We start from the raw sequence: 72089 nt of genomic DNA, 5'->3' as shown, positions 1-72089 counted from the left end.
TCATAAGAAAGAAGTGAGACACATGTGAAAGTGTGCACACACTGAGAAGTAAATGTCACAGTAACAGAAGTGGGCCAAGGCAGGGCTGCTTTTAGCTCACTGAAAATAATAGTGGAACTCCAAAGTTAAAGATTTTAGCTTTAGTGTAGTTGATAGTCTTAAGTGATTAACGCACATGAAAAGCTATTGTTCCAGGAATGGAACACATAATCTATGTGCCTCTAGGGGACTGACAAGCAATTCACCCTCTGTGCCCTCGGGGGTGTGCAAGTGATGGGGATGGCATCTGGGCCATTGTGTCCCCGGGAGAGAATATCTAAGTGATGCAGGTAAAGAATTTTTGATTAGTAGATAAAGAAATACCAGGAAAATCACAGCTGGACTACAACTTTCATAAAATTAACCTTCTCCCAAACCACTCACCTACCCTTTTATTCATATAAAATGGGGTGGAGGGATTGGGAGAAAATGCAGACAACTGTAACTGAATAAAAATAAAAACATAAAATAAAATAAATTTAAAAAAATAAAATGGTCAACTTAAGATGAGATGTGGTGAGATATTAAGAAGGTGAAAGAGCCAGGCCTGTTTCCCAGCCCGCTGGACTGCTAATGACCCAGTCAGGCCAGTTTCCAACCCGCCAGACTGCCTATGACTCAGTTTTCCCTACTCATTTGGTAGCCTGGGATTTAGTCAAAACTCTCTGCCACCACGCACAATAGACACCTGGCACCAACCACAACGGCAGGTGGTCAGACTGACCCTCCTGTACCTGGGAACAGCCCGCCCTTTATCTAACCCGCAGTCCCGGCTCACATCCTGGAACCCTGAAGTATCTGCCTGGAAGAACAAGAGACTAATCGCTCCCCTCCCCCGCACAAACCCTGCGGCTTTTTCTTTTAAAACCCCATTCCTGCCCCCTTGACTGCTAAGTCGATCGGGACTCAGCCCGCCCTAAGCACAGCACCAAAAAAAGGCACTTGGATCAGATCATCTGTTTTCTCTTGCCTCTATTTCTCATGCATTTCTAACAGGAGGTTTTTAGGGTACATGAACAGCTGTCTTTTCAGATCACTGGCATCTGAATAAAGCACCCATAAAGATTCAATTATCGTCTCTACTTATTGGTTCTGGTAGTGACAGGCAGCACGAACACCAACTTTTCTGGTCTCAAAAAGTCAGAGACAAGATGGTCTTGGAGATAGATTCAGGCAGTTAGCCTGAGATGGGCTGATGTTCCCTGCTGGTCCTCTGGTTGAAAGTCTCATGGGGGCCTTTAGAGTTCAGGAGAAAGAGAGCAAAAGTACACTCCCAAGTAAAGGAGGGGTGTGAGCATGCTCTGTGGATAGTACCAGCTGGCTTCCTTTGTCCTGAGGGGTTTTATTTGTTTTCTAAAGATGAAACATTTGAAGAGAGACCTCAGGGGAGGATCTCAATAGAATATTCATCAGCTTTCCAGGTATATTTTTTCAGAGTTTTGGCTTCCGCTGATTGGTTGCTAGAGTAGGGGCTTATTAGTCATTACATCTTATTAGCATTGCTCTGTGTGGTTTTGCTGCTTTTCTGGGCCTGGAGCACAGCTGAGGCCTAAATGTCATATCTAGTTTGGCCAAAATTCTGTCTTTGTCATTGACAAGGATTTGTTTCTAAGATTATTTCATGCAGGATGAAACTTCATTGTCTTGAGAGCCCAATGCTTAAGGGAGTGGTCAAGGTCTAAAGCCACGTGATCAGTGATATGCTAGGGGAAGGAAGGTCAGGGGAGGGTTGAACAGTGAGACCGGCTACAGGAAAAGTTAGGAGGTTGAAACTGCTTGACCCACAATAAGCTAGAAGAGGAAATGTCATCCTGGGGAAGAGGTCCTTGTTTTCCTAGTTTTGCCCATTGCTAGGCACCTGGGGCTTTCGGCCCTGGTGATCTTCTGTACCTGACCCATCGTCCTTGCTCTTTTCATGTATGTCTAACTGCCTGCAACAATTGGGGTGACTTAATAATTATTATATATTGATTGATATTCTATTAAAGGTTCACTGTTGTTAAGCAATAGATTGAAACAACAGTATTTACTCCAGGTACATCATCAAGGGAGGAGCAGAATCAAGACTGGCTATGGGTAGGTAATTATTAAAGCTGGGTCATGGACATTTGAAATTGTATAATACCCCGCTCCACACAGTTTTATTTGCTCCAAGTTTTCCTCAATAAAATGTTCCACATTTTACCTTTGACAGTGGAAATTTCCATGTACTTTTATTGGTCTACACACCCTCCGAGCAGCAAGACCTTTCACTGATGTATTCATCGTGAATCAAGTCAACATCTGCTGAATCCAAAAATCTTAGCTTTATCACAGTTTTTCATATTCCAACCAAGAACTTAGAGGGGAAGTAGAAACAGATAACATTTGTCATCAGATTCTAAAAAGTACCAGAACAATGATAATCATGATGCATTTGTACCAATTATACAATATTCCCCAAACTTAATAGAGAACTAATGAATAAATCAAAAGGAATCAGTAAACTGGCAGAATAATCAAAATTTTTGCCAACCAGAGCCACCTGCACGGAGTCTATGCTGCTCAGGAAGAGGAAGAATTTAACACATTGGAAAAATAATCTTATTATAAGGTCAGAACATTTCTGTTTGTCATAAAATAAAACTGCTTGACTTTTTGCAATTTGGTTAACATTTTCTCTTTGTTACAGATGCTTTTATTGAAAAAATGACAAGTGAAATTCACTTTATTATTGTCAAAGGAAAGGAAGTAGGTAAGAAATTTAACAGTGAGTTATTGCCTTGGGAGTCCAGCCCAGTTAGCAAATTCTCATCATTATCAAGGTCATCAATCAGCATTTCCTGAGTACCTGCTGAGAGCGAGATGGTGTTAAATATCCTGGGTGAGATACAGTTCAAGCAGAAAACACAGCTACCAATAATTACAGGCTAGTTGTTAATTTCCATAGAAATTTAATGCAGATATTTGAATGTTGAGTTCAGTGTCCCTGAACTCTGCTGCCTAAAAAAGGCCCTTTCTCTATCCTAAAATCTTATTCAAGATACCAATCAGGAACTGATTAAAATGACTTATTTCTATTAAGCAAAATATTTTATTTCCTTTTTTGTCTTCCCATTTTCTCAACATCACCTTTAAATCCAAGTTGTTCTAAGGGCCATGGAACCTGATGATTCTTTCATAATATCCCCTTCTTATATCTCTGCTTTGCTATAAATCCACATTGTTTCTTATATGCTATTGCAGTAACAATGAACTTGTCTCCTTTGCTCTAACAGTGACCCTACCCTCTCTGTTGTATGAGAGTGACTTACATATTTATATAATGATTATATTTATTGCCTAAAATCTTTCAATAGTTGTTCATTGTCTTCAGAAAAATATCAAAGCTTCTTAATTTGGTATCTTAGATGTTTGATGATATTACTCCTACCCTTTCTTCTCATCTCCAACCATGTCTGCACCGCCTATTTGTAGCTTTGACCACTATTTTCTCTTCAAAATGGTTACTTTTTGTGCTATGACATAACTTTCTTCCAGTTGCACATATTTGACTTTTCAAAAAGTTTCCTTTTCTTAATTTTTAGAACCAGTTACTGGGAGGACCTTGCTTGGGAAGTTTTCAATCACCTACCCTCTCGGAACCATCCCAGGTAAACATAATCCCCTTTGTATTGCCTGCACCCAAGCAACTCTGTACCTTCACTTTTACATGTTGTATTTCAATTGTTGGTTTGGTTAGTGGTGGACAGGGACTATTACCTTAATTTTCTATAGAGTTTTGTGTTTAGTACTCTGTCTGGAATATAATGAAAACTCACTAAATGTGTGTTAAATGAATTAACATTTTATTAGTAATAACTGTTCTCAAGATATGTTTCCTTTTTAATTTTGTCCACTGATTTCATATTAATCTTGAGAGAGTAACTCATTGACCATTTTACTTTCATTTTAAAATTTTAAAAGAGTTCTCATTACCAACTAAATAAACTCCAAGTGTGTTTTTCAGTAGTTCTTTATGTTATTTGCAAAGCTCCTTTTTAGATAATGTGTACCTCGGTTATTTAGAAATAATTACTTCCGTTCCTTATATATCCCATGGCCATCTTTGTCTTTGAAATTTAGCTCAAATTTAGCTCCTGTACCTTTAGTGTTTTTCATAATACACAGCAGAAAGAAAGAAGGAAGTCCTACCCTTTGTGACAGCATGGATGGAACTGGAGAGCATTATGCTAAGTGAAATAAGCCAGGCAGTGAAAGACAGATATCATATGATCTCACCTATAACTGTAACCTAATCAATAAAACAAACAAGTGAGCAAAATAGAACCAGAGATATGGAAATAAAGGACAAAATGACAGTGACTGGAGGGGAGGTGAGAGGAGGATAACAGAAGAAAGAAGGGGAAGGGTCAAGTCAAGGAACATATAAAAAGGACCTACGGTCAAGGACAATGGGAGGAGGGGCTGAATATGAGAGTAGGGAGGGCAGGGGAAAGCAGGGGAGTGAAATGGGGACAACTGTAATTGAACAACAATAAAAAAATGGTAAGAAATACAGAATTTACACTAGAAAAGAGCATAGGCAATCTTATATCTAATTTTATTTCACTATTTTAGAGTAATTTTTTCATTTCCCTCCTGGATTAGTTAAAATCAATAACTACATATTAATTTTTATTTCCCATAATCTATTGTGTGCATCATAGCTAATCAATGTCTTTGTTGTACGAAAAAAAATAAATGCATGGGTGAATAAGAAATAAGAGGTGTGTATATGTGTATATGTTTGTGTATGTACCAATTTAATTGTTGTTACTTAATTTTGGAATTGTGTATTGCACTTTCTGAGCCATTTTTAAAAATAGGTGATGCATTAAAGGTTTCAGTTAAGTCTATTACATAAATAAGATAATTGTGCACTAATTATCAGATAGGTCATTTTCATGACTAAATGCAATATTCAAAATCTTTTGAAAATAATGGGAAATCAGAAGTAGCGGTGCAGAGCAAAACTGAAAGGATTACAGAAAATACATTCATCATTATTGTTAGGCGTATGTGTCATTTTTCAAATTTAATTTTCAACATCTAAGTCTTATGCAAAACTAGATGGAATAAAAGGGAAAAGAGGGAAAAAGAGGAAAAGGTATTTTGATTAATTTTCTGACAAGGAGAGGACATTTGTCTCAGGACAGTGCAGGATCAGCTCCCACAAGGCATGAAAACTTAACCCAACAGTACTTCTAATTAGACTATTTTTATAGCTTGTTAACACCTTGCTAATTTGAGTAGGTTCTGACCTTACCATGTTAGTCATTTTAATAATTACTTGGGAATAGCAGAAATTTCTTTCTTTGTCACTTAAGTGTTCCACTGAATTTAGTGAAATATCAGATGTCACTGGTTATTTTCAAATTCAATCACAGACTATCCACAAATGTACATTTAGCAATGTTGGAAATGCATCCATATTATCAGAGAAAATTGGACATGCAACTGTATCAATAAAATCATTACAAGTAATTATAAAGTCATCCATAGTATAGAATCATTACTGAAGGTGAATTTTAAATATGAGCATAATAAATAAATCATTTTAGGTCAACTAAGCATTGTTTAGTGAAACATTTTAAACCAACCAGATAATTATTTTTAATAAATTCCATTTCTAGGAACTGAAAGTAAATGAATAAAGGTAGGTATAAATATTTGGTTAGAGAGATAGCTATTGCAGCACTCTTTATTACATAAATGCGGTAAACCAAATGTTCGATAATACAATAATTAGTACTGTGTTGAATACTCTGTGTCTAGTATTTGCAATATGCTAGATATTGAGTAGGCTTATGTTACCCACTTGAGTAGAAGTCACTAGTGCAAAGTAATAGATAAACCAATTGTATCTGAAATATGACTGGACATTGTATGGTGTAGAGGTTAAGAACAGGATCTGAGTCTTGATGTCAACACATCAGGTCCTCAGTACTTGATGCATCTGGGCAAGTTGTTTAGTATTTCTGGGTCTGAGTTTTCTCAAGTGCAAAAAGTTTGCCTAGTGAAATGGTTTTAAATGTCTAGTATACAGTGAGAGATTTTCATTTCAGTGTTAGCTACAACTGAAAGAAAGCAAACCAACCCTACCGCTCCAACACATACAAATACAGCTTGGCTCTTTTGTTCCCAGTTTGCAGCACCTAGCCACTGAACTATGAAGTAATGAGGTGTAGCTTAAAATTTATGCACTCACTGCATTTTGATAGTCTTCACCATTTAGTTAGGATCTAGACTGAAAGCAAAAGTGATTTTAGTTGTATTGTTATCCTAGATTATCCAAACTTTGTATGATATTGGATTTAACAAGAACAAATTTTTCAAGTTCTGAAGATTATATTATTTACTATTTAATGTCAAATGTAATGTCCTATAATAATATTAAAATGATATTAAAGTATCTTCACTGAGTTTACATTCTTCTCACAAAACAAGAAAAATGTCTTGTAAAGAACAGGGTCTTATGCATAGAATCTATGTCTTAGCCTAACTGCATAATTATTTCAAACGCATCAAGTATTTTTGCCTCTAACACACTCTGATTCAAGCATTATGTTTAATCTTCTCTTTAGCTTCTAAATAGCTTTTCTGGATGGTTGCAGTTAGAAATACATATTCATGACAATCCTGAGAAACTGCCTTTTTATTGACATATTTTCCCATTCTTGTTGCCACATGTGTTAGTCTCCTATGTAACAAATCACCATGAACTTAGTGATAAAGTAATATAAAAGTATCATTTTATAGTTTTGAAAGAAGTGTAAAATGAGTCTTAGTGGGCTGAAATTAAGGTGTCAATAGGCTTCCATTCCTCTGGAGGTTCTAGGAGAAAATCCATATCTTTAACAGTTTCTAGAAGCTACCTATATTCATTAACTCAGAAATGGTCTTTTCTCCAATTTCAAGCCTGCAGGATAGCATCTTCAACTCTGTCTCTCCCTCTCTGTCTGTCTGTCTGTCTGTCTCTCTCTCTCACACACACACAAGCACACACACAGCCATCCCTGACTCCTGTCTCATCCTTTTATAAGGTATTACATTGAACCCTCTTGGATGATTCAAGATTATCTCTCATTACAAATTCCTTATCCTTTAGCAGTAATTTTGTTTTCTGATAATTGCATTCACTTATTAATATCCTTCAGAGATTTTTCCATAAATTTCAGAATACAATCCAAGGTCTTACCACAAAGATTCCTTCCCAGGAGTCTGCATTTCCATCCTTAACTTGTGCCAGTCCTCCACCCTTATCTTCTATCCCAGCTGTACTGGCATTGCCCTGCTCACTCCTCCATACACACAGCCTCATCCCTGGGTCCAGGTAAGAGACAAAATGGAAATAAATGAAGCGATGACATAATGAATGAGAAAAGCAGCAAGTTTAGTGCCGCATTTAGGAAGTAGAATTAGCTAGTCTGAGAGCTGTGAGAGAGGCAACTAGTAAAACAAAATTCTGAATAAAGAACAGGTTTTTGAGTGGAGAAAGATCATTAAGTTTAGTTTGTTGCAAACGGATGAAAATGCACTGTAGATGTTAGGATAAGGGAATTGTTTACTTTTATGGAATTTCATGCAAAATTTCAGACTATATTTTATAGTCAATGGCTTAGTATGCATTTTAATTATATATACTTATATATGTAAGATACACATTTAAAAAATCAAGCAAACATCTGACAATAAAATGAGTTGTTGTTTTCTAAAACTGCTCCCCTCTAACGGCTTATGGTTGTCCCTTTTCAGCTGTTGTGCACAATTTTGCAAGACCAATGCAACTGAAAAATGATAAAATGATTTTTAATTTGCACAGTAGTGCCAAGCATCTTGTCAGCTGTAAAAGACAGTTGGCCCACAACCTTTAGATGTTAGTATATTCAGTGCTTTTGGTTTAATTCCAGGGGCAGGCTATGAATAGCTAACTTGGTGAGATTGTTTTTTAGTTTGCTTGCAAAGCTTTATTTGATGCTGATTCATAAATTACACTTGCTGCATTACAGAATCTCATTATGCTTCATTAGTCAAAGCATACTAAATAGAAGTTAGTATTACATGTCAGGCACTGCCTGTGGGATGAAAGAGACAAGGAAGGCAGTGGCATTGCAGTTTACTGGCACAAAGAGGCAAGTAAATACAAGCTCTAATCCTCTTGTCTTTGATATGTAGCACAACAAGTCTCCTAATCCAATGCAAAACGTGGGCTAATGTCTGATTAATAAATAAGAATAATTAGTAAGTACTTAAATCAAGAGATGTTTATTACATATCAAGTCCTTCACAAAGGATTGTGATTATTACAGTGCCTAACATATAATAAATGATTGATAAGCAGTCTTTAATTAAATGTGATTATCAACCATATTTCCTAAGTGAAAATACTTGTATTTGTTAGTTAGGAATTTTTTAATCCTCATAAAGGATTTTTTTTATCCTTACCTGAAGACATTTTTTCATTGCCTTTAGAGAGAGAGGAAGGGGGAAGAGAGAGAGGGGGAGAAACGTCGATGTAAGAGAGAAACATTAATTGGTTTCCATTGTAGGCTCCCTGACCAAGTATTGAACCTGCAGCCTAGGTACGGTTCCCTGAGCAGGAATTGAACCCACATCTTTTTGGTGTACAGGATGGCGCTCCAACCAATTGAGCCACACCAACCAAGGCTAAATATTCTTTATGTAGCCAATTTATCCAAAATTTGCAACATTTTTGAAGATTTCCTTTCACACACGTGTACATGCACACACATACAACTGAAGACAGAGATTCAACATCTTTCACTTTTCCCTTACTTTGTTACAATAATGTTTGCAAGTTACATTGTTTGATAAGGAAATAGAAAACACAGCCTATTATACTAGGGATGGTAAAGAAGATATAATGGGACAAACCAGAATAATCTTAATAGTCGTCACTAATTTTAAATACATTGATATCATTTTAAAGATGTTCATACTAAATATCTAGAAATTGCATGTTAATATCAATGAAAACAATGTTTTTTACTCAAATATTTTGAACCAACTTTGAAGAAGAAAGAGTATTAGTTACAAGTAAAAACATTTAGATTTTGGAGAAGCTGGTTTTTGAAGAGCTTTAGAAACATTGAGAAGCTAATAACTCAGGAAACACAGGTACATTGCATTACAGCCGGACAGAACTGCAGCATGAGGCCCTTTCCGTGTCCCCATCATTCCAAGCTGCTAAGTCAAAGGCCATGTGCCCCAGACGTGAAGGAGGAATAGGGGTGATAGCATAATAGATGCCATAAATAGGTGACAGAGCCGTGTGGCATGTGCAATTGTCAGGTCGTGGGGTGGGAGGGAGAGGAGTGACCGCAAATACTGAATTATGTAAAGGAGCAGTAGAGTTATTGGTAGAAGTAAATATGTATGTACTTAATTTATCCAGGAAATTTCCTAAATGAGTAGAATTATGTCATTGAGTTTTCCAAATATCATTTATCTGATGAAATTAAAAGAAAGATCATACAATTCAAGCAAGGGAATATGCACTGATTTTATTGTTCCAGACCCAGTGTACTTTGAAGATGAAAGAATTTGAAACAATAAAACCAATCCAAAGAAATGAATGCGGAAATAGTTGACCCGATCGGATTCCCACGGTGCTCCAGTCAATGAAACAGGCTCCGGATACGGATACTCGTGCGGAGGAGACGGTGGGTCGCTGTGACAGACCTGCTTGGTTCACTGTGGAGCGGGACTGTGGCCAGCCGGAGAAACAAAGGGAATCTCATTATTCTCTGAGTGTGGTCACTGTTACAGTCATGTTAGAGAGGAGAAATAATAGCAGACATTTGGCCTCCGAAACAGTTTTACTGTTTTGCTGAAGAAATGTTCCATAATTGCATGTCATTTTAATATGGGCAAACAAAAGAATCATTGAGGAGAAAAATAACAGAATGTTTTGGGATTTATTTCTAAGTGTCTTTCTTTAAAAAGCTGTATTAATCAAAAGTTCTCTAGAGAAACGGAACTGTCACCAAGATTTTTATAATATAATCAAAGAAGAAAATTTAAATGACAGTAGATATACAAAATAAAAATCATTTCTCCATCTTTAAAAAGAACTTGATTTGTCAATTATGTGCTTCATTTTTTTCTGATGGCTTACAGTGGACAATTTTTTAGTTCTTTTGTATTATCAGGAAGGACTGAAAGTAGATATTTAGCTAACAATAGTAAACCCCAGGAAATTGCCTTATTTGATGAAGACTAAGTCACTCACTGAACCCCACTGTAAATGAAGGAAGTGGTCCAACAGCTTCTCCCCTGTGGCTAATCAAATATTTATACGAAAGAAAGTGGTACATCTCAGTAAAGAAAGTGCATTCGATTTAACAGTTGCAAAGCATATTGTCACTGACTCTGTGCAGAGATTGCATACGACAATGCATTCATATTGAAGCAAAACGACTGTCCTTTGTCTTGATTTTAATAATGTTTCTTTATGTAGCTAGGTCGTAATATTATTTTGCTAATTTATTAGGTCTACTTCTTTCCATTTCAAATTGAATTACTTCAGAATTTCCAATTTACAAGTTTAGTGTCTAAAACAAATATTTTGCTACTTTATGGCGCTTGTCCTGTCTGTTGTTTTAAAATGTTGCTGTACTTGCCACCCACTTACACCACCCATGGTCAAATACCATAATAACAAGTAATAGCAAAATGCTTAGAGCAGCTGAAAACTGACTCGCTGCTTCTGAATCCTAATTTATTCTTACTTTCCAAGATCCAACTTGTTCAACCACGTTCAACTCCGCATCTAAGATGTAATGTAAAGTCAGAAAATGGCATCATAAAAAATTTCAACATCATAAATGCATTTTAAAGAAAGCATTCTTGATAGCCCTGCTCTAAATCTGGCTGTAAATATGCATCAAGACTGAAATATGGTCACAATGTAAGAATTTTTTGAGATCATGGTTTTGCTGTTTCTGAAAAAAATTCATTTCCATCATTGGTAACTGGTTTTCTGGGAGATCGGGAGAAGTAGGAAGAAAAATCCACAATAGTCTCATTACAGGCTTTGCAGAAGCTGCCTCTTCATTCAGTTAAAGAAGTGTAAACACTTCAATACATTATCCAAATGGAAAGGGATACTTTAGACATTGCAGTGGGGTTGGAGCCAGGCTGTGATGTACTGCGTCTCAAAGCCTCTGCAGCTCTGCCTTACTTGCATGGACAATTGAACATTCGTTCACTGCTTGTTTTGCCTAGGGTGATCAATTGCTAAAGGAAATGTCCTCCACGTTTTCCCATGATGGGAATGATTCATGTGTGCGTTCATGAATTTTTATTACATTTTGCATAAAATTGGCAGCCTTGCATGTTGTACATTTCAGGCTGGGAAGTCATTACTGAAAGATTTTTTCCCCACCAAGTGGTTTCGGTCGGAGCCCTCAAATCCACACCAGTGTGTCTAGTAGTCCTCCTGTCACAATTACAAAAGAAGTAAAAGTTTTAACTTTGGTTTGTTAGTACTTCTTATTTTTCCATTCCAGGATAGGGAATGGCAAACTAATTTTATACAAGATTAGTATGTCTTATAATTTAGCCTCGAAGGAATCCACATCAGGTTACTTTATGGTTTATGAATAAAATTGGTGACAAGCAGAAGTCTAATATTCTAACATTAGAGGGAACACTCTTCGCACCTAAGATTTTCCATAAGAAACATACTATGGTGAAATGTAGCCATTTCATTACTAAAGCATGAAAGTAAGTTACTGTTAATGTTTCATGTAGGTGATTAGGAAACTACCAAGGATTCTATCTGAGACCTGAAAATGACAAATTTCTATTCAATACAGGCTATTCCTCCCTCCCTCAGTACTCAATAAATGTTAGTGATGATAGCTAATGTGATGAGTCACAGCAACCTGAGAGCTGCTATAAAATCTAATTTTGCTTTCGTTTTAAGAAAGAAATCATGGCCCCAGATTTTTTTTTGTTTAAAGATGCTTTAGGCATTTGACCTTGTATCAAAATGATTCTCAATATTGTACACCTTCAAGGTTTTAAAATTTCAAGTTTTGTAATTTACTTGATATATTTGCACAACAGTAAATGCGTATTACTTTATAAATGAGGCAATACATGTATTTTGAAGCTGCATACCCAAAAGGTTCTGAAAGGAAATGTACTCTGACAAATAGTGTGATTACTGTTTTGGTTATACGAGCTACAGTTATTGTAGGTAAGCCATTTTCTGCCTAACTATTCAATTTTGAATACTCCTATTCTAGAAGGTGTTTGGCCCTTATTAAACATTCCATGAAACATCATTCATGAAAAAAGTTTATATAACTGTGAAACCAATATTATTCACAAATCATTTTGAATAGAAATTTTCAAAAATCCTTGAAGGTTAATGACTATTAAATAGACACTGTTGGGAACCGCCCTGCCTGGTTTCAGAGGCTGTAACCCCTCATGGTTAAGGCTGAGTCAGAACTGGGACCATAAGCAACTAAGGAGACAAAGCTTGTCTCCCTGGCAGGTGTGCCACCTCTGTCCACTTCACCCTGCTTGGCCCTGAGCTTGGCCAGTTAGCCAATGACGGGTAAGAATCCTCAAGGGAGGATCAACCTAAGACAGGCATGGTCACAGAAGAGGCCCTCAGGGAAGGACTTGGAGGGCTGTGGAAAAAGGGGGTGATGGACCCTCACCCCTTGGCTTTGAAATAGCCTGAGTCCTCATTCTGTCTACAAGAAGTCTCCTAATCTCTTGGCTGCCTTACTTCCCTTGCCTGACTTAAGCCTGAAGCAATAACAGAGGGCAGTGCAGTCCTGTGCTGGGAGGGGCGGATTCCCTGGGGAATCAGGCCTAACAAAAATACATACATTCCTGTGAAACCTACTTAATTTGTACCCTCAGTTTAAGAGATAAGGGTCCAGACCTGAGATGAGTCTGGCGCCTAAAGTTTTATGGCCCTCTAGCTGATTGGCTGTAGCTCAGACTAAGCCCTGGAAGTTCTCTGTAAATCCTGTATTGTTTAACCCTTACTGGCTGACAATGATTGATGAGCTTTATCTGCATTCCTATGCGAATGAACCTAATAAAAGCCCCTGGAGAGAGAGGCTCAGGGCCCTTCTCCCTTTGAGAGAAACGGCCACCTTTCCTCCCCAAGCAGATCATGTCTTGGTAGTCTTTTTCTTCATCTGTCGTGGACCCGGGGGGCTGCCTTAAAGCCCCCGACAAGACACAATTATAAATATAGCTCAAGAAAACAATACAAGCAATTTTGGGGTAAGATTTTTAAATATACAATGAAATTAAATCTCATTAGCAATCATCTTAAAACCATAGAGTAATTCAAAATTAGGTTCTTCTTAGCTACCAGTATGTACTTGCACATTTCACTGTTGGGCACTGAAGAAATAAGAAAGACAGCATACACATGAGCTGGGGCTATCTAACGGCCAACGTGTTTCAGAAATCACATACAGTTATGTCTCAAACAGCATTTCATCAAAAAAAAAAATTAACTGTATCATCCAGTCACCTCAAACTTATTTGGCCATTGAATTTTTTGTTCAAGGGCCATCCATTAATATCCAGTAGAACCAGCATGTTAAGTATCACAGTTTTAGGATATGTAAGAGTATTGCCTAATTACAGCTATTTCCCCCCACAAAAAAAGAACCTTATCTAATTTTTAAAATCCTCATACGAGGATACATTTATTGATTTTAGAGAGAGAGAAAGGGAGAGAGAGACAGATGGAGAGACGGAGAGAAACATCAGTGTGAGAGAGAAACATTAATCAGTTGCTTCCCATATGCAACTGACAGTGGATTGAACTTGCAGCCTGGGTATGTGCACTCACCGGGAATCTAACCTGCAACATTTTGGTGTACGGCACAGTGCTCCAACCAAGTGAGCACTCAGCCAGGTACAAAAATAGCTTATCTATTTAGTGCAATCCTACTCAAGATATAAGTTGTTTTTGGGAAACAGTAGTGTTTTATTTCAATTTCAACAACAGTATATGTACGAGGTCAGTCCAGAAATAGTCTAGCCATTTTTAATATAACAAGAATGATTTGTGCAATATCGATGTAACCTACCAGCCAAGGAGAGTGGACTGGAATGTGCCTACATGAACAATGACGATTTCACTGTACGAGTTAGTGGGGGCAGTAGATGCCATTGAGTGAGAATGTGTACTGTGTAGCCAGCACATTGAAAATGACTGAATGAGTAGAGCAACAAATCTGCATCAAATTTTGGATGAAGTTTGAACATTCCTCCATGGAAACCATTTGCATGATTCAGAAGGCTGCAGCTGTCAGCAACTGGTGATTGACAGCTTCATCACAACAACACACCCACTAATGCATGACATATCATGCAGAGATTTTTGGTGAAACATCAAATTACTCAGGTGACTCAGTCCCTCTACCAGCCCAGATTTGGTGCCTGGCAAGTTCTGGGTTTTCCCAAAACTAAAATCACCTTTGATAGGGAAGAGATTTCAGATCATCAATGAAATTCAGGAAAATAGGACAGGGCAGCTGATGGCAATGGAAAGATCTCAGTGAGGCCCCAAGGTACCTACTTTGAAAGAGGCTAAAGTGTTATTGTCCTATGTACAATATTTCTGGTATCTTTTTCAATAAATGTCTCTGTTTTTCATATTACATAGCTGGATACCTTCTGGACAGACCTCATACATATGCATATAGGTGCATTAAAGAAAATTACTTTTATTATATTAAAAAACTCTTTTTACATTTTTGAGTTTAAAAAAGTTATTAACAGATATGAAAATACCATAAGTATTTTTGTCCTCTGTTGAGATGAGCAGAGGGTTTTTCTCTGATTTATTAACATGAAATATTCAATTTTTTTAATACTTGAGCATTATTTCATTCTCTACTTGTAATGGCTTATCATTCAATTGATAATCTACAGTAGATAATTTGCTAAAACTTTATTCAAGATTCTATACCTTTATTTATTAGAAAGACTTCTTTCAACTTTGATTAGCTATCTATGTTCTATTTTTGTATCAAGGTTGTGTTGTATACTTTTAAATTATTGGAAAAATTTCCTTTATTCTTTCAGTTTTGAAAGAGATAGAACATAATTATTTGTTGGAAGTTTAGAGTAAATGTAACTATGTAATCTTTTCTGAGAATTTTTTTTGTAATTTTTAAACCTATCTCAAAAATTGTCCATTGCTTTTTGTCTATTCAACTTACTTCTTAATTTGTGATCACTTTGATAATTTGTATTTTCTAGACAATCATTTCAAATAGATTCAATTTTATTGGAATTGTAAAATAAAAGTATCTTTATATTTCTTTGCTTATGCTATTTTTTTACAATTACTCTCTCCATATTTCCTTGTTAACACTAACAATTGTTTTATATGTTTTATTGTTTATAAGGAATCGACTCATGACTATATTTAACAGTATGTTTTGTTTTCTGTTTAGATATTTATCTACTTTAATTTTTTAGTCATTGAAATCATTTTTCTTATATTAGTTTTGTGGCTATTTTTCAAAGAGATTTGATTTCTGATTCAATTTATTTTAATATTATATTATTATATAATTAAATTGACTAAGAAGAGAAACTTTTTTTCTGAGAGCATGCTTTTCCACAATTCATATAACTTGATATGCAGCATGATTAACATTTATGTACTTTTATTTAGAGTTCATTTTATAAAGACATATAAAAAAGTGCTAAAAATGGTTCTTGACTAGTATAGCTATGGATAGCCTTTACTTATTTTATTGATGCCAGTCATCTATTTCCATGTTAATTACAGTGAATACAAAACTATTTTTCCAGGACATTTTTTTTCTAGTCATGATGGTCTGTAAGTCCATGAATGTGAGCAAACTCCTCTGGTCCTAATACAAAGCAACGAGATGATTATGACCTTAAGTTGCATGAAAAATATAATACATAAAAAGAAACACTAACAGAATATACTCCAATTCAAAAAGGAGATAACTATCTGCACAGAGAGGAAAGAGTGGAATAAGGGTGAAGTCTCTGGCCTGCTGGAAGAGTGCAGTTCGGCCAGAAAATGGTTTCAGGGCAGTTCAAGGATTAAAATCATTGTATGTGAAGTGGAAAACAAGGTGAAGTTGGTGAACAAAATGACTTAACCTGTCTAGTAAACAGAGGAAAACAAACTGAAGCAAACGTGAAGTATTAGTTCACACTAAACAACTGGAGAAAAGTAATCAGACATGTTCAGTCGAGATATCAGAAATTTACTATGCCGCAGGTGATGGTTTTGATACGTAATATTTACAATGTTTTGCATTTCACATATAATATTGTTTCATATGCTTTATACAAATAAAATTTTTATTCTTCACTGAAACTCAATATGTTAATATTGTTATGTTCATTTGACAGAGAAGAAAACTGAATCATGAGAAGTATCTTGCCAAGGTCATAAAGCTGTTTCTCAGGGAAGATGCCTCCAGAATCCACATAATCCTGAAAACATGAACTACTACAATTACTTTGGGGAGTACTTTGGAAAATTATTTAAAAAGTTGAAAAGATATACACTCAAGACCATATATTCCCACTTATGGATGTCATTTCTACATCTTACAACTGGAATAAAAAAGATGGGTGCATAAAAGTCCTTGCAACATAATTATAACAATAGCAGGTGCATATACATGTAGTACTTACTTTGCACCAAGCACAAGTCTTATATTTATGAACTATTTTATTCTCCACAGAAATACTATGAGGAACATACAATTAATATTTGCAATTTAAAAATGAAGAGAATGAGGCACAAGGAGGAGTGCACAAAATAGCAAAATATTGAAATTACCTAAATGCTTATTAATAACAGTGGATTTTTAAGCCTAGTATATGCATACATGGGAAGCTTAAAGTAGTTTTACAATGAATAGTCTATATATTGAATTGCACAAATCTAAAAAAATTAAAATGTATTAACATTAATACATTTTTAGGAAAACAAAGTCAATGTTCTTCATGCAAGATTTCCACTGGATCAGGAGGGAAGAAAATGGAATTGGTAATTTTCTACTCAGAGCTGTCAATATCTACCATGTTTCATTTTATGAACATCACAAGCTCTGATGTTAATATAGACAAATAAAATTTTAAAAATTGTATTTTATTTTTAAATTACAGTTGACATACCATCCTACATTAGTTTCAGATATACAACCCTATGATTAATAGATATTTATATAACATGCAAAGTGATCACCATGATAAATGAGCATCCATCTGATACCAAACATAGTAATTACAATATAAGTGACTGTATCCCCTACACTGTACTTGACATCACATGAGTATTCTGTAAGTACCAATTTGTACTTTTAAATCCCTTCACCTTTTTCAACTGTCCCCTCAACCTACCCCCCATTTGGCAACTGTCAAAATATTCTCTGTATCTATGAGTCTGTTTCCGTTCTGTTTATTGATTGATTGGTTTATAAGATTCCAAATATAAGTGAAATCATCTGGCATTTGTCTTTCTCTGTCTGACTCAACACAATACCCTCTAGGTCCATCCATGTTGTTGCAGATGGCAAGATTCCATTATATTTTTTTCATAGCTCAGTCATAGTCCATTGTGTATATGCATTAATTCTTTATCCATTCATCTATTGATGGACACTAAGGTCGCTTCAATAATTTGGCTGTAGTAAATAATGCTGCAATGAACATATGGCTGTATATGTCTTTCTGATTTAGTGTTTTGGGTTTCTTTAGATAAATAGAAGTAGAATTGCTGGGTCCTTTATATATTGTAATAGCCTTTGTTTTAAAGTCTATTTCATTTGGCACAAGTATTGCTACCCCAGTTTTTGTTTTGTTTTGTTTCTATTTTCATGAAATATCTTTTGCCATCCATTTACTATTAGTCTAGGTGTGTTCTTCAATCTGAAATGAGTCTTTTGTGGACAGCATATGTAAGGGTATTGTTTTGTTATCCATTGTCAGGGAGCTTCATCACAGCCCCCACCTGCCATGGATGAACAATAAGTCTACCAAGACCTGATCTGCTTGGGGAGCAGAGGTGGCTGATCTCTCAAAGGACAAGGGCCCCGAGCCTTTTCCCCTATGGGCTTTTATTAGGTTCATTTTGCACAGGAATACGGATAAAGCTCATCAATCATTGTCAGCCAGTAAGGGTTAAACAATACATGATTTACAGAGAACTTTGAGGGCTTATTCTGAGTTACAGCCAATTAGTTAGAGGGCTATAAAACTTTAGGCCCCAGACTCATCTCAGGTCTGGACCCTTATCTTTTAAGCTGAGGGTACAAATTAACTGGGTTTCACAGGAATGTATGTATTTTTGTTAGGCCTGATTCCCCAGGGAATCCGCCCCTCCCAGCACAGGACTGCACTGCCCTCTGTTATTGCTTCAGGCTTACGTCAGGCAAGGGAAGTAAGGCAGCCAAGAGATTAGGAGACTTCTTGTAGACAGAATGAGGACTCAGGCTATTTCAAAGCCAAGGGGTGAGGGTCCATCACCCCCTTTTTCCACAGCCCTCCAAGTCCTTCCCTGAGGGCCTCTTCTGTGACCATGCCTGTCTTAGGTTGATCCTCCCTTGAGGATTCTTACCCGTCATTGGCTAACTGGCCAAGCTCAGGGCCAAGCAGGGTGAAGTGGGCAGAGGTGGCACACCTGCCAGGGAGATAAGCTTTGTCTCCTTAGTGGCTTATGGTCCCAGTTCTGACTCAGCCTTAACCAGGGGCGGGGTTACAGCTTCTGAAACCAGGCAGGGCTGTTCCCAACAATCCATCTAGTCACCCTCTGTCCTTTGACTGGAGCTTTTAAAGTAATTGTTGATAAATATGTATCTGTAGCCATTTTATTATGCATATTTTTATCTCTTTCTTTCTTCTTAAAAAGATCCTTTACCTTTTTTCGTAATACTGATTTGGTGGTGATGAACTTCAGCTTTTTCTTGTTTGGGAAGCTCTGTATCCACCTTTCAATTCTAAATGATAGCTTTGCTGGGTAGAGTAATCTTGGTTGTAGGTCCCTGCTCATCTTCACATTGAATATTTCTTGTCAATCCCTTCTGGCACACAAAGTTTTAGTTGAGAAATCAGCGGACAGTTCTATGGGAACCCCCTTGTAGGTAACTAACTGTTTTCCTCTTGCTACTTTTAAGATTCTCTCTGTCTTTAAACTCTGGCACTTTACTTATGATGCATCCTTGTGTGGGCCTCCTTGGGTTCATCCTTTTTGAGACTCAGTGCTTCCTGGACTTGTGTATCTATTTCCCTCACAAGATTAGGGAAGTTTTTGTCATTATCTTTTTCAAATAGGTTTTCAATTTCTTACTCTCTCTCTTCTCTTTCTAATACCACCATGATGTGAATGTTAGTGCACTTGAATTTGTCCCAGAGGCTCCTTACACTACTCTAATTTTTTTGGATTCTTTTTAATTTCTGTTCTGATTCCAAATCTCTTATTTGATCCTCTGCTTTATCTACTCTACTGTTGATCCCTATAACATATTTTTTGTTTTAGTTAGTGTATCTTTCATTTCTGACTGGCTCTTTATTATGGTTTCCATGTCCTTTGTTAACACTATTAAAGTTCTCATTAAGTTCTTTGAGCATACTTTAAATTATTGTTTTCAACTCTGTACTGGGTAGTTTGCTTATCTCCATTTCATTTAGTATTTCTGCTAGACATTCTTTTCTGCTCTTTCATTTGGGACATGTTTCTTTGTCTCTGCATTTTGGCTGTTAACCTGTGTTTACTTCTACGTTAGGTAAACCTGCTATTTCTCCCAGACTTGGTAGAGTGGTCTTATGTAGCAGGGGCCTTATAGAGTTCAGTGGCACAGCCTCCCTGGTTACCTTTGCCGAACATTCAAGGTGCACATGCTGTGTGCATTGTCCTGTTGTGGTTGAGCCTTGATTGCCATTGGCACAGCACTGTGAGGGATTGAGCCTCGGGCTTATCAGCTGAGAGGATCAGCTGCAACTACAGGGGAGGAGACATTGTGCATGCATGTACACTATGGAGTAGGACTCACTTCAGTAGGGCTTTGATGCCTACGGAGTCCACCTCTTGAGTGTGCCACTCACCGAGGTGGTTGGAGTATATCTGGGCATGGTTTGGAGCTCTCCAGCAGGTGCAGTGGCTCTGGGGCCTCCCAGGAGACAAAAGATTAGACACAGTTGTGCTCTGCCCAGAGCCACCCAGCATAAGCTATAGGACAATTTGTAGAAGACTACTACTTGTACAACAAGAGGACAAACTGCAAACTGAGGCAGGCTGATGTTAGTGCCAGTTCTGGGGTCATTTATCAAGAGGCACATAGTACACAGAGCCAGATGCTGCATGTTTGAGAAATTTTAGGAAAGTCAGAAGCATGAGCCTAAAGAGGGCATTTGTATGGAAAAGCCACTAGAAATGGCTTGGGTGGGCCCACAAGTTTGTGGAACAGGGTTTCAGGGACTCACCAGGGCAAGATGAGCAATATGTACAAGGTTAATGGAGACTCAGATATGGCACCTGTCTGCCAACTCTGTGGTGGTGGGGGAGGGTTCTTTAAAGGAACAATCACCTCTGCTAGCACATCCATCAAGGAGAAAGATGCACCTCCAGCTGTTTTTCTGAAGTCAGACAATTCAGTTACTTCCCATATGACCTTGGTGTCTTTTGAACTGTTGCCTCAGTGCAGAAGCTCAGAGAAAGTGAGTTCACATCTGTGTGTGGGTTTGTAAGAGGTAAATTTGGGACTCCAGCTGGACTCCATCTCATTCAGTCATAATCCCTACTGGTTTTCATAGCCAGGAGTTTTGAGACTTGCCTTCTTGGAACTGGGATCCTGGTTGGGGGAGACTGGCATGGTACTGAGATTCCTCATTCCTCAATGAACACCTCCACAGCCTAGATATTGCTCCTTATTTTTATCCACCACATGTGGGTGTGGGACCAGCCCACTCTGCATCTCCCCTCTCCTAGCAGTCTTGATGTGGCTTCTTCTTTACATCCTTAGTTATAAGACTTCTATATATCTAGATTTCAGGTTGTTCAGAATGATGGTTCTTCTGTAATTTAGTTGTGATTTTGATGTGATTATGGAAGGTCTGCATTTACCTACACTGCCATCTTGACTTGAACTTTTTTAGAGAAATATGATTATTTTTAAAGCTGAGTAGTGTGTTTACTACTAATTTTATATGTTTCTATATTTTCCACATGATTGATATATTTTATACTAAAATATTTGACAGTGAATTGAAATTATATCCATCATATAGTAATAAACTTGACATTAACTTTATTAACCTTATTAAATATTTACTTGTGCTTGAAGACAAGTTATGAAAAATAGGTAGGGTAGTATTCTTTGCCATTTATTCAGAATTTATTTTCTGATACTCTGTAAGTTTTTATATTATTTAGTCATTTAAATATTTTACAAATTATATTAAATTGGGATAAATGTTCTTAAAATTACTTGCTAAAAACAAAAGTATTAAATGATTAATCTGTGATTAGCATGGAAGTATCTGGAATACAATTTGGCTGGGTGTACTGTCTCTATCTCTAGATTACTGGAGCCATCAATATTGACTATAGAGCTCCCAGAGTCATTAAAAGGAGAATCTTCTTCTGGTATCATAACCTTCTTTTCTGGACATAGGCCCAGAGCAGCTGAATCACCTGGACATAAAAGCCTGATGTCAAAAAGCCCATGTGACCCTGGTTGGTATGTCTCAGTGGATTAAGTGTCAGGCTGTGAATGAAAAGGTTGCTGGTTTGATTCCTAGTCAGGGCCTAGGATGTGGGCCAGGTCCCCATTTGGGGCCATGTGAGGAGAAATTGATGGATGTTTCTCTACCTCTCTTTTTCTCTTCCTTCCCATCTCCCTAAAAATAAATTTAAAACAATTTTTTTTAAAGCCCACAGGGTTCCCAGGAGTTGGGTTGTACCAGAGTTTGGAATTGACAATGGAGAAGTGGTGTCATGTAATGGAGAAAGGAATAGTTTAGAGTAATTAATGAGAGCAAAGAATTTTATATAGGTTAGCTTTAGCAGCACAGGTTTCTGAACCAGGGTGTGTGGCATTGTGCTCCAATATGATACAACCTATGTATGTTATATATAATACTTTGCTGATTACCGTACTAAAAGATTTTATCAGCTAAAATAATTTTTCCTTACATCACTAAATCCAAAAAATATTTTTCTTTGTAATCTACCTTTACCAATGAAATTATAAATTTGAAATTATATATAATAAATGGTGTTTTTTATATTGTTTACTTATGATGATATTGAGAATGAAAACTCTGATCCTACAATTCAACATTCAATAAAATACAACGTGATGAGACTTTCACAGTAATTTCATTATTGCTGGTTACATCTACATATTGACTTCTATAAATTGTTTTTTCTTGTATGATGTCATAGATTGTGTGATGTTAAATACAGTTGTTAAATAGGAATGTATGTCCATATGTTTTCACATGTATAGACACACACCTGTCCAGAATGTATCCAGCCATGTACTATGAAAAACAGAGACATTTATTGAAGAAGATACAAGAAACATTGTACACAGGACAATGATGCCTCAGTCTCCTTCAAAGTAGGCACCTTGGGACGTCAAACTGTTCTCCTAGTCACCATTAGCTGCCCCATTGTATTTTTTTGAATCTCATGAACAGTCTGAAATTTCTTCCCTTTCAAAGGTTATTTTAGTTTTGGGAAAAGCCAGAAGTTGCAAAGCACCAAGAAGTCTGAGTCACCTGAGTGATTTGATATTTGGCCAAAAAACTCTACACAAGATGTGATGTAGGAGTGGGCATGTTACCATGATGAAGCTGCCAATCACCAGTTGCCCACAGCTATGGCTTTCTAATCATTTGAATAGTTTCCATAGAGGAATGTTCAAGCTTAATGCAAAATTTTATGCACATTTGTTGCTCTACTCACTTAGTCATTTTGAATGCGATGGACACACAGTACAGATGCTCACTCAATGGTGTCTACTGCCGCCACTGACTAATACAGTGAAGTCATCATTGTTCATGCATGGACATTCCAGTCCACTCTCCTTGGCTGTCAGGTTACATCGATGTCACACAAACTGTTCTCATTATATTAACAATGGCGGGATTTTTCCGGATAGACCTCATATATACATAAGAGAAGTGGCTATAAAGCCCAGCTTTTCCTTTTTCCCTCTGTGACTACTATATGAGTATATGATTCAGTTATTATGAGGATGTGCTTCAAAATACGTCATGAGTGTTAATATATAGACATACTGCATAAATATATTATTTTACTGGTCCTTTTCCTTTGAAAAACAAGGGCTTGTTCATATATCCCAGTAATGGACATAGAAATTCACATTTAAATCCCCTTGTACCTTTTAAATCTTTATTAACCTTTATATTATTTGTCTTATTCTACTCTATATTAAACATTTACAGGAATTCAGTAAACAACAATTATTGTAAAATTTAACCTGCTGATATATAGCTAGTCCCCTCACCTCATTTGTAATCAATTTTCTCATAGATAAATTATGGTTTAGAATATCTCTAAAGTTAATTTCAGATATAAAATCACATTTTTTCATTGATTCTGATAATACATATTTTTCAGTCCTTACATTTACAACACTCCCATTTTTTTCTGACAATATTCACCCTGTACCAATATCCTGACAACTACATTATCTCCTGCATACCAGTGATTTATTGTTGTATAATGAAATACCCTAATATTTAGTGTTTTAAAAGAGCAAAAACTATTTGGTCATTATTCTGCAGTCTGGGCAGGATTCAGTGAGGACGTGTCTTTCTTCTTTGTGATTTGTTAAGGCGTCTAGCATTGAGCTTATGACCACCTCCAGTGTAAAGTAGTTGAGTGGACTCCCTCCTCTGCCTCCTAAAGCACAAATTAAAATGTTTCCCCCGCTAAAGGGTTTTTAGGAAAAAGAAACATTTGGTATGAATAGAATAGTATGTATGAAGGATCGATCAGAGAGAATCTTTAGAAGGAAGGCAAAGACATAAAAGTTGTAGCAAAAGGCTGGAGGAGTTAGAGAAAATATTGCTCATTTAATAAGGTGGCCTACTTGCCTTCACATCACTTATGGAAATTGAGCACCAATAAATGAAACTAACAGTTACTTCCAAATTAACTTGTAGGAACATAAGACTAATTCTCTCTGAATCTTCTATACTTTAGAGTTGAAAGCAGCTCGATCTTAAGTTCTTTCAAACCCCAAGAGAAATACATTAAAAATGTTTGAAAAAGAGATCACTTAGCTGTTATTTCCTGTGGCATTATCTTGGAAAACAGCTTATTTCCATATACCTTTTCAGGCCCTGAAGATATCTTAGATACTTAAATTTCACACGTCAATTTATTGCACCCTGCAATACAATTTTTTCATTTTTCATATGCAAAGACTTTAAAAAAGTGCATCAAACTGACATTTCTCCCAATGAAAATATTTTCAATATAGTTTATTAATATTTAAATTAAGCAGATAATTGTACAATTGAATAAGGGAGCTCTTTTTCAGTAAGCCTCCTTTAGACAGAGGCTGGATGAGTTCTGTGTGTATATCTATCTCCATCTATCTCATTTCATCTCTCTGGCACCTAAGATAACATTGCAGTAAAGAATGTGAACTCTTTTCCTTCAGCTTAACTAATGAGTCAGTGGGTCAGTCAGACAAATGCCAATGGCATTGTTCATTATCTTGCGATGGGTCTGTTTTTGAACATATCCCATGGCTTTTTTGGTCTACAATTAGCAACTCTTAAACTTGGAGAAAGAATACATGATGCAATAACACTAAATTATTCTGGAAAAAAAGAGATAAATCTTATTTGCATGATTTAGTCATGTATTTTTTCACTTCACTTATATGTGGAATCTAATGAACAACATAAACTGATGAACAAAACAGAAACAAAGGCATGGATACAGGGAACAGACTGACCTGACAGTTGTCAGGTGGGGGGGTGCTGAATGAAAGAAGGTGAAAAGATTAAGCATAAAGGCATATATACATAACACAGAGATGCAAACAACGGTGTGCTGATAGAAGGAAAGGGGCTTGGGGATAGGTGGAGGTGGGCAAAGAAGAGGTTAAGGGGGCCAGAAAGAGACTTTGGGGTGATGGGCACACAATGCAGTGTGCAGATGATGTGTTATTGAGTTGTACACTTGAAACTTACATGGTTTTGTGAAACAATATCCCCCTAATAAATTATTTTTTTTAGAAGATTTGAATTAGATCCTATGAAATGTACCAAATTTGGGTAGAGAAGAAAATGTGAGAATGTGATGGGCATAAGTAGTAATAAACTGAATTGATATAAAGAGAAAATAAAGTCCATTATTTGAAATATAAAATAATAAATAGTGATAAATAGTATATTTATTTGCTTTAAGTATTTGTTTAAATGATTCAAATATTTGTTAAAAATAAAATTGGCATTTAAGAAAAATGTTAACAAAAATACAGCTGAGGTCCTCATGCTATTTATGACTTATTTTTAAATTAAATATTTACTAATCTATTAATCAAGATTTATTGAGCATCTATTAAATGCCATGAAACAAGCTAGGGAAATAAATAGGCATTATAACCATTTACTGACACACAGACCTCAGAAAGACATGGCTAAAGGTTCTGAGAATAAGCTCAATCTTGGGTGTATTGAATGTGAGTTGTTTCTTCAAAGATCAAGTACAGAAAATGAATACACAACCAGATACATGTAGGGCTTGGAATAGAGGTCAAGACTGGAGAGGTGGATTTGGAAAATGGCAGCATAAAAGAGTTACAGAAATTATGGGAATAGATGAGATTACCTAGGCAATACTGACCAATTCAAAATGCCTATAGAGCCCTGGCCAGTGTGGCTCCGTTGGTTGGATGTCACCCTGAAAAGCAAAAGGTCCATTTTCATTTGGGGAACACGCCCTGTTGGGGCCCATTCTAGAGGCAACTGATCAATGTTTTCTCTCACATCAGATTTGTAAAGTGAAGATTACAAATGTCAGAATTAACTTATACATAAGGAATATAAGGAATATAAAATTCTTTATTAAAGAAAATCATATTTTTGATATATTAACTCATATAAACCTTAGACATTTTAATTTTTTTTAAATCTCTGCTATCAGCTATAGCCTTCCTGTTTGGTAGTGGTTCCTTAAAAATATTTAGCTTAATTCTCAGCCTTCTATAGATCTACTTTTTTATTTTTAGATTCTTTCTCCAATAGAAGGATCCCTGGTAGCTCTATAAACTTGGAAGTGGTGTGTGGTTTACTCTGACTACCCTCCCTCTCTCTTCTGAGCTCTGTCTCTGGTGTTAGGTTAGGAAAAGTGTTGAGGAGACAAAGACTGCTTTTCCTCTCACTTGTAGGCCTGTTGTCAAGGATCGTCTCTTTCCTAGTTTACCTAGAACCTGCTCCAATGCATGATACTTATTATCGAGTCCACAATTTCATCTTGCTTTCATGACTTCCAACTTCAGGACCAAATGCAGGTTGGGCATTTATCTTTAGATCTCTTGAAAACTTGGATATCAGGGGAACTGCCTTGATCTCCTCACTCTTCTTCACGCCCTCTCTCTCCAGGACTTTTATTTCCTGTTCCAGCATCAAAACGCACAACAATATATCCAAAGGTTAAATGAATTTTCTACTTGGAAATAAATTGCCAGTGTCCTATTTTTGCAGGACTCCCTGTTATGCAAGTTATTTTCTTGTGGCCTTTCTCTCTGTTTGGGGATGGGGAGCAGCCTCTGTGCCTCTCCATAGGCAGGAGAGTAAGGAAGTAGCTTCTTTTAAAAACCTTTGCACTCTGAAAAGGCTGATCTCTCTCTTCTCAATTTTACTATTTTATTAGCAAAGTTTTCTAAGGAAAAATAAGATGCATTTTCTGGTGGCACATTTTAGTAAGCCTTATGGAAGAATGGCAGTCCAACAGTTAATGGATCTCCCGAGTTTAGAATGTGTAGCATTTAGGGATTTCTGTTCTTAATTTTGGGTCCTCACACCAATTTTAAAACATAAAAATTCCACTCAATATTTCTTTAGTATACTTAAAAATGAATACAGATATCAGCTTTGAGGGGGGAAGAAGAAATTTAAAAAGTTGATATGCATTACATTTTGTTTCTGTGGGAAATAAAAGTTGAGGTTATACTGGAAATGAAGATACTAGCTTAAGCTAAGAAGTAAAAGAGCATAATCACTATTAGAGAATGCAGAAAGAGTGGCATGTAAAATAATACTGTGCACCTTAAAGACCTATCCACATTGAGCAGTTTAAAAGACTTGATAAGAAAAGAAAAAAAGAGCAAAGAGAAAAGGGGGTAAAGATACAGATTTATGAGTATATTTATAATGACTGTGAGACTTTTGAGAAAGAATTTTATTAACCATTAACTTTAAAATGCTAATTAAATTATTTAGCTTGATGGTTCAACTACATTTTTATTTTGCAATCCAATTTATTTTTCCCAGCTATATAAATCTTATAAATAATCATAATTAATAATTAGTTAATTTTAAAAATTAACTATGAACTATACTAGATTTATAAATACATAATGATATTTAAAGTATTTTAAATGTTAATTTATTATTTTGAGTATTAAATCAGAGAGCTAGAAAGTTAGAAAAAAATATAAAGAAGAGGTTATTCATGCTTTAAACTTAATTTGTAAGAGTATTGTGAGGACTAGTTCTTTTTCTAAATGAATTCTGTCTCCAAACAAGGTAAATAATTTATTTTTTAAGAATATATTGTATTGATTATGCTGTTACTGTTGTCCCAATTTTCTCCCTTTGACCCCTCTGCCCAGCACCCCCATTCCCTCCAGCAATCCCCCCCCTAGCTTATGTCCATGGGTTGTATATGTAAGTTCTTTGGCTTCTCCATTTCCTATATTATTTTTAACCTCCCCCTGTTTATTTTGTACCTACCAATGATGCTTCTTAATTCCTGTACCTTTTCCCCCATTCTCCCCTTCCCCTCTCCCAGCTGATGACCCTCCAAATGATCTCCATTTCTATGATTCTGTTCCTGTTCTAGTTGTTTGCTTAGTTTGTTTGTTTGTTTGTTTGTTTAGGTTCAGTTGTTGATAGTTGTGAATTTGTTGTTGTTGTTTTAATGTTCACAGTTTTGATCTTCTTATTGTTAAATAAGTCCCCTTAACATTTCATGTTATATGGTTTGGTGATGATGAACCCCTTTAGCTTTACCTTGTCTCAGAAGCACTTTATTTGCTCTTCCATTCTAAATGATAGCTTTGCTCGACAGAGTTATCTTGGCTGTAGGTCCTTGCTTTTCATCACTTTCAGTACTTCTTGCCAATCCCTTCTAGCCTGCAAGGTTTCTTTTGAGAAATCAGCTGACAGTCTTATGGGACTCCTTTGTAGGTAACTTTGCTTTTTCTCACTGATTTTAAGATTCTCTCTTGATTTTTAATCTTTGTCATTTTAATTCTGATGTGTCTTGGTGTGGTTCTCTTTGGGTCCAACATTTTTAGGACTCTGTGCCTCCTGTACTCTCATGTCTGTTTCCTTTGCCAAATTAGGGAAGTTTTCATTATTTTTTCAAATAAGTTTTCAATTTCTTTCTCTTCCTCTTTTCCTTCTAGCATCCCTAGTATTCAGATGTTGGTACGCTTGGAGATGTCCCAGAAGCTTCTTATACTATTCTTGTTTTTTTTTTAAATTATTATTTATTTTTGCTGTTCTGGTTGAATGCTTATTTCTTCCTTATGTTCTAAATTGTTTAATTGAATCCTAGCGTCCTCCCCTCCACTATTGGTTCCCTGTGGATTTGTCTTTAGTTCACTTTGTGTAACCTTCATTTCTTCCTTTATATTTTGCTGTACTCAGTGAGTTCTTTGAGCATCCTGATCACTGGTATTTTGAACTCTGCATCTGATAGGTTGGTTATCCCTGTTTTGTGTAGGTTTTTTTTCTGGAGTTTTGTTCTGTTCTTTCATTTGGGCCACATTTCTTTGTCTCCTCAATTTCGCAGCCTCCCTGTGTTTGCTTCTGTGTTTTTGGTAGAACTGCTTTGACTCCCTGTCTTAGTAGGGTGGCCAATTGTAGAAAAGGCACCTGTAAATTGTGTGGGGAGCCTTAGGTAATCCCCAGGATGGGGCAACCTGATTCACCACTTTGTGGCTCTGTTTGGTGAGAGGACTCAGAGAAGGGACAATGCTTCTGCCTGGTTTCTGGAGATTTTCCTGGTACCTACCCTGTTCCCCATCACTTCCCTTACTCCCCGTATGTGACTGGTATCCCTCCAACTCTTTCCCTGGTGCTGAATCCCAGAGGGTTAGATCTGCCTATGTTCTAAGCCTGTGCAGGCCCTTTAAGCAGAGTCTCCTGAAAATCTGGCAGTCTCTCCTCTTGCCCCAACCCCCACTGGATTATACTGCCAGAAGTTATGGGGATTTATCTTCCTGGCACTGGAACCCTAGTCTGTGTTGTCTGGCCTGGGGCTAAGATCACCCACTTGCAAGATACTCTCCTGATTTTCACCTACCATGTGTAAATGTGGGACTGCCCATTCTGCCACAGCCTCTCCATGCCACAGTGCATCTCCAAGCCTCTCTGCTCCTCCTACTCATCAGGATGAATGTGTCTTCTCTAAATCCTTGGTTGTCAGACTCCCATACAGTTTGATTTTCTGATGATTTGGGTGTTACTTGTTTGGGGGCCTAGTTATAATTCTTCCTGGGGTTGTGCAAGGAGGCGAAGCCTGTTTACCTATATCTCCATCTTGACTGGAAGTCAAGGTAAGTAACTTACAAGGGCAAATTTCCTCTGGTAATTCATTCATAACTTACACAAAACACATTATTCTAAAGGTTACATTTTTATCTCAATGACCTGATATTGCTTTGTAGTATACTAAAGTACTCTAGTCCTACCCTTGCTGGTGCCACTGTACAGATTACTTCCTGGTTCTTAACCTTACAGGGATCCTATGCCCATATCCCTCTATGACCTGGTGACTTGCCATATTGGAGTGAGTAAAAAATAGAAGCATTTTTGGTCTCTGTGTGCAGCAGCTCAGTTTCAGACTTTAGAGTACTCTCTTCATGGACTATATTTCTATTCTTCTAGCTATTTATTTGGATTTGCTTCCACTCCACGTAGATATGTGATAGCATGATGTAACAATATTAACTCTCCTTCTACATGTCCTCTACTGAGATCCCTGTCACAGTTTTGTGGAATTGGTTTATCTTTCTCCACTGAGGTAGCGGAATTGGGTTATTTAAATTACTCTGATCTTTGGTATAGGGTAGAGTGAAAGGAAGTACTTTAAGATTAAATTAGCCCTAGAAAATTATCCTTCAAAGCACTACAAAAAAAATTTCCCCTCTGGCTAAAATATCCTTGAGCTAAAAATTGTATTAATAATAAAACTAATTTATTTAGTTTTCAACAGTTCTATGAGGTTCTACTATCACTCTTATTATGTCTATTTGAGATATAGTGACTAAGCCACAGAGGCCCAAGGCTATGGAGCTCGTGAGAAATAAAGTTGGGCACAAAACATGGTCTTTTTTCCACATGTTACTCTGCCTTACCTGCAACTTCCCATTTATGTCCATAACATGGTGCCAATTAGGTTACTGACAAGCTAGGACAGAGCTAAATGCCCTCCTACATCTGTGAGTCACTGGCTAGACAAAGATATGGACCACCATCCTACCTTTTTCCAGGTGGCCAGTGTTTGGTGTATTTCTTAGAGTAAAACAAGACTGGGCCACAAATCTTTGTCTTAGTCCAACTGTATTGTTCTGAAAATAGGTAAAAAATTCTCTTACAATATGACAATCATTTGACCATTAGTCTTGATCCTCAATATTGTGACTATTCTGGTTATTTGAGGCATTGTAGGTATTTTAGTGCTTCATTGAAAAAGGCTGCTTCGAGGTCTCTCAGAGAGTTTTCCTCTTAGCTGAGAATCTTCCATTAAAAGCTCTTGGTTGCATGAGAAAATCTGGCTGGTTAGCTCTGTTGACTTACTTAAGTAATACCATTCACTCATGAAACTCGCCTAATAATGCCATGCTCAATTTTCAGTGTTTGATGCCTTTACTATAAATCTCTCTATGGGCACAAAATCGTTTTGGGGTCACATTATTTATAGACTTAATCTGGGCTTTAACCCTGATATGTCTTTTGATCCATGCATTTTCATTCTTTGAAAAAGCACAATAAAGAGTATTACTTAGACTAATAAAAGACCATAATAATTGAAGATATTCCTCAATAAAAAGAGACTATCCTTAGAAGATAGCAGAGCCATAAATCCATAGTGATATGACAAGTATCATATTGGTTCTCTATTAATAAGAGTAACACAACATTTTGATTATGCAAACTAATTCAATGACACTAGAGCAAACTGGTACTTTTTAAAGCTGACAATGTTAAGCTTTTTATGGATTTAAAATGCATTTGTAATGTGTCTCTTATAAGTATAAAGTTGAAGTATTTTTCTTGAATTACAAGTCCCTGAAAATAATAGGAAGGCTATTTAACAAACTTATTTAAAATTTATGAAAATAACTTTTTTTATGATTGGCATACAAAAAAGCCTTTGGAAACTGCCCCCCCCCCCCACCTTCTTACAGGCTGCTGCCAAGAGGATATGAATAGCGTCTTTGAGAGAGATTCACAAACATGTGGAGCGAATGGGGAAGCTCAGTGTGAGAGCCAGACTTTATTCTATTATCTGTATTTTAACCATCCTCAACAAAGGCTGTTCCCAGCTCTGTCTGTTACAGTGTCTTAGTGCTGCATCAGACATTGGAATATTTCTCTATCCCTTCCTTCTTTAAACACTCATTCTCCCTGTCTCGCTCTTACTTGTTTCTTAGGCTGGGAGTGGGGGATATTGAGGTGTGGAACATGTTTTAGACGCCCAGCCTCTCCTTGCCCCAGCAAGTTCAGGGCCATATAACCAGGTCAGGAATTGAGTATTTGTGTGAAATGTGCTTCTTACAAAGGTTTTATCTACTGGCAGGCATGCAACAGGGGGCACTCCATTGGGTGTGAGCTTCAGCAACATCCTCCTGCTAAGTGGAAAACTTTCTTCTCTCTCTGGGAAGGATCTGTGATTTGAGGAAGTATAAATATATTTAGTTACACCAGTTCTCCCTCCAGTCATTCACTTGTACACAAAGAGTAAAAAAGAATGAGTCTTTCTATCCCTTCCCTCCTCCAAACTTAATGTAAGTGATATATAGCTTATAACAGTTTTTCTTACTATTTTAATGGCTCTAACAGAATTCTCTGGGAATACAAACACACAAATATAATTATACTTTCCTTCCCACTTCTGGCTGTAGCAAGAATATATTTGAAATCACCCATTTCCTTCAAATTTCTATAGTATCAGATATCCTGCTTATCTCAAGGCCCACCTGTTACCTTTCATATCAATGAAAATAGAGATGATCCCCATTCTTGCTCTATAATTCCAAGGGCATTCCCCTCTCACTCTTATGCAAGCTAATTCTTAAGACTGCAGCGAATTCCTTTTCCTCCTTCCTCATGTGGTTGCTGCCCTTGCTCTCTGTTGATTTCTACCCCCTTCTCATGTGGTATCTCCTGCTCTAGTTGGCTCTTTCCTGCTCAAAAGGACCTAGTTCTTACCTTATCCATCTAGAATGGGTAATTTTTAGTTCCCTGATGGATGTGCCTTATAAATTTCTCCATCGTTTGGTCAGTTTTCAATGTCATAAAATATTATTGTCATAAAGATGTGAGCCTGTGAGCTGGTGGCCTTGGCCTGAGCCAAGAGTTCACAAAATTGGCTTGTGTATGACTAATTAGAGTTTAAGCCAGTGAATAGCCCTAGGAAAAGATAGGAGGGCATGCAAAAATAAAGAAGGATGAAGGTGTCCCTTCTGGCCACATCAGTCTGCATTTTCTGAAATTTAGCTGATGCTACTCTTTAACCCTGCATTTGACTTCATTCTCATTATTTAATTTCTTTCTTCTCTCCCCATGGCCCCTAGCACTAATTTGCAATTGTAACATTGCCTAAGGCATGTTAACCTGAGGTAAATAACACGAGATTCCATGCTGGGAGTAGTATTTCAACAGAGGAGGAGTCAATACACCAGAGCAAAGCTGAGGAGGAGGCTGTCCTAATGTTGTTGACAAAACATCCGGAGGTGTTCTACCCCCATCAGTAAATCCACTCAAGCCACAACAGGAGAACCCGTCACTACAAGGAGACTCGCCCAGCTGCCTGTCATGCTCTCATGTCAACTCTCCTATCCAAACAACAAGATGAAGTAAAGGTCCTATAGCTATTCTAAGAATAACCTTATTAAGAGTTCCCAATGATTTGGTTCTCTCCTCCATTTCTATTGTGCAAAATTAGAATCACATGAAATAAAAAAATAAAGCTGCTTTTGTCAGAGTAATAAAGAGAAAAATCATTAGCAACTAGTGAGCAGTTTTAATAAATTTACCACTTTTTAAAGGAGAAACAAAATTGAAATTACAAAGATTGGATTTTATAAAGGTAATTGTTAGTCAGGGGCTAAATATATGATCAGACATTTTGAGACCCAATATCAAATTGAGAGCTGAGTTAATTTACCTTGGAAGAGAAGGTTCGCTGAAAAGGCAGACGAAAAGTCATACAGCAAGAACAGAGAAGACACTAAGATCAGTTAGTGAGAGCTCAATTTGAGGACCCTGACTAAGATGTGAAACACTATAGAGGTGGCCAAGGGCCCTAAGGGAGCAAATATTGCTACAATTGCTTCACAAAGCTGTCATTTTTACTCAGTTCAGATATGATCTTTCTTACTGCATGTATGGCATAAATGCAATCCCCCCAAAACCTACAAAACATTTTGCTTTCTTTTCAAAAGGTCACTTTGAGGTAAATCCTAAGAAATCCACATGATTTCTAGAGAAGAAACAGTAATTAAGCAGCTTCAGTTTTCACACTGACTTGTTGAGACATATTGCTTCCATGAAACACTGCATCTTATACACTTTTCATATATCTCTATATGCATGTCTATCTCTATAAATGTACATATGGGGGTGATGTGCAAAGTAGCTCAGAAAAGAAGCATTGTTTTACAATTTTCTTTACTGCTTATTCTCTAGAAATTTTCATTTCACCCCTTCTAGTTTTTCATACTCAGAGTAAGAGCCCCGCTCTCCTGAGCAATGCTACAGTCAGTGTGAACATGAGCAGTTAGCAGTTCACATAGGCAACATCACAAAGAAAAAATCTATAATAAAAAGCTAAACATGCTTTTAGTATTGGTGGAATTTTTAAAGCTCCCTTTATATATGATGAGTGTCTACATTCACATCTAATTTTCCACTTGTGTGAGTTTGTCACTTTCTTTACTTGCATCAATATAAAAGTTTGTTTGTTTTGCTATGGAATTCTTCCCCTCTTTGGAAAATTTCAGAGCAAGAAATCTGAGGAGCTATAGAAAATGTGTGAGCATTTAAGTCAGACAGGGTATGAGTTAAATACGACTTTCACCAATTACTAACTTGTGGTCTGTTGTGTAAGTTATTTAACCTCAGGCTCATGTCTATGCAAAGAACAGAGCAACATCTACCAGATCAGTGTAATGTGAAAAAATTGTTATATGTAGAGCATATAACAGATATCTAGTCAGAATTAAATCATTGCAAGTAATTTATTATTGGCACATATTATGTACATTAGGCTCCATGACTTGAGAGTTTTTCCTACATAAATTTCTGAGATTTGAGTCATTATAATTGAGGAAGTTAAATTATCCTTTTATTTTTTAACCAAATATTGGGTAAGCATCATATCCTGCTGTTCCATATCTTGGAGATGAAATGAATAACCATATCATGCAATAGCTCAAAGATGAGTTGTGAAGACCTAAATTGAAACAAATAATTTTAACAGACAGTGTTACACAAATCAGCATATGTGCACGTGTAATGTATAGTTGTGCCCGACATGAAGGAAATTCAGCTCAGTAGTCACAGAAGAGGTGACACCTGCCTGACTCTTAGAGGACAGGTAGAAGTTCTCAATATAAGTGAATGTACATGGGTATATCTGCTACACAGGACTGCCTCACAGTTATATATGAAGGTTTAGTAAATTGTAAATGATAAAAACTTCATAAACGACATTAGGAGTGATCAGACCCAAAAATATTGGCAAAGGGCCTGAATAGACACTTCTCCAAAGAGGACATACAGATAGCACATTGACATATGAAGAAATGTTCCAACATCACTATTCATTAGAGAAATGCAAGTTAAAACCACAATGAGATATCACCTCACACCTGCCAGAATGGCTGTCATCAATAAATCAACAAACAGGTGTTGCCGAGGTTGCAGGGAAAAGGGAACCCTAGTGCACTGTTGGTGGGAATACAAAGTGGTGCACCCACTATGGAAAACAGTATGAGGTTTCCTCAAAAAGTTAAAAATGAAAATGTCTTTTGATCCAGCGATCCCACTTCTCTGACTATATCCTAAGAATCACAAAACACTAATTTGAAAGAATAGATGAACCCCTATGTTCAGTGCAGTGTTGTTTACAATTGCTGTGATCTGGAAACAGCCAAAGTGCCCACCAGTAGTTGAGTACATTAAAAAAACCCAAAAAACAAAAAAACACACACAGAACTGTAATACATTTACACAATGGAATAATACTTGGCCGTAAAAAATAAGGACATCTTATCTTTTGTGACAGCATTGATGGGCTTGGAGATTATTATGCTAAGTGAAATAAAGCAGTCAGAGAAAGACAAATACCATATGATCTCATTCATATGTGGAATCTAATGAATGAAACTGAGGAACAAAATAAAAACAGACTCATGGATATAGTCAAGAAGCTGACAGCTGTCAGAGGGTAGAGAGATTTGGGGAACTGGATGAAAGAAGGTGAAGGAAGTAGCCATACAGGTTTTTTGTATAGACACAGATAAGTGTGGGGATAGCCAGAGGGAAAGGGGCTGAGGAACAGAGGGTGTGGATGTTGGAAGTGGGCAAAGGGGTGGAAAAGAGGGACAAAAAGACTTTGCTAGGGGTGATGGCACACAATGCAGTGTGCAGATGTTTGATTGAAGTGTACACTGGAAACCTGTATGGTTTTGTAAACAAATATCACTGCAATAAATTTACTTTAAAAATATTGGTGTGACCTTGATTTATAAAGCTAATTCACCTTATTAGCAATCATTTATATACCTGCTTTTCTTGAGCCAGCATTGTAAATATTAGCATTCACTCTCTATATTCATCCCCTTGCAGTTTGTATACATTGAATATAAATGCATTTATGTATATATTTTATAAAAGGGGGACCCCCCAAAAGGGAATCTATTTATAAAAAAATGTATACTTATTCCTACATGCTTAAATTTCAGTCACCTTGAAGGTACTCTCCATTGGATGCAATACACCTATTGAGACATTTTTTCCCACGGTTCAAAACAGTTTTTGAACTCATCAATTTTGAAGCATTTTAGTGATTCTGCCATTGTTTGTTGCACCTCTTCCACATCAGCAAAACATTTCCCTTTGAGGACTTTCTTCATCCTGGGAAACAAACAAACAAAAAAGGCACTTAGGGCAAAACTGGGTGAACAAGGAGGGTGGAGCGCAGGGGTCATGCTGTTTTTGGTCAAAAACTTCTGAACACTCAGTGTGGTATGGGCAGGTGTGCTTGTAAATCATCCATCATAAAATGAGCTAATGCATTGAAAGAGTCTTCAAAAAAAATCACTTAAGCCAACGGCAGGCTCTCTCAATAGTGCCAGCTGGTACAGTGATACAGATGGGTTCCTAGAACACCCCCCTAGCAAGGGAAGCCTCTACTACAAGGGACCCACCCTCCAGAAGATAATTCCAGTTTGTTTGTGGTCCCTCCTAGTATGTATATATGAAATCATGAAAAGAGCTATGAATTCCCCTTCAGTTGCTTGCTTTTCAGCATCTGTTTTCCTTTCTTCAAATATGTTTTCTGCTTTTGGAAAACTACCGGTTTCTCATTACTGATTATGTGATGTTGGTGGCATTTTCTAGGTTTTTAGTGGCACAAGTGATTTTTTAAAAGATTTTATTTATTTATTTTTAGAGAGGGGAAGGGAGGGAGAAAGAGAGGTAGAGAAATGTCAATGTGTGGTTGCCTCTCGCGCAAAGCCTGCTGGGGATCTGTCTCACAACCCAGGCATGTGCCCTGACTGGGAATCTAACCAGCAACGCTTTGGTTCACAGGCTGGCACTCAATCCACTGAGCCACACCCGCCAGGGCGGCACAAGTGATTTTATTGGCCATAGTGATTGAGGTCAAGGAAGGGTTTCAACATATTGATTTATTTATTGGATGAGTTAGTAAATTAATGGATGAATACAGACTTCAGCCAATAGGTGCATTATAATTTTCCTGGCCATCAGGATTGCTTCAGGCATTGGGCAGTTATTTAATCCAGTCCTAAAAGCGTGTTCCTCAGAACAATTGCTAAGCATGCTACACAACAATATTCTCTCTGCAATGGTGATAGGAGACTGTTACTGCTGTGGCAGTTGCTGCTTCCATTTACATCCATGGGAGGCACCACTCTGAGAACCCAGGGAGCAGGGGGCAGTGTACAAGAGAAATTCTTTTTTTACATTTTAGAATTTATTCAAAGATTATCATTGATATAAGAAAATAAGACAACGATAAACTGACCAATTCTATTTCTGCACTGCTTAGTCATAGCTAAATTTACTTCTATGACTAACATTTTGGGTGAACATTAATTTGCATAGGCTTTGAGACAAGTTTTTTCTTATTCAGAAAGCTTTCTTTCCTTCATCTCTGCCATGGACTGTGGCTGCGTGCATGGTACTAACCCAACCCTCAGGAAGTGTAATGAAAATCAAGCTTTTATGGGAATTTTGAAGATGGCTTGTTTTGAAAATGGCGAGATAAGTTTCACAAGATAGTTTTTCCTATAATTCAGTCCTTGGTCTCTGGTTGGGTCATCTGACCTGGTCATAAAAACAGAAAGCGCAGGCCACCTATATGGCCACCAGCTCTGCAAGGTGACACCAGCACTAAGGAGTAACAGTGAGTCAATACAGGTGACTATGCTATTCACTCAGGTTTTATTAATGCAGAATCAATCCAAATCTATATTAACCTAATAACAATAGTAATCACTCAGGGATAATAAACAATAACATCACTCAAGAGAATTGGGGGATAATGAACTTGAGTCCCAAGAGTCCAAATTAGGTTTGGGTCCTGGAGGCAGCAGGGGCGGGTGTAGTTTTGCAAGGCAGAGTCAGAGGGATGGGAAGGGAAGCGCAGCAGAGCTCTTTTCCGAGGAGTGTCAAAATGACTCGATCTCCAGATGCATTGTCCATGGTCTGAATGCCTCTGCTTTTATTCTTCTTTTGGCTGCAAAGTCATGTTGATTTTGCACAATTTCTTTTAAATATGTTTTTCTTAATTTCAATAAGCACGTGTTGTTTTCCTTAGCCCGGATAGGCACATTAGGTGCATATGTATATGTATATGTATATGTATATGTATATGTATATGTATATGTATATGTTAGCTCTGACCAGTACACGTGCCTTATGTTGCTCTACTGTGCGTGCTCTGAGAGGGTAGTGTTCCCCTGCTTATAAGCACTTTTTGTCTGTACTGTGCATGCTGAGGGGCTGCGTCACCCCCGTGTCGCTGCTGTACTGCGTGTACTCTGAACATGGCTTCAGGTCTTGCTCCCCACATGGCTTCAGAAATTCTTTTTTATTTTTTAATTTAATTGTTGTTCAAGTACAATTGTCTCCATCTTCCCTCCACCAGTCCCCCTGGCCCACCCATCCCCACCTCCCACCCTTGACCCTACCCCCTTGGGCTTTGTCCATGTGTCCTTTATACCTGTTTCTTGATGACCTTCCCCTCCCCCTCCCACCACCCTGTTATCCCTCCCCCCAACCCCTCTGGTTACTTCAGAAATTCTTATCAGGAGGATTCTAGTTTCTAATTAAACTGAACTACTTGTTTGCATTATCCAATAATACTCCAAATTTATATTCCAGTTGAAGTTGACTCATTGATCACTTAGAGCAGAAAGAATCCTGACTAGTAGATCCCACTATCTTTTTTGTCAACTAGTTGCAGTTCTTCATTAGTGTATGTCTATAGGCTTCCCAAATTTTGAGATCTCTCCGATTTGTACAAAGTCATTCTATTTTTGTCAGCTGTCCACCCATTTTGCAAAATCAGAACAATCCAGGTATCGTTATCCACATAATTGAGGGAATTTAATTGCAATGTATTCTGATGCCTGTTGCCACCTTCATTTTTTTCATTTCAGTAATTTTCTTCTCTGATTCAGAAAGTTAATTTACATTCTCATGGGTGTCCTGATGGCTTTTTAGTCCCTCAGTTTCCTATTTATCTTTTTTTAACTCTTTTATTTTGGTTATATTTTGTGGATATACCAAGCTACCATGAAGAAGCATATTCTTACAATCTCTGTTTTTAGGTAACTACTAAAATTATTCATAGCTTGTGAGAACAACCAACTCTAAACATCATTGTACCAAAGTTTAAAATTAGTTTAATATATAAATTATTAAAAAAATAATGATCTGGAAAAGAGTATTACAACTTACCATTGAAAATATTCATAGGATTGCTATAAATTGGGTATAAATAGCTGATATTCAAAATTATAAAATATAATACAGTATGCATAACATTAAAAACATATTGTGTATACTTCAACTTCTTTTTTTTTCTGAATCAGAAAGTGGTTCAGGGTCTTCAATGAATAGCAATTAGTATTTTACTGTTAATTTATAAAGGGATAGTTAATAGTGAATTCTGGCTGACTACTTAATAGACAAGTAAAGTTTTATCTCTTTAAATTGACTATACTACAATCTAGTTTTTCTCACTTAAGTTCTCTTTATAAATATACATAAAATATTAATTAATGTTTATTCCCTTTGTTTGTCCTGCATTATTTATTTTCTTCAGTAAGTGGCTTCAGGAAAAAATCAACTTTCTGGATCTGGATTAAAAAGTTGCATGTTCTGATCCAATTTAAAATTTAATCCTTCTAATTAAACTCCAACCTTAAACTCAGGCACAAGTCATGATGTGACTTATGCTAAGTGAAATCTTTGCTTTGACTCCATCCTATTGAGAGGGTACAGAATTGTCCAAATATATTTCTTCTATCTTAATGCTAATAGACAATGTGCTGGCTTGTGTCTCTTTATAACTGTTCATTATTTGCGAGCAGTACGCTTTCAATTTCATGACCTTGAAATGATGAAATAATGTTCCTATAATTCAGTTCTTCTTAATGTTTCTACTTTAAATAGAATGTATTATGAAACTGAGATGTGAACATTTTTAGAAATTCTGAACTGGAGATATCAGCTGAGTCAGAACAGTGTCAAATGTGAAACCCAAACAACATAATTGGTACATTGAGAGCGAGGTTGATGTCACATTCCTTGAACATATTTTAATACTTATGCATATTTAAATTAAATTTTTAACCTCCTGACATTCAAACCAACAAGCCATTCACCGCCCAAATAGAGAGGCATATCTGACAAACAGGATGACACGGAGCAAAAATCACTTGTTTTGAGTCTATGTTTCTGGCACAAAAGATTTCCAGAAAACCTACCTGTTTGCTATCATTTTGACAGTAGATTCTGATATTAGCACAGATTTTCCAACTGATTACACAACAAACATTTTCCTTAAATATTTGTTTATATACTAAATGGCTGCTAGCTGGAAATGATGGTACAATATGTATTCAAGTCGTGCATCCACGTAGTTTTATCATTTCAGTTTTTGTGTGACAGATAGTTTCTGCTTATCTCACACAATACAATTTCTTGCTCCCAGAGAAACTGGATAAGATAGAAGTCGGTACTTGATTACAGACTTTGCCCCTTCCTTTCTGAACCCAACTGTCCCAAAAAAGTGTTACTGATCTTATTCCTTTTTGACTCACGTTGTCGGCTTCAAATTAGCAGGGCTCCTGCAGAGAAGTTTTCCTGTGAAGAGCCAGAACCAGGTTGGCAAGTCAGATGCCATCGCTTGTTGTGCTTCAACATAATCTTTTCTTGACCATGTTGGTGTCATGTATCTACAGTATGCTATGGTTGAGGATTCTAAATTTAAGTAAAAGTGGTGCCTTCATGCACAGCCAAGGCACAGTGGGAAAAAAGATAATTGTTCAGTCATTCCATGCTATTTCAAATGTATATTTCCATTTCATATTTATCATAGTGCCAGCCTTGGAGTAAAATGCCAAAGTAAAAATTCTCACATTCACTAGCAGGTACAAGTGAAAATTATTGTATCTGCCCAAATCTGTACTTGCAGGGAAGTGTTGACATTTAAATTGGGAAGTTGCCAAGGTCCTTTGGCTTCATTCCACAATTGTCAAGTTTAGTGACATTGAGGAAATTATTTTAATTCCAAGTAACAGAAGTTATTTTGTAGCCTGAGATGCAACGCTTCTACTTAAACCAAAGTACACCAACCATTTATAACACTGGAATAAAAAAGATCCTCCTTGCCAATTGCTTCTATGTTTATTTACTTCAAATCCCAGATGAAAACCTCAGATCAGCTTTGCCACTCACGCCAAACATAGCACAGCAAATCCATAAAGAAGTCTTTCTTCAAAGAGCAGAAATGAATCTGAAGCTTGATTAAACTCACAGGGCCCTTGTGAGAGAGATAGAAAGTGGCAGAGTGTTTCCTCTAATTTCAAGTTCAAGAAAGTAAGAAACACAAAGTGGTCGGTCTCCATTTATTCAAACAAATTTATTCAGGAGTAGAGCCAGAAATAAAGGTCAAGTCTCCTGGCCCATGCACCAGGCCCCATGCTGCCTCACAGCTTTCAAAACCTTCATTTTCTTGACAAATGCTGAAAGGCTTTCCCCTACTACAAGACTAGATTCAGACATGGTGCCATCTACTGACCTACCAAGGAATGTACTGCTTTCTCTTCAGAATGCTATCTCCAGGATGTCAATGGGCTATGTGTCTCTTGGACTATGTAGATGAGAAGTGTAAAAAATAAATGAATTTAGAATATTCCCTATCCCATCAAAGGATTACTATATTTAACATTCTTAATATTTATATAACAGTGGAACAATACACTATGTTGTTTGTACATAGAACATCCTTGAAATCATCTCTTCTCTGTGACCTTATTTTGACCTTCTTTTCTAAAGATCTGGGGATTCTAGAATAGCCTCTTTGTTCCACATAAGTCAGTTTGAGGAATGGAATTCCGTTTTTGTGTTGTCTGTATTGTGTTTTACCAGTGTCTTATGAGATGTGCTAGTTTTCCTACATGGTGCCAAGAAAAGAATAATAAGCCAGCTTAAATAGCCATAGTCCTGTGCTTGTAGAAAATACCATAAAATGTCCTAAAGGGCTTTAATAATAGGAGAATAGTATCCTAAATATATTTTTGACAGCACGCCCTTTGTTCAGAGGCAGCTTATTCTTTTCCCAGAAACTCTCTTAGTATCTTATTTTACCACATCAACCCTTTACAGCCTGCCTGCATATTCTGTAGGATGAAGTTATTTTTCAGACTTAATCAAGTTATGATGGACACAATAACTTGTTTTAATCTCATTAAAATAGCTGAGTTAAAGTTATGGCGTTTGTCTCTTGTTTTTCATTATACTTAGTTCACTCACTCTAAGGAAAAAAGTTGAGTTTAAATACTTGAAATAGATATTTGTTTTTGATGAGAAAAATTGAGTAACTTTAATATCTTAATACAGGATTAACATATACAAGAGTAATTCAAACAGCAGCAAAGAGGCATCTATGCCACCCTGGTGACCTGCCTGTATCTTGTGTCAAGATCTTAAGAAAAATTTTTTCTATGATGATGGTTCACAGAAATCATGGTTAAGAAATGTTGAATTCAGAACTTCTTTTTAGTCTTTTAGGATATAAAAGTTTTGTTCATGACAATTTGTTTTCATGAAAAAATGTTCTTGTCTTTACAATTAGACAGAAGTTATCCTCTGAAGTTCACAATTTGAAATTAAATCTGAAAAAGACCATTATATTACTTTGGAATAAATGTCTATATTTGTCCATCCAAATACTTACAGAAATATCTTTTTTTGAGGTCTTCTTAGGCAGAAATGAGAAATGGTGCATTTTCCACATTTTTAAAATATCAATAGGTTGTCAAAAGTTATAAGAGAGGTGGCAAATATGAGTAGAGTTACATTAAAAATGGAAACAATAGGGAATTTTACTAGCTCTGGTAAAACCAGAATATTGTGGAATTCTAATTGAAAAGTCTACAAAGAGAATACTACAGCCCAGAAATCTGGTCTTCCCATGTTCAGTCCTAATTAAAGGCCTAATAGATGTTGGAAAATAAGAGTGAGGTAGGGGGCTGGGGGTGGCATTTAGATGGAAAATGAGAAGACAAGAAGTAATTTTGCTCAGATGAGAAAAGAGAAGTAATAGGAGGTGTCAGAGCATTTGAACATTTTCGGCATGAGCCTGTATGAGGAGCCAGATATTTGGAGGACTTGTCTGAACTAAACTGACCCAGCAAACTTTTTGAAAGCAGTAATGAGAACAAAATGTACTTTAGCTCCATTCCATTTAAAACACATACAACTATAACAATCTTTCACAAAATGATTATTTATATTTGTTTCTCTGAACAACACGGTAAGTAGTTAGGTTTTAAAATGGCTATAGATTTACACAATGAAATACTATGAAGCAGAAAAAAAAGAAGGAGCTCCTACCCTTTGCAACAACATGGATGGAACTGGAGAGCATTATGCTAAGTGAAATAAGCCAGGCAGTGAAAGACAAATACCATATGATCTCACCTATAAGTGGAACCTAATCAATAAAACAAACAAGTGAGCAAAATAGAACCAGAGACATGGAAATAATGAACAAACTGACAGTAACCAGAGGGGAAGTGGGTGGGGAGTAATGGGGAAAAGATGGGGAAGGGGCAAGATGAGGAACAGGAATAGAGGACTCATGGGCATGGACAATGGGGGAGTGGACTGACTGTAGGAGTGGGGGATGCAGGTCAGGGGAGAGCAATGGGGAAAAAAGGTGAGATAACTGTCATATTCATATTTCCTATATTATTTATCATTATATTTTTCTACTCTTTTAGATTGTTACAGAATTGCAACTTATTTTCTTAAATGAAGAGTACAGAGATAATTCCAAATGAGATTTCAGGTCTTAGTACAAATCAGCATGGTTTGTTTTCAGCTGAAAACGATACAATCAGCTATAGTTTCTAATCTAGGTGAACCAGAAGAAACACAGCCAGAGTGTAACATTCTGGCTAAGTTGAGGAGACATTTCAGAGGTCAGAGGCCAAAGCAGCTAAGGGTCACAGAGCAATAACCAAGTGGTAAAAAGTTGTAAAAAAATAAATCTCTGCGATATGCAGAAGGTATGGCTCAAATTGTCAGTAGATTACTGATATGTACAACTGTGTGAAAAACCTTCTTGAAGCTGAGGGGGGAAAAAAGCAAACTAACAACCCCTGGAAGGATTAGGAGAACAACTACTGTAGTTCATACAGAGCCTCTATGCAATATTGCCTGTTCCCACCAGCCAGAAGAGACCATTTGTCAAGAGGACCTAACAATTCTATTTATATTTGCATATAGTAATAAAGCTTCAAAATACATGAGGCAAAAATAGAAAGAACTGCAAGGAGAGATGGCTGGATCCGCAATTATAGTTGGAGATTTCAGTACCCAGTTGTCATAATTGATAGCAATATTGCCAGTTCTATACAAACTTCCAAAAATTGAAGAGGAAGAAGTACTTTCCTAATCACTCAGTGATGACAGCATTATCCTTAACAAAACCAGAAAAAGCTTTACAAGAAAACTAGAGATCAGTATTTCTCATGAACATAATTACAATAAATAAATGGAACCTAATGACATATAAAAAGAACAATACATGATTATCAAGTAGAGATTATCTTAGAAAAATGCAAGGCTGGTTTAACATTTGAAAATTCATTAATAATTTACCATATTAAAACATAAAAAAGAAGAAAAAACATATGATAATTTCAATAAACATAGAAAAGTGCTTGATTAAATACAATATCCATTACTGATTAAAAGACACTTTCAGTATATGAGAAAAAGATAAGAAATTAATAAAAAATAACATCTATAAAAATCTTCTTAGTGTTAAAAATTGTTTGCTTTTATCCTAAGATCAGAAACAAGATAATATCACTAATTTTATTGTAGTGGAGGTCCTACTCAAGGCATGATGGTAAAAAAATAAATAAGTAAACCACATTCAAATTGGAAAGAAAGAAGTCAAACTTTCTTTGGAGTCAACATAATCATCTATGTAGAAAATCCACTGCTATCTACAAAAAAATAGCTATTAGAACTATTAAGTAAGTTTAGAAAATTTGTAAGATGCACGATCAATATACAATAAATTAATTACATTTCCATATATTAGCAATAAAGTGCTTATGGATAAATGATGAGACCCTGACACTGAGAACAATAAAGTAGTCATGAGAGATATTAATGATGGAAAAAATAAATGGTGAAACAATCCATCCATGTTCAAAGATCAGAAAACTCAATATTGTTAAGATATTAATTCTTTATAAATTGAATCACAGTCAATCCAATTATGGAAATTCAAGGGTTTTACAAAAGTTCAAATAAATGTGAAAAAGAGCATAGTTGAGTGATTATACAATCTGAGTACAATACAGATTATAAAAGCTATAGTTATCAAGATGATGTAATATTGGCATCAAGATAGACAAATAGATCAATGGAACATATTAAAAAACCCAGAAATTGACTTTCAACAACAGTGCAAAGACAATTCAGTGGAGAAAGAATAGTCTTTTTAAAAAAAATGATCCTGGAACAATTGGATATCTGTAAGCAAAAAATAATGAAATTTAATCCATACCCCATACCTTGTACAAAAATTAACTCAAAATGGACCAGTGACCTAAAGTGTAATCTTTAAACTATAAAAATTCCTTGAAGAAAACAGGAGACAGTCATTGTTATCTCTCATTAGGAAGAATTTCTTACATAAAAGAACTAAATGCACAAATATACACAAGGAAAAAAATGATAAATCTTCTATAATCAATATTAAGTACATTTGCTGATTGAAAGACACTGTTAAGACAATAAAATAAAAGTCACAGATTGAGAAAATATCTGCAATTCAGATAGTTGGCAAAATATTTATATCTAAATATAGAATTTTCAAAATAAGAAGCAAAAGTATACTACATCTTGGCCAAATTTTTTAAAATAAATATCTTTTATTGTTGTTTAAGTGCACTTTGTGTTTTCCCCTCACCTCTCCCCCCAAAATTTTGAACAGACTCTCTACAAAATATATATGGATGAGCTCTCTTCATTCAATATGCACAACGAGTTCATGTGAGCCCTCATCTCCCATGGCAACTGCCTACAAGAGAAGAGACCTGAGAATGAAACCTACCCTGCCAGCACCTTAATCTTGGACTTCCCAGCCTCCAGACCTGTGAGAATTAAATTTCTGTTGTGTTGTGTGGGAAAAAATGTAGAGGACACATAAGCACTGGGAAAGATGCTCAAGCTATTGATCGTTAGGGAAATACGGACTGTAGTGAAATATCACTACACAGCAATTCAAATGTTTCCCCTTAAAACTAACTCTGCTTACCCCTCTCTTGTGAAGGATGTGGAGCCATCCACAACTCATAACTATTTTCACAGATAAATGAAAGAATATGTCTATAGAAAAGGTTGTTCAGAGCAATGTTATATGTTATATACAAAACCTAAAAACAATCCCAATTTTCATCAATAGGTGAATGACTGAATGAACAAGTGGTAGCAAAATGAACTACTGCTCAGCCTAACAAGAGCGAACCAATGATACACAAATAACACAGATGAATCCCAAAATAACCATGTTGAGTGAAATAAGCAAGAGACACATGAATACACATATGATTATGTTTATATAAAATTCTAGAAAATACAAACAAATCCACAATGATAGCAAGTGGGTCAGTTGTTACCTGGAAATTGCTGTGTATGATGGAGTGTGTAGAAAGCGAAGGGCATAAGGGACATGTTGAAGGTGATGGATATATTCAATATCTTAATTGTGGTGATGGTTTCATGAGTGTATAATATGTCTAAACTTATACAGTTATATTCTTTCTAAACAGTTTATTCTATGCCAATTATTCCTTTAAGAAAAGCAAAGCAATGAGTATGAGGGAATAAATTGGTTGCGCTGGGTTAAAATATATGCAAAGATGATGATCCCACTTATTTTCTTTCTTGTGTCCATGTATTTTGCAAGATCATTTTGTAGTTCCTTCCATAAGAGGTAAAGCCTCCAGACAGTGGGATATTATTCAAAACCAAAAAGAAATGAGCTATTACACCATGGAAAGACATGAAGCAAGTAAAACGCATATTGCTAAGTGAGAGAAGCTACCATGAGAGAGCTACATATACTGTATGATTCCAACTATTGTGCATGACATTCTGGAAAAGGCAAAACTGTGAATATAGTAAAAAGATCAGTGGTTGCCAGGATTTGTGGTGGGGGGAAGAGAGGTAGAGTAGACAGAGCACAGAGGACTTTTGCATTGAAATCTCCCAACATACCAATCCTTTGTTTACCTAACTAGGATACTATAAAACTAGTAAACAGTGTTTTGGGAAGTTCTGAAGTGAAGGAAAAGAGTAGATTAAGCATTAAAGATGTTTAACGATTTTGAATATACAAGAAATCTCAAAGTAGGGATTCCAAAGCTGGTGCAGTGGCTCATTAATAGTGCAGTTGATCTTAATTTTTTTTTCTATTTTTCTTCTCTTCCATTCTTACCTATAACCTTCTAAGGTACTTCTTTCCTGCACTCAGCTGCATTTGGTGTCTTCAGATTCTCTGGGCAGTAAACTTGCTATCTTTTGTTGGAAAGGGGTAGAAAGCCAAAAGTTTTGAGGGTATAGGTATTTTACATAAAGATTTGAGAACTTGTTTTTATATATTTTTTTCCACAAGAAATCTCATGAACTCTAGTTGGTTGTGTGGCTTCTAGCGAAACTGTTTCAAGATGAGTCAAGATTTTTGGAGGGCAAGCACAGGTAGTTCATCAATGTATGTAAAAACTAGGGATGGGGAGAAAAAGGCATACAACTGCAATTGAATAACAATACAAATTAAATAAAACTAGTCTATACTTTTTAAAGAGAAACATTGAAAAATACAAAATTGGAGAGTATTGAGTAGATGACCTCTAAAATAGTGTCCACCTTTTGGAATTTTCAAGCCTCCTTAGAAGTGAGTCTAGAATCTTACCCACTGATCTGAACATACTTTCAGATAGAAGAAGAGAGAAAAATTTTAATAAACCAGTAGAGTATTAGAATTTTGCTATTGCAATTATATGAAGAGAGTAATTGATGGCAGTTGCTGTATCTCAAAGGAAGATCAGCACTGCCTGCAGAATGCTATGAGGCAACAGAAGCTGTGAGAGATAAACTTTAAGGTACTCAGTTTAGGATTATAATTATCAAAGGGTTTACTCATAGATAAAATGATTACTTTACAAAAACTTTAATATAATTTACTTATTTGCATTAATTATAAATAAATTGAATATTATTGAAACTAAAATATCCTTTTAATTTATAGATTAAAGTATTTCTGAGGATACAGTGGGTCATTAAATATTCATTGACAAGATACCAGCTTTTACTACTGAAATTTTAATAATATTATTTTCATAATTCTATTTGAACTTATTTTGCTTTGCCTAGATTAAAACATGTTGTTGAATGAATTTCTCAGTATACTTTCAGAATGGAGTTGTCATCATTGTTCCCTAAATTTTAGCCACAGAAACATTAAAAGAGTGAATTATCTTTCCCTGAATCTCTGTAGATTGTGATTTTTACCAAAAGCCTTTTAAATGAGGATCTGATTCTACTTTCAGGAGGAAAAGAAAAACCCTTCAGAATTAAAGAAGAAAATGGTCCAAAGAACAATTTGTAATGTCCAACTTTACACAAAGTCTGGCTGAATGAAGAGCACAAACATCCTTGAATTGGGCTACTTAGTGGAGTTTACCCCTGTGTTCAACTCTCACCTCTCACAACATTGTGGCTCCCTGTCAGGCCCTATGGAGACCTTCTAAGGCAACACCACTTAAAGCAGGATCATCAGTGGAAGAAAATTCTGGAGGGCTCCGAATAGCACCTGACTGTGCAGAGTTCCAAGACATCTATAGATTCATTTTACTGAACTCCAAAATGACAGGGTCAGATGAGAATATTAAAAAGTCTTCCATTTCTAACATATGACTCTTCTAGAAACTTGTGAATAAAGCTCAATGGTTGTTGCAAATCTACTTGACATGAATGTCTTGCTGCATGGTGCAAGGGTAAGTGGTTATTTTTCACAATTCTGTGCTTAGAAATTAGACTAGGAATATATACATGTTTTCTGAATACTGATTTGGCAAGAATTTATGGGTAGCTGTCATTTGCACAGAAGAGCAGAAGAACTCAAAATGCCTTTTTATTATTGATCCACATTGCTATGATAGCCAACTCTCCAGTATATGCATATAAATTATTACCTGCAGTATTATTGTGTTTTGTGCTCAAATTATCTCTGACATCATTTGCTGGCATTCTTTATGTCCTTGGGAATAACAACTAATTTTAATGTTAGCCTAGGCTAAAAATTAATTATAAAAGCCAATAAATTCTGCAAAAGACACTAAGACATTCTGCATTCATAAAGAAAATATTGCTCTGGTAGCTCCCTCCACTCTGCTTCCTGGCAGCACTCAACTAACAGATTAACTAGCCATTGTGGATTCGTAATGATAATGTGGGCTGGGTACTTTTAGAAATATTGATTCAGTCTTTCATGTATTGAACACCTCATATGTATTAGTCACTAAATAAGGCAGTGGGAAAAAAGATAAGTAACATGTAACCAATTACTTCTGAGCACAGTTAGTGTGCACAGGACAGCTGAAGGAAATAGGCAATGCAACATGGTTTATAAAGATATGAAAGAGGGGACCATGACAGTACAAGAAGTTTATGGAGAGGCCTCATAAATACATGCTTTGGAGTATGTCAGATTATACAGTCTTTTAAGTTAAATTTATTGAGGTGACATTGGTTACTAAAATTTTATAGGTTTCAATTGTACAATTCCTTGAAATATCACCTATACGTTGTATTGTGTGTCCACCACCCAAAGTAAAATTTTCTTTTGTCACCATATATTTGACTCCCTTTACTACCACCCTCACCCAAGACTTTGACCTAGTCCAGAAATATACCATTTGTTGACTTTGAAAAAGAGGAATTAGATTTGTCTTAGAATGATCACTCTAGTTGTAGTATAAAGAGAGGTAAGCCCAACTTAAAAAAATCTTTAAGGAGCATGTCAAAATAGACTATGTGAATTACTTTGAGATCCTGGAACAAAGGGAAAAGAGGAATATAATTATTTTAAAAAGAGGACAAATTTACCATAAGGCGGACACTATTTCCACTATGACCTTGGGATATAATATTGTTTTATATTTAATATCCTGTCTGAGGGATGGAAGTAGTTTCAGAGGCTTCTTCTTGGTTCCCCAGTAGCTCTTATACAAAGGCTAAAGAATCATAGTACGGGTTGCACTGCCTGCCAAGTATTTTAATTACACACTAGGAAACAGAAGAATGACCACTAGATGAATTTACAGAATGAAGAGATCCACTATAAGCTAGAACTTTGCCAAGACCATATATATATGTTACCTGGCCCCCAGATGACCCAACTCTGATCATGGTACCTTAATGATATTTGGGTATCCAGGGATTCATATCAATTCATATGGGTGCCCAATAGTCCTTACAATTTTTACTAATACCCTTTTCTCAACCTATTGCTTAACCTGAATAATTGTCTGTAGATCCCTTAAGGGAAGGATTTAGAGAATTACAGAATATATTTGCTGTGTTCTTACAGAGCCCTTTGTCTTGAAGACTTGGTCTCTTCTTCAATCAATGGATTTCAGGTCTGAAAACAGGTCAAGATGGGGAACTGCACAAGGGATGATGGCTTTGTATTGACACAACTTCCCTCAGTTTCCTGGTCATCCATCCATGATTTCTTCTGCTAACACAAGCTGAATAGTATCCTTATTGACTGCCTATCTGTTTTGCCCATAAGGGTGCCATGTTCGAAATTCTTTGTAAGTCAGACTTTTTGACTTCCACTTTGACTTGATAGATAATACAATATTGAATTCTACTAGTAATTAGTAATTAGCCCAACCCCCTGTCCTCTATTTTGGGGGGAATCCTATCATTCCTATTATTGTTAATAAGCCATGTCTTATAATAGTTTATCTTCCTGATAGCCATGGCTTACAGAGTAATGTTTTGTTGATGCCCTCCCAATAGACCACTCCTCATAGCCCTTGCAAACGTTGTTGTCTGGGCCTTCACAGACAATCTGGCTGTGTATGCTATGGATTCCCACTTTCATGAGTATTTTAGTTTATTTTTCCCATTTCTGCTATGGCAATTCCAGCCTTCTAACTTTGCAGTATAGGCAATTGTTTTTTTCTAGGAAACATATTAGTAACAAGTTTGCCTCATCTTTTGGAATGTTTTCCTCAGTGATAAATACTGTACCACAGGAGAGCATTTCAAAGTCAATAAATTTGTTCTTCTATTTTGTTTTTGCCCCTTGATTAAGCACCACTAGAATACAGTCCCACTCATACTTTCCAAGTACCTATTAGTATAAAAAATCTATTTCTTGCAACTCTTTTTGACTATAAAACTACTTAGGTTATGCTACAACTTAACCCTGGTTGTAGAAGTAGAGGCCGTGATGGCATGTGGGAGCAGATCTTGAGGGTCACACCTTACAACTCTAAGGAAAGGGCCTCGAAGTTATCTTCCAAACAAGAAGTAGGGGGTAGGGCAGGCTGTTTTTTTGATGGGGGTGCTAATTTTATAGGCTTTAAAGGATTCTGAGAACACAGAAAGTTTCATGGTATGTGCCTTGGTGTCTCCATCCAGTGTGTCCAAGCCCCAAGATTACCTACCAGGGAAAATGCTCTTGGTATAATAAAATAGCCTTCCTTTGTGAGCATTCATCCCTCTTTGAATTTGGACTCTGGTTTTTTTTTTTTTGACTTGGTCCTCATTTTTTTCTTTTTTCTTTCTTTTTTTTTAAATACAACTTTATTCTAATTCTAAATGAAAAGGAATGAGAATGACAGTAACAAACAAGTTTTCATCATTGAATGCTGTGATGTGACTGTGGCAGTCTTGTATTTGAAATGCAATAAGGAAACAACTGAATTCCAAAATAGCTAAATATGCCAAATTCATTCCAAAGCCAATCCATCACTTTCAGCATCCCAAAGATCAAGCAGAGGTTCTGCTGAGCTATATAATGAAATGGCAAACATGCTGCAGCACTGACATCACAGGACTGTTGCTTATAAAACTAGACTTCTGACGCTGGTCTCCAGCTTCCCTTTCTCACATCCAGGAGGGTGGTGGTCTGGGCAACCTCTAGATCCTGCTCATACTGTGTTGCCAAAGCTGGTGCATGACAACTTCTGGTGGGGTAGGAGTAGGCATGGTGACAGTTTCCCAGTTAGGGTCTCCAGTTAGTTTTCCAGCAAGCCAGAGGAAGGGCTTTGCAAAGTGGTAGTTACTTTTGGCAGAAATGGTACTGATAATTCTTCTTTCAGTGAAAGACAATTGATTTTGCCTTTACGTTTCTTCCTTGATATCCAGATATCCACTTTGTTTTCATACCACACGATGAAGATGGTTTCACACACTCGTACCAGATTTCTATGCCCGTTAGACATATTCTTGTAAGTAACTCTGGAAGTTATTTCAAACACTATAATGGCACACTGGGCTTGGATGTAATAGCCGTCTCTCAGTCCCCCGAACTTCTCCTGGACTGCTCTATGCCACACATGAAATTAATAGGCCCTCTGTTAGTGTAGAACACGAGGAGATGGACCTCAGCACCCAAGTAGCTTCATACTTCTTAAATCCAGCAGATAGATGACGTTTCACGAGTATAGTTTTTATAGTCCTACCATCACCAATCAATACAAGTTTAAAATGAGCTTGGCGTTCTCCTTGTGCAGCCATCATGATGTGACTTCTGGAAGTGTCTCCAAGCCAGTCTGCCTGAGAACCTGTCTTTGTCTTTTTTTTTACCTCTCCCTGCAGAAAAGGTTCTTACATGTGGCTTTCAATTGCCTAGTATGTCCCTCAGCTCTTCATCACCATTCTGTGGAACATCAGAGGTGTTTGGCAATATCCAGGCAAGCATTTATCATTATAGCTACTCTTTCCTCTAAACATTTTAAAGACCTAATGCATAGGATTAACTAGTGTATTTCCTTTCTCCAGTAACTCTCCTAATTCACTGCATTGAAAGGTTTAACAATTCGACACCACCTCACAGCATGTGTGACTGTGCTCCATCTAACTTCAGCATTGGGAGACTTATTGTCAGACAGGTAGAGAATGATCCACTTCAAAACAGAACTTCAGAAATGATTTCTCTGCTCATCTCTTTCTTGAACATGCCCAGTACCAATGATCATAGTATATTCGTTGACATTTTGATGTTTGCCTCCCAAAACCTTGACCTACATGGCAGGGGGCACTAAACAAGAATTTCTCAAGTGATCCCATATCAGGTGGAAATTGTAGAGATTTTACATGTCTGCCTTGATCAGATAAAGGCCACCCCTGGAAAACTGCGATTTAGAGCAGTTAGACCTGTACGTTTCAGCAGATCCAAAAGGAGGAAAGGGTTTAATGCTTCCTACTTACCACAGTCCCTACAGCTAGACAGAAAGTCCCTTGAAGAATTCCCACTACACATTTCTATGTCTGTTGCATTAGTGTTTTCAAAAAAGTCAACTTTTGGCTTTGTTAATTTTCTCTATTTTCCATTTCACTGACTTCTGCTCTTATTTTGTTTCTTTGTTGGTTTACTTACATTTAGATTGCTGTTCTTTTTCTAGCTTTCATAGATGAACAAATTTACCACTCATATAAAATTTTTTCTTTTTTTCTATTGGAAACATTCAGACCTAGAATTTTTCTACTAAGAACAGATTTAACAGCATCCAACAAGTTTATAACTTAATATCTTCCTTGACTAATGAGTTATTTAGAAGCTTATTGCTTCATTATGCATATTTGAACCTGTTCAAGTAATCTTTTTGTATTGCCTTTGCTTTTTTGTATAATTTCAATGTAGGACAACAACATACTCTGAAGAATTTCAATCCTATAAAATGTGTTAGGATTTTGTTTCTGACCAAAGATATAGTCTGCTTAGAAAATTGTTTTATAAGTACTTAAAAAGAATATTATTGAGTTGCTTGCTATAGTGTTATATTTACTATGTCATTTATGATTCTTTTATTATTTAAGCTTGATTCATCTTCTGCTTGTTCTAATTTTATATATTTTCTAATATGATTCTACATTTTCCAGGCTTTCTTTTAGTGTTATTAGTCTTATGTATTTTGAATCTATGTTAATTTTTACATAGAAATTTGGAATGGTTATAACTCAAGTGGTTTAAAATTTATTTTGATAATATCAGTCTTACAATAGTTTTGTCATTAAGACTAAGATATATATTGATATTAATATAGATACACCAGATTTATGTGGTAAATAATTTTATTGTCTATCATCTATCAAAATAGTTTTTTTAAAATTGAAAAGTAGAAGACAAATTTCCAATTTTGTTTTTTAAGATAAAACCTCTCAGAGTATTTGCTTCCACTTTTTAGTAGTTCAGTTTCTTTTCTTAGTAGTTTAGACATGTTTGCTAATTTTGTGTTTTATTATCAAAACACCTAATTTCAGAAGAATTGTGAGAAGTGAAAACACTGCCTATGTTTTTGTCTTGTAACTTGTCCAGTGGTCCCAGCAACATACCAGACAATTTTTTTTTTATATTTTATAATCTCTGAAAAGAGGTCTTGGCTTCTATTGCTCAGTGGGGAAAGGTTAAAGGGAAAAGCCTGAAACAGAAATATGATAATTTCAGGACACTGCTGGAATAGTTTCTATGTTGGCTGCAGTATAAAAGGAAGCCTCCCAAAACCCCTGTGTAAAGTTTAAGACACACTATAGAATTCAGTCCCGCAGTGCAGCACTAATGTGTATTAAGTATGCGTATGCTTTCATTACACTATTTTTAATGATTTGCAATAAAGGACAAGTCAACTGATGTGACTGGAAAGACTAGAAGAAGCTGGGAATGCTCTTTTATTTATTTCATGATTCCCTTAGACACACTGACTTATAGGGGAAGAGGAACAGAAAGGTTTTTTCAGTGCTTAATTTCTTAATAATAATTCTTCACATTTCTTGTCCCAAAGGAAGGTTTAGGCAAGTCCAGTAGCATCCCTATTAGAATTGGAACACCCAGGGCAGAAGATCAGCAAATTTTTGTAGATCTATGAGAAATAGGAATAGTTTGAGTTTGAAGAGTAATGAGGATGGGTCATCAGACTGTGTCTTACCCAGTAAAAGGGGTGGAAGGGCTAAGTAAAGTACAGTGTGGGTGTAAGTCAGATGATTTTATCTCCAGACAATGACAAAATAGATGCATATTTTCCCTGAAAAAAGTAAAGTTAGAATCATAAGGAAACCCTTGCATTAAATGGAAAAAAGAACACAGAAGGATGAAAGACAATGGAGAGTTGAAAGCAGGGGAGGTGAGGAACACACCAAGCTGTGTACAAAAGCTTGCAATTTTATTCATAAAGAAGCCATATTTGCTGGAGCATTGATTCTCTGTTTCAGTCTCTGCAGGCCATGGAGGCAGAAGTATGTTTGTAAGGGTTCAGACTGAAGGTCAGCAGTCACCCAGGCATCATGGAAGGAGCTACCTAACACCTTATCATTATAGAGGTCTAAACTGGGAGTCTGAATGTTGTTTAAAAACATCCAAAATTTATTACGCATCCCCTTGCCTAATTTTCAATCCCTTCTCAGTGCCTACCTGCTTTCCTCCTCTACTGCTCCATTTCCCTCATCTTCCTTATGTCTTTATCATTTTTAATTTTTATCTTCCTTCTGCCTCCTTCATATGCCCACTTTTCAAAATGACAAGTCTTTTAAAGAAAGGTGAAAGAGTCAAAGTTAACCTGGGAAGATTTTTAGGAAAAATAAGATAGAAGGAAAATTCAAAAACATCTATTTCAATCCAGTACCATACACCTCTTCCAAAACCTAAAATATTTCTACATATCTTTTATTCAAATATCCAATTATGGAAACCTCACTATCCATAGTCAGTTTATTCTATTCATGAACACATATAATTGTTAGAAAAATTCCTTATAGTGAACTGAAATTTGTCACTCTCTAACCTTAGGCTAGTTAGCTCTACTGACTCAAACTTATTTCTGACCTATATTTTCTGGTAAGGTATAGGAAATTGACCTGCTTCAAATCAGTTTTATTTGTCTTCCCATTAGTTATAATTTTCCAAGCCTAGAATTTTTCTTGTTTTTAATGTAACCATCAGTCATTGCTATTGAGAGTTGAATGGCACTCTTGGTGCAGCAGATCCAGAATGGATGGAGACCCATTAAAAATAAAAACGGAAATATTTGTATCAAGTACAAAGTCAATATATTATTTTTTAGAAGCAAGAGAGGAAGCACAACCATTCCAGAGATAAGAGGATTATATATTACTTAGTAATGAATTCTGGTTACCTGTCTGAGTTTAGATTTCCTTTATGGTTAACTCTGGGTTTTCTCATAATTCCTTGTTGTTTTTATAGAATATTAGCACAGCACGATATTGCTTTTGTTTCTGTCTTACCTGAAAAGCTATGAAACACTCAGATAAAGTTAAAAAGATGAATAAAGAAAATTTCAAGACTGTAATTGTTTATTGAGAATGAAGTTGTGATTGAGTACACATTTCTAAATTCAAGAATCAGAGAGGTTTTAATTTCCCCAAGGCTTTCACCACTCTTTAATATGAGATCCAATCTGTACAGGGGGCACCTCTGACTCACAGGCATAAGACCTCGGCTTAAAAATGTTTTGCCACTGCATTACTGTGTAACTTTGGGTAAACAATGTGGCTCGTGAAAGTCAATCTTCTCATCTATAAAATGGCACAAATAAGCAATACGTAATATATAATCAATAAATCATTACTTAGACATTAGATATTATTTTTGTCACTTATTATTTTAGAAGCTCACTAGACTGTGAGCTTCTAAAGGGTAGCAGCTATTACTTTTCTTTGTGTCTCAGAGGCCAGCAATTTTGAAACATAGAAGTAAGTGCTCACTAAATCTTATTGAAAAAAAGCAATAATAGCTGCAATGATACATTTCACTCCCTCTTACTGTATAGAGTTTAAAAGTGCCAGTACATAGAAGACAAAGTAAACTCGTCAGGACCAAATATTAGCACAAGACTTTGAAAATTTTGTATTTCTTAACTAGATTATAAATTATTTTACATGAAAGTAATGTCAGAGTTTTATTTTAAAATATACAATTTTCTCAAAAGCTTAAATAAAAATGAATAATTTAAAATAGAGATTCCCCAGGTATAGCAGACCTTCCTTGAGTTTCCACAATATGTAATATATTAAGGAAAAAATGGGTGCTCATAAATATTAATTTGCTTAACAGTTAATATTCTAGCATCCCCAAACCAAGAAAACATCCACAAACCTCCTGTACTTTTAATTAAGTACTTTTACATTTTAAGATTTATTTATAATCTCCAGAATTCAAAAAAGGAAGAACAATTAGAATGGATAGCTTGTAAGAGCTAAACAATATGTTCTGAGGATCATCAGATTTTTGGGACGTTGTAAATCTGCCAAAGGTCTTTGACATAGCAACCCATGGCAACCATTAGAGCCTGATCATTTTACAGAATAGACAGTGATTCAGTCATCATTAAAATAATTTTTAAAATGCTAATAAAAATGGATTGCCAGCCTGAATCTTTTGAAATGAAGTGCTGCCTCCTTAAATCTTTACTTCCATGCTACTCGCTCTCAGAAACTACTGTGTGCACATGAAGAAAGCACTATCAGTTGAGCTATTTCCAGCCTGATGAAACGACTGCCTCCGGAGTTACCGATACCTAGAGTCATTGCCTGTTCTGGTTCACAGTAAGACAGAGGAAATAAAGAGAAATTGCTCACAGAAGACTCTTGTTAGCTGCAACCTCCTGCAGATATCTGTAATTAGGGTTAAAGGGAGGGCCCATGCTTATTTGGAAGTAGAAAATAGTTTAAGAAAGGGACTTTTTTGAGTGGGAACTTCAAGGAAGAATAAAGTATAGGGATCTGGAGTATAAACAAGGCATTAAGCAGTAGAAAGAGAATAAAGACTTGGGGGGAAAAGCCTCACTATAAACAGAAAACAGGGACTATAAAGTAAAAATTAATGGAATATTAAATTTAAAAAAGTCAATTGAAGTAAAATTATGGAAGGCCAGTACAGTCCATCCAAAAAGCACAAACACAGCTAGTTAGGCAATGAAGTGACATTGAAATAAGACATTTGAAATGGCCAAAAACGAACTTTCAATTCCTATAACTGCACTCAAGTGAGTTTTTCTAGTGATGAATATACTGATTTCCTCGGCTGTATGTTACCTATTTTTCGATTGCAATTTCTTTTAGAAATTCAGATGCCCAACACAGCTTCATAGAACATTTCTTCAATACAACTTTAAAAATATTGAGAAATATTCATGCATATATAAATATTTCAATAAAAGAGAATTAATAAAGTAAAAGGCTATCCATGATTACAAAGTACTTGGTTGATTATTATGTGCTATATAAATTTATCTTTTAGATTCTTAGAGATGATAACATATCCAAATGATCTGTCTTGCTTTAAACAATGTTTTGCTTATGATCTAGCATACAACTGACATTTCTATAACATGCAATTCAACAATTATCCTTTTTTTAACATCCAAATTTACTTTGTAAATGTTGTACCTGAAAATTTTTAGCCACACAATATGTATTTATTCTCATTAGTGCATTGCATAATAATTTGAGGTCCCCTGCACAGCTTATCATTTTGTTCTTAAACATCTTTCTTCCTATATGGGTATAAGAGTTTTTCTATCTCCCATATGTCTGCCTCATAAAAAGTGACATTTGAATCCCTTCTTGTCAACTCATATAGGCAATTCACTCATGAACAAACTATTTTTGAGTGCAAATACAGCCAGTGTCAGCATTTTTCTCCTGCTTGCATATTTTTTGCTTCTAAGTGTTCTGTTTCCTGTTTTAAATTGCAATGACTGTGATGATGACACTTTTTACTGTACTATTAGGAACACACAATGATTGATTTAGTTCAAGACAATGGCTAAATCCAGCAGTGGTACAATGAAACACCCAGTGTTTGAAATACAAATGTTCTCTTACTCTTCTGAAAATTTATCTCCCATAAAGCATTTCTTTTGTGCATTACCTTGAAATTAGGTTTTGAGATTTTATTGTAAGAAATTTTGATTGCTTAATGACATAATTCCTGGTAAAGAACAAAGGAGAGACTTCTGAAAGTATACAGAAAATGTATCTTCTATTAAAGAGAATTTTTAGAATGCTGTTGATTCCACCCAACTATCACAGAATATCGTTTGTCTAGAGCACTGTGATAGCTCTTAAGTACTGGCACAGTTGGGGCAGAGTGGGATGGTAGAATAGAATAAATGCAGATTTAACTGTCAAGAAAACTAAGTTGTAGCCTTAAATTCATTGTTTAGGGTCTTTGTGTAATTGGGTTAGTCCCTTATTCTGAGTTTTTCATCTCTAAAAGGAGAGCTATAAAATATGACCCACCAACTTATCAGGTCAGCATTCTTCTCAGGCCAGGGTGTTTAAAACTTGTAAAATGCAGGTCAGCTGAATAGAACTGTTATTCTACATTCCCATATTTCCTTTTTTGAGATTTTATTTATTTATTTTCAGAGAGAGGGGAATTGAGGGAGAAAGCTAGAGACAGAAACATCAGTGTGTGGTTGCCTCTCATGTGACCCCAACTGAGGCAACCCAGGCATGTACCCTGACTAGAAATTGAACCGGTGACCCTTTGGTTCACAGGCCAGCATTCTACCCAATGAGCCACACAATCCAGGGCCTATATTTTCTCTTAAGATGATTGAGAAAGGCTGAAATTGCCCCCCATATATAATTCAGAAAAAACCTGTAAGAAAATAATACCAAAGGGTCTGTTTGCCATTCATTCAGACTAAGACATCTCAGACATTTAATTCTCTGACATAGAAGTGAATTGGATTCTTGACTTATTATAGCACAAAATGTTTCTTTTTCAAAAAAATATGTACCTTTAATAAATGCATTCACCAAACTAGTTAGAAGCCCCTTTTGTGTGTGTGTTTCAGGAAAAATTCCCCCCCACACCATTTTTGGTTGTTCTTTTTTGGGCATAATATGGTTACTTAATTTTTAAAAAATATTTTTTACTTTAATTTTTTGAAAGTTAAACATTTTTTATTGTTTATGCCATTACAGTTGTCTCAATTTTTCCTCTTTGCTCCCTCCCCTCAGACTACTCCCCATTCCCATAGTCAATCCCCACCCCATTGTTCATGTTCATGGGTCATGCATATATATATATGTTATTTGTGTAATTCCTTCACCTTCTTTCAACCAGTCCTCACCGCCCTCCTCTCTTCCAAAGATGTCCCTCTGTTCCATGTTTCTGTGCCTCTGATTCTATTTTGTTCATCAATTTATTTTGCTCATTAGATTCCAGTTATAAGTAAGGTCATATGGTATTTTTATTTCATTGACTGGCTTATTTCACTTTGCATAATTGTCTTCATTTCCATCCATGCTGTCACAAAAAGTAAGACTTTGTTTTGGGGTTTTTGTTTTTTACTGCTACATGGTATTCCATTGTGTATATGTATCAAAGTTTTTGATCTATTCATTTACTGACAGTCACTTAGGCTGTTTCCAAATCTTGGCTCTTGTAAATAACACTTCTATGAACAAAAGGGTGCATATATATTTTTTGATTTGGTGTTTCTGGATTCTTTGTATGTATTCCCAACAGTGGAATTGCCAGGTCAAAAGGCAGTTCCAATTTTAGTTTTCTGAGGAAACCCCATGCTGTTTTCCAGAGTGGTTACACCAGTCTGCATTTCCACCAACAGTGCACTAGGGTTCCATTTTTTCCTCATCCTCACCAGCACTTGTTGTTTGTTGATTTATTAATGATCCTATTAAAATATCAATGGCATATTTCATAGATCTAGAACAAATATTCCAACAATGTACATGGAACCAGAAAGACCCCAAATAGCCTTAGCAATCTTGAGAAAGAACAGAGTTGGAAGGAGCACAATACCTAATATCAAACTATACTATAAGGCCACTGTCATCAAAACAGTGTGATACAGGCATAAGAATAGACACATAGATCAATGGGGCAAAATAGAGAGTCCAGAAGTAAACCCATGACTTTACGGTCAAGTAATATTTGACAAGGAATGCAAGAGCATACAATGGAATAAAGACCTTCACTTCAATAAATGGTATCAGGAGAACTGAACTACTACTTTAAAAAGAAAATGAAACTAGACCACCAACTTACCCCATAAACTCAAAATGGATAAAAGACTTAAATATAGGTCATGATACCATAAAAATCCTCAAGAAAAACATATGCAGTAAAATTTCAGATATTTCACATAGAAATATTCTTGCTGATATATCTCATAGAGAAGGGAAACAAAGGAAAAATTAAACAAATGGGAGTTCATTAAATTAATAAGATTCTTCACAGCTAAAGGAACCATCAACAAAATGAAAAGGGAACCAACTACATGGGAGAACATGTTTGCCCATGGTACACCGGACAAGGTTTTAATCTCCAAAACATAAAAAACTCATATGACTCAACACCAGGAGAAAAAGCAATCCAATTAAAAAAAGGGCAAAGGACCTAAATAGACACTTCAAAGAGGACATACAGAGGGTCCATAGACATATGAAAAGATGGTCAACCCCACTAGCCATCAGAGAGATGCAATTTAAAAACTATGATGAGATATTACCTCACATCTGTCAAAATGGCTATGGTTAATAAAATATTTTTCTTCAATTTTAAATTACAGTTGACTTACAATATCATATAGTTTCAAGTATACAACCCCATTTAGACATTTATATAACCTACAAAGTGATCACCTGATGAATCTAGTACCCATATGAAACCATATGCTGTTATTACAATGTCACTGATTATGTTACATAGGCTGTGCATTATATCTGTGAATATTCTATAAAAACCAATTTGTACTTCTAAATCCCTTCATCTTTTCTACGCATCACCCCAAGCCCCCTCCCATCTTGAAACTGTCAAGATGTTCTCTGTATATATGAATCTTTTTCTGTTCTGCTTGTTTATTTTCTTCTTTAGATGCCATATACAAGTGAAATAATCTGGCATTTGCCTTTCTGTCTGACTTATTTAACTTAGCATAATACCCTCTAGGTCCACCCATGTTGTTTCAGATAGCAATCTTTCATTCTTTTTTATAGCTTAGTCTTATTCTGTTGTATATTTGCAGCACCTCTTTTTTTATCCATTCATCTGCTGATGAAGGCTTAGGTGTAAATATTCCTGCAGTGAATGTATGGGTGCATATGTCTTTTTGATTTAGTGTTTTGTGTTTTGTTGGATAAATACCCAGAAGTAAAATTTGGGTCATTTTTTGTCTCTTGTTAAGCCTTTGTTTAAAGTCTATTTTATCTGATGTAAATATTGATGCATACCTTTTTTATTTCCATTTTCATGAAATATCTTTTTCCACTCCTCTAATTTCAATCTTTGTGCCTTTTGATCTGGAATGAGTATCCTGTAGACAGCCTTTTTTCTTATGCATTAAGCCACTATGTGTCTCTTGATTTGAGTATGTAATCCAGTTGCATTTGAAATACATAATTGTTTATAGATATGTGTTTATATTGTTATTTTATTAGTCAAATTTTTATCTTTTTCTTGTTCTTGATAACTTTTTTTAAACATTACTTGTAGTACTGATTTGGTGGTGATGAACTCCTTTACCTTTTACTTGACTAGAAAGCTCTTCATCTGTCCTTAATTACAAATGATAACTTTGTTGTGTACTCTTGGTTGTATGCCTGTGATTTTCATCACTTTGAATATTTCTTGCCACTCCCTACTGGTCTGCAAAGATTTTGTTGAGAAATCAGCTTACACTTTTTATAGGAGCTGTTTTGTAGGTAACCAACACTTTTTCTCCTGCTGCTTTAAAAATTATCTCTTTGTCTTTAACCTTTGGCATTTTACTTATAATGTGTCTTAGTGTGGGCCTCTTTGGGTTCATCTTGTCTGGGATACTCTCTGCTTCCTGGACTTCTATGTCTATTTTCTTCATCAGTATAGAGAAGTTTTCAGTTATTGTTCATTTAAAATCAGTTTTCAGTCCCTGGCTCTCTCTCCTCTCCATCTGGTACCCCTATGATGCAAATGTTGGTAGGTTTGATTGTCCTAGAAGCACCTTAAACTACCATCATTTTATTTTACTTTTTCTTTTTGCTGTTCGGATTGAGTTTTTCCTACTTGCTTATATTCCAAATCACTGGTATGATTCCGTGCTTCACCTACTTACTGTTGACGTCCTGTAATGTATTTTTCATTTCAGGTATTATATTTTTTATTTCTTACTGGTTATTTTTATGTTTTCTATCTCCATGTTTAGGTTTCCTATCCCTTTGTTGAAGTTTTCACTAAGTTTCTCTACTCTTTCCCTAAGTTCATTGAGCATCCTTATAACCAGTGTTTTGAACTCTGTATCTTATTGATTGTTTGTCTACATTTCCTTTGCTTTTTTGCTTGAGTTTTATTCTGTTCTTTCAGTTAGGATATGTTTCTTTGTCTTCATTTATGCTGCCTCCCTGCGTTTGTTTCTATGTATTATGTAGAGCTACTATGTCTCCCAGGCTTTATAAAGTGGTCTTATATAGCAGGTGTCCAACAGTACCCAGTGGCATCGGCTCCCTAGTCACCCTAGATGGGCACTCCAGGTGTGCCCACCTTGTGGGTTGTGCGCACCCTCCTGTTGTAGTTGAGCCTTGATTGTTGTTGGGAGGTCAAAGGCAGGGATCTGCTATCTGGAGACCAACCCATGGAGCAGAAATCACTCCAGCAGGGCTCAGGTACCAACAAAGTCCACCGTGTTGTGTGTCCATTTTTAAGAAAGTTGGGTGATGTTTTGTCATAGTCTGAAGCTGTCCACCTCATGTACTGGCTGTGGAGCCACTGGGATGTTCAGTCCAAGGTTAGCTGCCACCTCTTCCCTGCCTAGGGCAACCTAATATGAGTTACAAAGCAATCCAAAGAAGGCTGCTCCTTGTGCTGGAGTTGAAGGTTGCCAGAGAGGCCAAGCTGTGAACCAAGACCACTAAGCAAATTGTAGAAGTTATGCAGAAGCCATATGTTGCTAGTTTGAGAAGTTTTAGAAAAGTCATTAGCATGAACTAGTACAGGCCTTTTGGATGGAAAAGCCAATGGAAAAAGCTTGGGTGGGCATGCAAGTTGGGTGGGAAGGGTCTCAGGGAATCACCTGGGGGGAGGCTAAAAGTGTTAACCAGATTTATGGAGACTTGGGTATGGCACCCACTTGCTCACTCTTTGTGTGTGGCGGGGGGAGGGTGGATCAGAAGAGAAATAATGGCCTCTGCCAGTACTTCTGTCTTGGAGAAGGCATATCGGGACTTCTCTTTCCAGCACTGGAACCCTGGGCTGGTGATTCTGGTGTTGGGCTATGACCACTGGCTCCTCAGAGGGTACCTCTGCAAGCAAGATATCCCTCCCAATTTTTAACTACCACACATGAGTGTGTGACCAGCATGTTTATCTAGATTTCAGGTGGTTCTGAATGATGCTTGCTTTGTAGTTTAGTTGTAACTTACATTATTGTCATGGGAGGTTGCAAATATATTTCCCCACACTGCCATCTTACAAAAATATTTCAATCATGCAGTTACTAAACTCTAAATATGTAGAAAGCAACATTTTTGATACTTTACTATCAAACATAAGTCCATATTACTGTATGGCCTATGGCATCATAAAAATAACCATGGGTTTCATCATAGGCTTGAAAAAATGAGTTTTTCAAAAATATGTATTATAAGCATAATCAACATTTATTATAAGCATAATAACTGATAGTGTGATGTGGTAGGTGTATTAGAAAGGTGGCTTAACTTGTAGCCATAGGTTACAGAACTAGCTCTTCCCAACTGTGGGTCCATATAACAAGCTGCCATGTGTTACTTTAATCTGTGGTCCTTATCTATAAAATGAGGGTAAAAACTGGCATTTTGTTGGACAAATAGAATATTCAAAGTGATAACATATGTGTAAGTATTTGCAATCTATGACAACTCAGACAAATATAAAATTACAGCAATAGTAGTGTCTATAACAGAACAGGAAGTCAAGGCAAGAATTGGTGAAAAGCAGAGAAATAGGGTGTCACTAGTTCCTTCCATTTTGGAAGAGAATGAACCTAAAGCTCTCCCAATGATGTATGAAAACAAAAGGAGTTTCATCTACTCATAGCTTTTACAATAAAAAAATGATGTTATTAGATAAAGGTCACCAGAGAAAACACTAGTGATCTATATTTTGACATCCTGGTCAAGTTATCTGAAATTGTTTTACCCTCACCCCCCTATTTGGATTACAATGATTTCATTTTATTTTGTGTAAAATTAAAACAAATTTACTGTAAATAACTTTTGTTATATAATACATTAAACACTACATAGAAAGCACTCAGGATTAACAATCTACTTACTATACTAATTAGAATAAAATATACATAAATAATACAGCTAAAAATTAAACTAAGTCAATCTTAAAAATAGGATTTCTGAAGGAAATAATAATCAAAAACAAATAAACACAAAAACTGACAATGAACTATATGAAAATACAGTGGTGACAATATCAAAATAAATAGGACAATAAAGTGAACTGATATATAACATCTATTTGATAATTAAACTGACAGAATTTTGTCATCCACTTTTACATATAGATATTTAAATATATCCTTTGCTTAGGAACTTTGATGTATCTCTTTATTTCTTTACACTTTGTTTTAATTGTATTTAATATAGATAAAGAAATGCCTTGCTGATTCTTAATTAAATTTGAATACTCATTAAAGGCATCAGTTCATAGTAACAAAGATAACCATTGTTTGGAATTTTAAAAAATGCTTAGATATTCATTTGCCAATCATCAAACTTTCAGTTATTATGAAATATCCAGTAATTAATATGTAGTACTTACCATGTATTAATATTAATTGATATAGCTACATGCTCAGTGGCCAAGCTCTCTAATAACCTTGAAATTTTGAAATGTTGACAGAATGAAAAATGTGGACAGCTGAATCATTTTCCTTTTTAGGAATGCTAATGTATTGCTATAATTAAAGATAATGAATCAACAGATTCATAAATAATTTCTCTCACAAATAAATATCACAGAAAATTTCTATTTACCTAGATATGCATCCATTTAACAGACTTCTCTTCGAGCAAACATAAAGTTCTCATAAACTCAAAAAAAAGGTCTGCATATATTAATGCTAGTAAAAATTCAGAGACATTGAAATTGTTAATGAATTACAAAGAAAACATGCATTAATATACAAACCTGTCACCAAAGACAAATGCAGTGATGGTAAGGGAATCTCTTTAGTTAAAACCATAACTTTGAGGATCAACAAATTTCTTGATAAAATTTTCCTTTAGCTTTTGTATATATGATATCACAGTAACCAGCTGAAAAGTGGGAAATTCAGACGTACTTGGTTATTTAGTGATCATGAGGCTAAAGGTTTTGACAGATTACATTTTTCTGTTCACATTTTTAGAATTATGTTCACATAAAAATCTATAAAAAATAAAAACTAAGAATAAAAGGTTGACAACTATTAGGAGTAGACTAAAAGAATAGTAAAACATCTTAATTTTCTTCCTATTTCCAATTGTTGTGAAGATGCTATTAATTAGAGTCTGGATATTTATAGATATTCATTTTGGCTGAATCAATCAATAAGTTTCAATAAACAAAATTATTTAAATGAATTGTCTTTGCCATCACACCAGTCAATGGTTGTGAAAACATGATCAATATCTAATTCCTGTTAATTTACCGTTCTCTGCAGTGCAGGAGATGAAGGAGGAGATTGTATAGAATTCTGCATAAGCACATGATCATTTCATTCCATTATCATCCGACCCACTATTGGTCAGGCAAGTTCAGTGCTCATGATGAGATAATGTAAACTGAATTAGCATGGGTTCTTAGTTGTAAGCAACAGGAAAAATAAATATATTATTTAATCAGTCATCAGGAAGGTGGGAGAACCAGACTTAGAAAATAGTGTTAAAAAAAATGGAAGAACTGGAGTCAAAATCACAGCATACTGAGACTATCACTGTTGCCACCAGTAAATACTGGAGCTACAGATTGCACTTCCATGACTATGAGCCCTGAACATCATGTGTTTTCTATGCCACTTCTTTGATAGAAGCCCCCTCCTTTTTTGAGATGCCTAAATCTAATTAAAATGCAGGCTAAGCATACTAGATTGGTGCCCATCCAATTTCTGCACGGGTGACTCAGAAAACCTATGTGGCTTTTCACTGTCTACAGTGACAGGCAGCATTTAGCTACCAAAAAGACTCATGTAGTGAGTAGGAGATCTTACAACATGGGGAGGATGCTCATTCATTGGGCAGAAAAACAAACAAAAAAAGAGACAAATGTACACTAAACTACATATAGATAAAATCGGTGAAGCTGGAATGATACAGTGGAGGATGGACTTTAGATTGAGCTAAATGTGAATTTTGACTCTACTACTTAATAAAAATATAACCACCAATATATTTCTTATCCTTTCAGAACATCTGCTGCTTGGCAACTTCCATGAGGGTAACAACTGTGTCTTACTTGGTTATGTGTTATTTCCAGCAGCTAGAAGAATGCCTAGCAATTAGTTAAACTCTAAAACAGTTCTTGAGTGAATGACAAGACCAAATCCTACCTACATATGTTGACAACAGCATGTAACATACCTCTTAAACATTTAGCACATTTTCTTTGTTTTTGTGATTATATTACTGGGTATTTTTACTACCACCAGACTGCGCTCCATGGGATCAGGGACAATGACTTTTACTTCTAATTTTCTTTAATGCTCTGACTGTGGGAACTGACAGTAATTATTTGCTAAAGAAATAATGGATGGATGGATGAGTGAATGAAGAGATGAGACACTGAATACATTTTCTCACCTGCCAGTTGGATATAACATCCATTTTAGGTGAGAATTTAATGAAAATATCTAAAGATATTACATAGTAAGTGCTTATTGTTTCATTTTTTTCTTCAGTACAAACCAAACTTCAGAGTTAGTTTTAAAATTCTAAAATGTAATCTGATTTAGGCAACAATGAGCAATTATGCCATTATGTTTATTTAGCTATTTTTGTCCTACTTTGTTTAATACTTTTGTATTTTAACATACTGAGAACTGCTCAAATGCAGAGAATATGTCCCAATATTTGTTTAATCAAAGTCACTGACTACTAATATCTCATCCACAGATGATGTTCCTTTTCTTTAAAAAATTTTACTTTAAAATTATTTAATTGTAACTTACACAAGAAGTACAAAATAGAAGTATGAGAAAAGACACATTTTTCTTGTTGTTAATTGTAATTTCAGCTTGTAAAGCTAGCACATTGTAGACATGTCAAAATAATTTAATAAAAAATTTTAAATTATTGCTGGCTAAGGTAGAAATTGAATGAAAAATTGAAGGAATTTATCCAAAAAATCTGTATGTGCATAATTTTGTGTATAATTTTCTCCATTTCAGTACATCTTGTAAATATTATTTTACCATTTAAAAAATTATTGTTATTCAATTACAGTTGTCTGCATTTTCTCCCCATCCCTTCACCCCACCTCAGCTGAACCCACCTCCTACCCCTGCCTCCACCCTCCCCCTTGATTTTGTCCATGTGTCCTTTATAGTAGTTCCCGTAAACCCCTCTCCCCACTGTCTCCTCCCCACTCCCCTCTGGCTATTGTTAGATCGTTCTTAACTTCAGTGTCTCTGGTTATATTTTGTTTGCTTTTTTCTTTTGTTCATTATGTTCCAGTTAAAGGTGAGATAAGATGGTATTTGTCCCTCACCGTCTGGCTTATTTCACTTAACATAATGTTCTCCAGTTCCATCCATGCTGTTGCAAAGGGTATAAGCTCCTTCTTTCTCTCTGCTGCGTAGATTTCCATTGTGTAAATGTACCACAGTTTTTGGATCCACTCATTTGCTGATGGGTGCTTAGGTTGCTTCTAGTACTTGGCTATTGTAAATTGTGCTTCTATGAACATTGGAGTGCATAGGTTCTTTTGGGTTGGTGTTTGCAGGGTTCCCAGCAGCAGAATTGCTGGGTCAAAGGGCAGTTCCATTTTTAGTTTTCTGAGGAAATTCCATACTGTTTTCCACAGTGGCCTCACCAGTCTGTATTCCCACCAACAATGTACTAGGGTTTCCTTTTCTCCACATCCTCTCCAACATTTGTTTGTTAATGTGTTTATGTTGGCCACTCTGACTGGTGTGAGATGGTACCTGATTGTGGTTTTAATTTGCATCTCTCTGATGGCTAGTGATGTTGAGCATCTTTTCATATGTCTCTTCCTTGAGCAGTGTCTGTTCAAGTCCTTTGCCCATTTTTTAATTGGGTTGTTTGTCTTCCTGGAGTGGAGTCGTGTGAGTTCTTTATATATATTTTGGAGATCAGGCCCTTCTCTGAGGTATCATTGGCAAATATGTTTTCCCATACTGTTGGTTCTCTTTGTAATTTGGTGCTGTTTTCTTTAGCCATGCAGAAGCTTTTTTATTTTGATGAGGTCCCATTTGTTTATTCTTTCCTTTATGTCCCTTGCTTTAGGGGATGTGTCTGTGAGGATGTTGCTGCGTGGAATGTCTGAGATTTTCCTGCCAATGTTTTCCTCTAGGACTTTTATGGTGTTATGACTTATATTTAAGTCTTTTATCCACCTTGAATTTATTTTTGTGTATGACGTAAGTTGGTGATTGAGTTTCATTTTTTGCATGTAGCTGTCCAGATCTCCCAACACCATTTGTTGAAGAGGCTATTTTTGTTCCATTTTATGCTCCTGCCTCCTTTGTCAAATATTAATTGGCCGTAAAGGCTTGTATGATTTAAGTGAAGATACAAGTTATATTCTTAAAATAGGAATCAGTAAATTTGATCTCTGTTCCTCTTTATGCCAACTTCTAGTGTAGAAAAGGTTATTTAGTTTCTCATAGCCAAAATATTTGTAATCTATAATATGATGATATTAACTATATTTTTATCTTTAATTTTTTTTTCTTACTTTCCAGATTCACAAAAGTGATATATTGAGGTTAGGAATAGAACTCAAGAAATCCCATTTATTGATTCTATATCAGTCCACATCTATGCCTGTGCAGGGGGATTAATTTTATCTGATTTGTCATGACTCATTAATAAAACACTAGACATGACAGCACTTGACATTTCCAGGTTCCTGCCACGTGACCAGAGTTTGACAAATCTTAAAGCTTATGATTAGACTGTAGGCCTCACAAATATCTAGGTTTGGCCTGCAAACTTTATATACACAGACACTAATCAATTCATGATTTTAGTGACTTAAAATACTTTTAAAATGCTTGACATCCAAAATAAATACAATTTCTTGATTTAAGCAGACACATTTTCCTATGGTTGGTTAATTGTTGCTTGCTGTCACATTTAGAAAGCAGATTGGACTAATTGTAATATTATATTTTAATATGGTGATACTAAAATTAATCATAAATTTCCCAGATGAGAAACAGATTATTTCTTAAAAGTAAAAGAAATCCACTTCCACACGCTACACATTTCACTAAATTTACATTTTACTTCCCATTTTTTCTCAAGAAAAATTCTACAGTTTACTGAAACATCACAACCCAACTCAACTAAGACCTTGTTTATCAACTACTCTTAAAGGATTACCTACACATGTCATTTGTTTGGTTAACTTGTCCATGTTTTTCAAGCTTGAAGATAAGTTTAACTTATTTTCAATTTCTCCTCACCACTCTGCTAATGGAATCACGACCATAAACAAAGATTACCTTTGTCTGCTCTGTACTGATTAGATTTCAAAGAAAAATCTTAAAATATTATTAAAAATGAGTTAGTTTCAGTAGGAAGAACACTGGAAATTAAAATATTACTGGAACTTGATATTTGTATTGCAATAAAAGAAAAAACAAATGGGTAGCAAAAGCAAGCCTGAATAACTACTAAGAAAAACAAGCCATTTTCGAGCTAATTAAGAAAAAAGGGCTACATGTGATTGGTGGAGAATAGAAGTGACCTCTGAGACCCTGCGAAGGTTCCTGAAGCAGACGTGTGTTTGTTTTTTCAGTGTCTTTGTCTGAACACAGTAATGAGAGAAATCGTTTGGTTGTTTTGTCCATTTTAAGTTGAAGGCTGAAACAGAGTTCCTATGTACTTTGAAGTCATGGTCTAAACAGTAAAGCTGACTAGTTTTAAAATTTTTCATTAGCTTACCACAACTAAAGAACAAGAGTAATTGTCAATGTGATATTATTGGACAAAATCATGACTTATATACAGAGGAAAGCCTTGTCCCT

The 72089-nt window shown here is 35.9% G+C and overlaps 1 pseudogene; it reads right to left on the bottom strand.

Annotated features, from left to right (window-relative positions):
- Positions 1-52732: 52732 nt before the first annotated feature.
- On the bottom strand, positions 52733-53400 carry LOC112314271 (GTP-binding nuclear protein Ran pseudogene; annotated as a pseudogene).
- Between the last annotated feature and the right edge of the window lie 18689 nt (positions 53401-72089).

Source organism: Desmodus rotundus, chromosome 5 (assembly GCF_022682495.2).
Source record: "Desmodus rotundus isolate HL8 chromosome 5, HLdesRot8A.1, whole genome shotgun sequence".
Classification (NCBI taxonomy): Eukaryota; Metazoa; Chordata; class Mammalia; order Chiroptera; family Phyllostomidae; genus Desmodus; species Desmodus rotundus.
Note: the sequence above shows the minus strand (reverse complement) of the source record. Positions and strands in the feature narration are given on the sequence as shown.